The 69,799-nt window shown below is 39.6% G+C and overlaps 7 protein-coding genes and 1 long non-coding RNA gene across 13 annotated transcripts in view; 5 read left to right on the forward strand and 3 right to left on the reverse strand.

Moving 5' to 3' along the window:
• The window catches only part of LOC119903936 (OX-2 membrane glycoprotein-like), a 7,094-nt gene extending 6,311 nt beyond the window's left edge, over positions 1-783 (forward strand). For both annotated transcript variants that reach the window (XM_038720253.1, XM_038720262.1), the window contains exon 7: positions 1-783. This exon is cut by the window's left edge. The gene's annotated coding sequence lies outside the window, so the exon portion shown is untranslated.
• A 35-nt stretch (positions 784-818) lies between these two features.
• LOC119903920 (OX-2 membrane glycoprotein-like) lies at positions 819-6,269 on the forward strand. Of its 3 annotated transcripts, XM_038720223.1 has the most exons (7): positions 819-1,119; positions 1,389-1,727; positions 4,742-5,050; positions 5,144-5,182; positions 5,270-5,369; positions 5,568-5,621; positions 5,885-6,269. In XM_038720223.1, the coding sequence occupies exons 1-7, from the start codon at positions 1,065-1,067 to the stop codon at positions 5,976-5,978; spliced, it is 990 nt and encodes a 329-aa protein (XP_038576151.1). In that variant the 5' UTR covers positions 819-1,064; the 3' UTR covers positions 5,979-6,269. The 3 variants fall into 3 exon arrangements, with proteins under 3 accessions (XP_038576151.1, XP_038576159.1, XP_038576169.1); XM_038720241.1 differs by lacking the exon at positions 5,270-5,369 and having other exon boundaries at positions 829-1,119; XM_038720231.1 differs by lacking the exon at positions 5,270-5,369 and having other exon boundaries at positions 820-1,119; positions 5,568-5,956.
• Positions 6,270-11,667: 5,398 nt separating this feature from the next.
• On the forward strand, positions 11,668-15,643 carry LOC119903948 (OX-2 membrane glycoprotein-like). Its single transcript, XM_038720273.1, has 7 exons — positions 11,668-11,801; positions 13,069-13,407; positions 13,697-14,005; positions 14,092-14,130; positions 14,237-14,339; positions 15,085-15,147; positions 15,239-15,643. Exons 1-7 carry the CDS (start codon positions 11,744-11,746, stop codon positions 15,366-15,368), a joined length of 1,041 nt encoding a protein of 346 aa, XP_038576201.1. The 5' UTR covers positions 11,668-11,743; the 3' UTR covers positions 15,369-15,643.
• Positions 15,644-17,938: 2,295 nt separating this feature from the next.
• LOC119903957 (OX-2 membrane glycoprotein-like) lies at positions 17,939-31,970 on the forward strand. 3 transcript variants are annotated; one of them, XM_038720286.1, is made up of 8 exons: positions 17,939-18,093; positions 19,770-19,852; positions 19,974-20,101; positions 20,591-20,914; positions 21,465-21,794; positions 23,748-24,032; positions 24,655-24,756; positions 30,431-31,970. In XM_038720286.1, the coding sequence occupies exons 3-8, from the start codon at positions 20,032-20,034 to the stop codon at positions 30,433-30,435; spliced, it is 1,116 nt and encodes a 371-aa protein (XP_038576214.1). In that variant the 5' UTR covers positions 17,939-18,093; positions 19,770-19,852; positions 19,974-20,031; the 3' UTR covers positions 30,436-31,970. The 3 variants fall into 3 exon arrangements, with proteins under 3 accessions (XP_038576214.1, XP_038576231.1, XP_038576222.1); XM_038720303.1 differs by having other exon boundaries at positions 21,465-21,734; XM_038720294.1 differs by having other exon boundaries at positions 17,967-18,093; positions 19,773-19,852.
• Positions 31,971-37,690: 5,720 nt separating this feature from the next.
• On the reverse strand, positions 37,691-40,674 carry LOC119903972 (B- and T-lymphocyte attenuator-like). The gene is made up of 5 exons (XM_038720313.1): positions 40,440-40,674; positions 39,109-39,432; positions 38,468-38,512; positions 38,225-38,332; positions 37,691-38,018 (listed from the first exon to the last, which is right to left on the reverse strand). The coding sequence occupies exons 1-5, from the start codon at positions 40,513-40,515 to the stop codon at positions 37,921-37,923; spliced, it is 651 nt and encodes a 216-aa protein (XP_038576241.1). The 5' UTR covers positions 40,516-40,674; the 3' UTR covers positions 37,691-37,920.
• Positions 40,675-42,474: 1,800 nt separating this feature from the next.
• LOC119903980 (B- and T-lymphocyte attenuator-like) lies at positions 42,475-58,553 on the reverse strand. Its single transcript, XM_038720326.1, has 6 exons — positions 58,060-58,553; positions 45,655-45,978; positions 45,389-45,433; positions 45,100-45,225; positions 44,913-44,947; positions 42,475-44,826 (listed from the first exon to the last, which is right to left on the reverse strand). The coding sequence occupies exons 1-6, from the start codon at positions 58,163-58,165 to the stop codon at positions 44,482-44,484; spliced, it is 981 nt and encodes a 326-aa protein (XP_038576254.1). The 5' UTR covers positions 58,166-58,553; the 3' UTR covers positions 42,475-44,481.
• On the reverse strand, positions 48,195-52,642 carry LOC119903991. Its single transcript, XR_005444637.1, has 3 exons — positions 52,098-52,642; positions 49,281-49,346; positions 48,195-48,764 (listed from the first exon to the last, which is right to left on the reverse strand). It is a non-coding gene; the product is annotated as an uncharacterized LOC119903991 (long non-coding RNA).
• Positions 58,554-60,802: 2,249 nt separating the features above from the next.
• On the forward strand, positions 60,803-69,284 carry LOC119904005 (splicing factor U2AF 35 kDa subunit-like). The gene is made up of 8 exons (XM_038720358.1): positions 60,803-60,878; positions 62,195-62,282; positions 63,228-63,294; positions 65,408-65,457; positions 66,284-66,382; positions 66,613-66,746; positions 68,824-68,916; positions 68,999-69,284. Exons 1-8 carry the CDS (start codon positions 60,835-60,837, stop codon positions 69,105-69,107), a joined length of 684 nt encoding a protein of 227 aa, XP_038576286.1. The 5' UTR covers positions 60,803-60,834; the 3' UTR covers positions 69,108-69,284.
• The last annotated feature ends 515 nt before the right edge of the window (positions 69,285-69,799 follow it).

Raw genomic sequence — 69,799 nt, forward strand, 5'->3', positions numbered from 1 at the left:
ATTTGTAAGAGAAGTTAAAGATTACACTGTGGACATTGGACCTCCATTACCTCTTTGTTCAACAAGTGAGAGAACAATTACTACAATTTATTGTTTTCGTTATGTATATTAGTAATATTTTTTATACAATTTTAAATTGTGATCACACTATTATGCTGCACATACCAGTGAGTGCTCTGTTAGCTTTCTTGTGACTTGATATACACAGTATAAGGTTTTTTTTGTGTGTGTGTTTTTGTAATTTGTCATCTAATGATCTAAATTATGCTAAACATGTGAATATAGAACAACTGAACATAAATAATCTTAAACAGTATTAACAGTAGTAACATCATGAAAATGTGTGTGGTATATCAACAGAAAGGTGTTGAGATCTTTGTGATCGTTAAAAGATTAGACTGCGTCTGCAATTAAGGACATTTAAAAAAAAAAAACTCAATCAATAGAACAAAATTGCATTGACATGTTTAAGTTGTAAAATAGGATAATGTTATCTTAGTTATATTTTAAATACTGCAAATATCTGTAAACCCCAATAATCTCTCAAACTACACATGCAGTATAGCTTAGTTTCATCATGTAAACTTAAATGAGACTGAAATGTTTTTGTATGGTGCTGGTTTTGTGTAAATATGTATAATTTCATATGGTTGGGGTCCCACATAAGTGGTTTTGTCCACCTAGTTTCCTACAGCTGGGAGCTGGCAGCTAGTTGTTTTCAGTGTCGGTTGGTTGGTGTCTGTGTGAAAGCCAATAAATGCCACGCTTGTGCTTTGCATTTTACCTCTGTCTCATGTCTCTTTCAACTGTCAGATATAAATATTACATTTTAGTCATAAAGCTGAAAACAGATTTATTTCACCAGAATTGTATGCTATTTATTCATGTGAAAAAGTCTCATTCATTGTACTGAGAGACAGAAAATGTATTTGTAATTCCACGTTTCTCCCTTATCGGTCCATGAGGCAGTTTTCCATTCCGCTCCCCCGCCTGTTAAATAAGCAAATCACCAAATGCCTGCAGGACACCTGCCGTAGAGTTGGTAGAGACACGATGCAATAAAGATGGCTCACCGTGCAGTTATCCATTTCCTTTGTGCGTTAGGAGTCTTTCAGAGAGGTGAGAAACAGTTTCCCAAGTTTATATATAAAGTTTATTTTCTGAAAGCAAAGCTGTGTGATGTGTGTGCATGTTCTTAGTTACGCAACTACAATAAAGTTTTCTGTAAATACTTTTAAATATCCTTTTGTCTTGGTTATTCGTTAAATTCATGTTTATCATATTTCACAAAGAAAAGATGTTTTAACAAATCCAACTTTATCACCATGTTGGACTAACGTATTCTGGTCTTTTACACCCCAACCAAAATGTCATGTCTTCTCCTGCAGGTCTAACAGCTCTGCTAGAAACACAGCAGACTGTGATGGCAGCAGTGGGAGGAGAGGCTCATCTCGGCTGTCTGCTGACGCAAACTAAAGATGTTCTTCAGGTCACATGGCAGAAACTGTTACCTGAGGGGGAGAAGAATCTTGCCACATACAATAAATATTTTGGTCAAAGAGTGAACGCAGCCTTTCAAGGAATCATGGAGTTTGAAGCGGCTGGACTGCAGAACAGCTCCATAGCTATCAGGAAGGTGACGGAGCAGGATGAAGGATGCTACCGCTGTTTGTTTAACACCTACCCTGATGGTGCTCTCACAGGTACAACCTGCCTCAAACTCTATGGTAAGAAGCTTTATTCAATTGAATTTTATTATACAGCACCAATTCAAACAGGGTTAGCTCATTACACTTTTAATGTAGGGCAGGAGGAAAGAGAACCCACAGTAGCGCAATGCAAGTTCCACACAGAGATGTCAATTATTAGTAATAATAGTGGTAACAATACAAATATAAATTTCCAGAGTCACCTGCTCCAGATGCAGAAACACCTGCAGATAGAGAAGGAGAGGGGAGAGAAATGGATGAAGAAGCACAAGACTATCAGAAAGAGGGAAGAAGTCGAGTCAGTAAGATACATTAATGGGATAAGAATGCATACAGAGGGAGAGGAGGAGCTCAGTGCATCATGGGAAGGCTCCCAGCAGTCTAGGCTTATAGCAGTGTAATCCTCTACTGGGTGAGTACACCTCACTGTTGGTTCGGAAGGAGCTAAGATTGAAGTGCACCAACTATAGACACATCACAAGTCAATTCAGTTAACTAACTTTTAATAGCATGAATAGCAATGCAACTGACATCACATTTACAATCATGTGAAAAATCATAACTGGACCCACACCAAAGAATAATTGTCCTTAAGTGGTATCCAAGTCGGTGTCTGAAGACTATAGAGGAATTTTGGTCTAAGTCAACTTCATTTGAGTTCAGTGGCAATGCAGATCCAGGTTCCTAGAAACCAAGTTGGGAGGCTCGTCATCTACTGCTTGAAGATTGTTGAATTTTCTTTACTGGATTTTCACTCAATAAAAGACCTGACTGAGACATGTGAAGGGCAACTAATTAAGATTAAACCAACATTTCTGGTGATTTTGTGGCTTCTGCAGGGAAACCAAAAAGCTTAAAAGCAGACTAAAGACTCAGGAGGCTGTGAAGTATAAAAGATGTTTTTGTGAGCAGGGAATGGAGATGGCACAAGCTGGGTGTAATGGGACGGTGTGGTGGAGAGTGGCAAGCAGTGGCTGGAGCGAATCAAGATGGCAGGTTCTGGGTTGTGGTTTGTTGGTGTTGAAACAGCAACGATGGGTTTCAACAAGCAGGCAGGTGAGCGTGGTCTTGGAGCACAATGGAGCAGGTGTTATTCACTGGAAACATCCAAAAGAAGAACCGCAAACACAAACAAGAGAGGCATGACCGATGGTAGCTGACTGAAGCATGTGGCAATGAGTGATTAAAGAACCAGAGTATATATACTACAGCTGATGATCTGCTGATGAGGAACAGGTGTGAGTCAGCAGGTAGCCAGGAGACAGAAACATAAGCACGTCCACATAGGCACACACAAAACTGAGAGAGAATGGAAAAAGGGAAGGGGAAAACACAAAGAAACTGGACTCATGGACTCACGAGAGCCAGCTCCAACTATAAGCTTTATTAAAGAGGAAAGTCTTAACCCTTCTCTTAAATGTGGAGATGACGTCTGCCTCATGAACTCAAACTGGGACCTGGTTCCACAGCTGAATCTAGGAAGGATTTTAAATTAAATTTGGATATCTGGACTTTACAGGGAGAAATGTGCATTCTACCCAACAATATATTAGGTTAATCTTCAACATCTACAGCAGTAAAATGCAACATGCATATGAATGCAGCAGAATATTAATCCAGTAACATCAGATATAATGAAAGCTGCAAGCAGCGTTGGGTGGGCACGTGTAGCGTGTCGGGTTGTGAGGCGGCCGCTTTGCATATTCTGGAGCTCTGACGGTGCGTCTGTGAATTTTCTACATATTTCAGACGCTGCATGAAGGCGTTATACGTCACTTCCTGTGTCCCCTTTGTGGCGCTACATAGCACTTGGCGCTATGACTAGAATTGAATATTGGCATATAGATGTGTTCGGGGCGGGACAAATATCAAGCATGTGAAGTTTTGTGCAGATGTGAGCATGTACACTGAAGTTACAACAACTTCCTGTGTCATGGCGAAGAGTTGATCTTTGACGCCACGCCACGGACACGCCCATTGACGAAAACTCACAGATAGCACAACCTTTCATCGTCGATGCCTTTAGAAGGCACAGCAGAAATTTGACGTCGGTCCGACTAAATCCCTAGGAGGAGTTCGTTAAAGTATGGAGTGTGTTAATCATCCAAAAGTTGCCGTAAAATTCAAAATGGCTGTTGGGTTTAGGGCATCGCTCCAAGAGGCTTTTTGGTACGTCTGCACATGATACATGTGCCACAGAAATTACATACATGTAGGTCAAACGTGCTGCGGGGGCTGCTTTGTTAAAGGTCACTTCCTGTTGCCAGCAGGTGGGGCTATGACTGTGGGTGAATGTCGGCATGTACATGTGTTCAGGGCGGGACTCTCATCCTACGTGTACAGTTTGGTGTAGATGTGAGCATGTACCCTGAATTTATAATAACTTCCTGTTTCATGGCGAATCATCGACGCCACGGACACGCCCATTGCCTTTAGAAGGCACAGCAGAAATTTTAAATCGATCGGACTGCCTGGGAGGAATTCGTATGGAGTGTGTAAATAATCCAAAAATGACCGTAAAATTCAAAATGGCTGACTTCCTGTTGAGTTTAGGCTATGGGTTCTTGAGGCTTTTTTGTGCGTCTTGATATGATACATGTCCCTAGAAAATTTCGTGGATGTAGGTTGAACGTGGACGAGGGGCAAATATTTTCCAATTTTGTAGGTGGCACTAGCGAGCCATTTTGCCACAGCCATGCGCGAAACACGAAATATGAAATTTTTCACCACTTCTGACATGTGTGCAAAGTTTGGTGACTTTTCGAGCATGTTTAGGCCCCCAAAATGAGCTTACTTTGCAGGAAAATAAAAATCCTTACAGTTTCGCACGGTTCATGCTAATAAATAATAGGTGTGGTCCTCCATTTGTCCAAATTTCACGTCTCTTCTTACTTCTAACAAACCAGACAAGTACTACTACTTCTTGACCTTCTCTTCGTACATATTCAACATAGTGATGAAGCATTCTCTGAGTTTGTCCCATACTGGACCAGCTGACGTCTTTGTAACGACTTCATGTGTTTTCTCTGCAGAGCTGCATGAACCCGTCCTACATGTTGGAGAATCAAACTCTGCTAAAGAGGCACTTGTGTCCTGCTCGGCCACAGGTCGACCTGCTCCCACAGTAACATTAAGTGTCCTGCCACACAATGGCCACTTTGCTAACCACAGCTCTGTGGGAGTCACCAACACCAACGGTACAGTCACTGTCACCACTACAGCTGTGCTGTCTCATCTCCATGACAACAGCACACAGGTTGGATGTGCAGTGCGAGTGCTCTCTGCTCCTCAGATAGAGGTGTTGGTGATGATTCCTGAGGTCAAACAGTCGTCTGCTGCTGGTGAAAAACACTTTCAAAGCTACACACTTAAAGATTGATACTTAATACCTTTATACTTTATCGCTCATGCCTTTTAGTTTTTTTATCTTCCAGGTTCTGATGAGAAACCTCGATCTGGTAACATTGGTTTCAGTAAGTTAATCTTTAGTCTCATGTCATAACCCTTGGATCTGTAGTTTTTTGAGTGGTTCATGTCACTCATCTTCCCTTTTCTCACAGATTTGACTTGGATCATTGTGGTGTTGGTGGTAGTGTCCTGTGTAGTCATCGTAGTGGGAATAAAAATCACCGCCCTGCTTAAACAAAAACATCAGAACCGGTAATTTTTAACTTGGTGGTAGTGTTCTGTGTTTGTGTTGCTGTTTAAACCAAAACATCTTTCAATTCAACATGCGTCTTGTTGTAATATCAGTGTCCCACAGTTAATGAGATGATGATTGATTAAGATGTTTTCAGACAAAACCTCTACATGAATAATTTATAAATGTTTAGAATTGACCTTTCTTAAATCCTTCAGTCTGTCACAACGGGCCCTTGAGATGCCTCAAACTACAATCGGACACACTCATAAGTAAGACAGTTTGTTCATATTTCAATTACATATGTATTGCTTCTATTGCAACATGATTTCATCTGTCTTCACTCTGTTTAAGCTTTCACTTTCCTACCTACCAACATGCACTTGTACCTCCCTAACGAATTTATTGTTATTTATTCATGAAGTGAGCTGTGAAGCTCTTTGGGCCATTGTGTATTCAATGTCAGGATGTTTATCAACATAACTGTTGTTCAGAGTGATTTAGAGACTGACTAATGTTTTCTTTTTATCTGAAGAACTAAAGAAGAGCAAGATAATGAGCAGATACAACTGACACCTGAGAAAAATCTAACCGATGTTTTGGTGATAGAAAGATATTGGAGGCAGTAATGTCCTAGACTGGTAGATAGAACCACTTTGTGGGCTTTGTGGGAGAACATAGAAATGTGGCTTAAATTTGCGTGTATCAATCCTAAACACAGTAGCACACAGAAGAAGAGCACAAGTAATCCTCAGTACTCCATGAAGTGATCAGTAAAGTTGACATGTGAAGCAATTGGGTAATTTTTTATTCTAAAATGAGCACAACTACTGTAGGCTATATACACTAACCTAAAGGATTATTAGGAACACCATACTAATACTGTGTTTGACCCCCTTTCACCTTCAGAACTGCCTTAATTTTACGTGGCATTGATTCAACAAGGTGCTGAAAGCATCCTTTAGAAACTTTGGCCCATATTGATAGGATAGCATCTTGCAGTTGATGGAGATTTGTGGGATGCACATCCAGGGCATGAAGCTCCCGTTCCACCACATCCCAAAGATGCTCTATTGGGTTGAGATCTGGTGACTGTGGGGGCCATTTTAGTACAGTGAACTCACTGTCATGTTCAAGAAACCAATTTGAAATGATTTGAGCTTTGTGACATGGTGCATTATCCTGCTGGAAGTAGCCATCAGAGGATGGGTACATGGTTGCCGTAAAGGGATGGACATGGTCAGAAACAAAGCTCAGGTAGGCCGTGGCATTTAAACGATGCCCGATTGGTACTGAGGGGCCTAAAGTGTGCCAAGAAAACATCCCCCACATCATTACACCACTACCACCAGCCTGCACAGTGGTAACAAGGCATGATGGATCCATGTTCTCATTCTGTTTACGCCAAATTCTGACTCTACCATCTCAATGTCTCAACAGAAATCAACACTCATCAGACCAGGCAACCTTTTTCCAGTCTTCAACTGTCCAATTTTGGTGAGCTCTTGCAAATTGTAGCCTCTTTTTCCTATTTGTAGTGGAGATGAGTGGTACCCGGTGGGGTCTTCTGCTGTTGTAGCCCATCCGCCTCAAGGTTGTGCGTGTTGTGGCTTCACAAATGCTTTGCTGCATACCTCGGTTGTAACAGGTGGTTATTTCAGTCAAAGTTGCTCTTCTCAACTTGAATCAGTCGGCCCATTCTCCTCTGACCTCTAGTATCAACAAGGCATTTTCGCCCACAGGACTGCCGCATACTGGATGTTTTTCCCTTTTCACACCATTCTTTGTAAACCCTAGAAATGGTTGTGCGTGAAAATCCCAGTAACTGAGCAGATTGTGAAATACTCAGACCGGCCCGTCTGGCACCAACAACCATGCCACGCTCAAAATAGCTTAAATCACCTTTCTTTCCCATTCTGACATTCAGTTTGGAGTTCAGGAGATTGTCTTGACCAGGACCACACCCCTAAATGCATTGAAGCAACTGCCATGTGATTGGTTAATTAGATAATTGCATTAATGAGAAATTGAACAGGTGTTCCTAATAATCCTTTAGGTGAGTGTATATAAAAGGCATATAATACATTTCATTATAGACATAATAGCCTATATATTTTCTTGCATATTAATTTGTGTTGGTAATTTTGCCTTTAATCTTCAATGTTTGTTACTAATGTTATTTATTGCTCATTGGACATCTCACCTGACAGATTTACTGTATTTGTGGTGTAGTGTCTATGTGAGTTAGTAGTATTGTTTTTATCCCTGGATAACTAACCTGTGTGTTATGTTCCTGAACGTTCATCACAATTTAATGCTCTGCTTTTTCTTATTAAAACAATCATCCGCACGCTCGTGTGAAAGTGGTGAATCTCAAAGTTGAATGTCTACTGTTTTCTCATACAACCTGAGCTCCACCATGGGGACAGAAAAGGTATAACACACAAGCGTTTAAAACTCTGCTTACACCGACAATGAGCGCCAAATATCTATCACCATCAGGGACGTGCACAGGGGGGTTGCTCTGGCTGCCCGGGCAACTGCCCGTTTGCCTTTCCTGACTCAAGTTGCCCTTCCGACTCGCCCTTCCGAGAAAAAAAAATAAAATAAAAAAATAATCGCGATCGCAAAGCCTCATTCACTTCCATTCGGGCACCGAAAGTGAAAGTCAGTAGGGGAAGGGCAAACTCTGTTTAAGTGGCTGCACTGCTGCAGCGCTGCCTGCACGTCAGTCGATTCTGTTCCCTACCGGAATTCCTGTTTCCTTCCTTTATGCAATCATACTACAACAAATCATGCGTAGTTTTGCCCAGTTACCATACGTGATACGTACCAACAGAAGTGAATACGAGCTAGAAGCGCAACTGAATGTACGGGAAGCCAAAAGGTTAAAAAAGGATTGTATTTTTTTCCGAAATCTAAGCGTTTTTTTATTTAATATTTTATTAGAAGCGAGTTTTCCCCATCTGTCAATTCAATCTAGATTATTTATTTTCAAATAAATAAAAAAAAGGAAAAAAAATAAAAATAATAATGATTAAAAAAACAATAAACAATAATATAAGGAACTCTTTTTCTCATATGTATTTTGGTGACATTTATATTGTTAATACATTTTGGATACTGTGTTTAGTGCCTTTTTTCAGGTCAGAGCAACTGCCCTTCAAAATTCCTGTGCACGTCCCTGATCACCATGTAATGGTATAAATGAATTCTTTGCTGCCATGCTTACATCTAAATTGTCTCTTGAATTAAAACATGTAACCATCAAGTTTACACTGAAAACATGTAGTTAGGCTTTGTTACGCCTTTTATTAAGTATATAACAATTAAGAAACCATTAACCCTCTAGTATTTAGTCTTGTTTTGCTTGTCTTTATCCAAATGTTTAGAACTAAGTATTTTTCAAATGTTAATATTGTGGAGAGAGAGATTAAATGAAAATACGTGCAACATATATATTTTCTTTATCCCACTAAAAAGTTAACACTTTTTAGGTAACTCCCCCAGAGAAACCCAAATTGACGTCACCACGTCCTAAAGAAGGAAAGTAGATAAAAGGCCTTGTTGTCTTTTGTCTCACTCTCTTCTTAAAAAAAAAACCTCTCTTGAAACTAAACACTCATGTATCCTCCCGTAACTACGCTTTTGTGAATTTCCTTTACTTTTGAAATTCCAATCTTTTCTTTTCGTTTCATACCTTAAAACTTCCTTCAGACGAGCTGAGAAAGCTACTGTCCTTGAATCCCCAATTTTCTTAGTGGGAGATTTGTTTGATTTTTGTTTGGAGCCGCCTGGGATGAAACTTTCCCAAGACTTGTTTAAACAACATTAAATAGCCTAAATTCCTGGGGCCTCGTGAACCTACGGCAAATGTACGTCTTATTTGATTTTGTTGCTTTAACATCATCCATTCGTTCTAAGCAACTTTGGACCCAGGAGCCCATTCACTTCTCGCCTCGAGTTGAACAAAGTCACGTTTCCAACGATAGAATCTGGAGTGTTCCGCTGAGCTATAGCGACACCAAACGAGCTCACAGTGCAAAGCCAGGGCTGGCCGCCCGTTGCTGCAAGTGTTTTCCCGCAAAGGACTCCGGAACGAACCCACCGGTTTGAACTCAACTCGAGACGCCACTGGGGTGTCTGGCCAGGACAACATCCACAAGCCAACCAGCAGTGAGCCTTTGCTACGAGGAATTGCGACAAAAGTAAGGCAAAACAAACTACACTCTGTGACTCGTTGGTGTTCTCTAGTTGGGCTCTCATCTATAGTCAAGAAACCCCTAGGTTATTCATACTAAATTTGCGACGTAATTTCCGACCATTCGTTCCCTCATTCTCTTAGAATCCTCTCCCTCTACAATATAAACTGAAACTCCATCAAGCCTATAGTGTACTGATCTTGGCTTATTACATATTCTGTTCATTACCTTCTGGTTTGTTTCATGTTGACTGTTACTCCTGTAATATTTCACAGTTACTCCCACTGTTGTACTTTAGTTAGTCAATAAATTTCACCTTGATCACAGTGATTTGTGTGTGTATATTGTTAAGAATCCCGGGTCCCTGTACAGAGGAATTACCCTCAGATTTGAGATTGACTGATTGACTAAAGTTTGCCATTTCAGAATAACTGAACCATTAATAACTAATGAATTACCAGAAATTTGTGTAATTATCAAGCTATACTCAAGGACCTAAAGCCTCGGACAGACAAGCAAATCTTTAGGTGGTGCCCTGGTTTCGAGGTATGAATTAATATTCCCTAAAATATATATATAACTTTATTAAAAATGATAGGTAGCGTTAGACCTGCTACACCTTCATACTGTTACCCAGGGACTAGAAGAACGACGACACGGAGAAAACAAGCATCAATGATGCTCATGAGTAAGACACTTTCGTACTGTTATTATTATGATTGAAATGTTCTGCCCTCTTATGCGTTCAATATATTTTCCTACCTACCATCTGTATTGAACTGTTCAGAGTAATTTAGTATAAAAGGATGTATGTTTTAATGTAATAATGTTACCTCAAGAGTCCAGACACCTTTAGATGAGCAGAACAGTCAGATCAGACAACAGACTTCTCATGAGAAAAATTAAACAGACAGACCAAAGCCGTCACCTTCAAGAAGAGTACGCAGTAGGCGACAGAGGCAAGGAAAAACTTCCTTTTAAGAGGCAGAAACTTCTAGCAGAACCATGGCTCAGGGTATGCAGCCATCTGCCTCGACCGGTCATTAATCAATGATGAACACGTACTTTACACGCATTTGATGAATCAGTTGCTCCACATGACCGCTGGATGTTTCTAGTTGTAGAGTTCATACTATGAAAAATATGAAAGACTATTCAGAGTACATCTGCGATGGACTGGCGACCTGTCCAGGGTGTACCCCGCCTTTCGTCCAATGTCAGCTGGGATTGGCTCCAGCCCCACCCGCGACCCTGTACGCAGGATAAGCGGTTGACAAAGGATGGATGGATGGATTCAGTACATTGTACAGAGACAGCAGTCAGGTTCATGTCGATCCCAGAAGTTAGGACTCACAGGGTTAAACAAATCCCTGTATTTACGGGGGAAACATATTTAAAAAGAAGAACCAACTGAACATGTCACTGTGAAGGATATTTCTTGGGGGCTTAACTCAGGTAACAAGTGTGGTATAGCTAATTTACAGGTCAGACTCTGGGTCATTAGCTGATCCCAAAAGTGTGTGTTCACAGACAAACCAACTCTAGTTCTCGGCCTTGGAGTTCAAAATTTAAACATCAGACAGGCTAGCTGTTCAGGTGAAGGCCAGTTGAAGATGACCTCAGAGTGAAAACCTACAGACAGTATGAGGAAAGACAGAAACATAAAAGGGACCAAAAGATGCTGTCCTTTAGATTTTGTTGAGTTTGTTGTCCTGTTTGTTTATGCTTGTTTTGTGTATGTACACTGAGAGAAATGTAAAACCTCAGTCAGATTCCTCGTATGTGTGCACATACCTGCAGATTAAAGGTGATTCTGATTCGGCATTGCAGGTGTATGCTGGCACTGTATCTCATCTGCAGAGTCTCTTTAAAAAGTCTCATTACACCTGATCCTGACTCACTTTATTTCCATAACAGTCACCGCCAAGAATATAAAACAGAGAAAAGTTAAAGGAGGAACTAAAGATTTGGAACTTTGAGGAAAGAAAACATATAAGCCTTGTTTTATTTTTAAAAGGGAGGGTTTTTTTCCTCAGTCCTAATGGATAGGGAGCTTTGTGCACACTCCAGCACAGTAGGTGGCACCAGCTATTTAACAACAAGAATGTACCTGGAAGGTACCTTTGGACACCTGCGCACAGTCACAGATTTCACTTTGAAAGATTTGGCGGCATATCCAGTCTGCAGCAAAGATGTCTCACCAGGCAGTTATCCTACATTTCCTTTGTGTGTTTGGAGTTTTTCAGAGAGGTGAGAAAGAAGACAGCGTCCCAAGTTTTATATCGTCTTTGTTATATGTCTATTTCCATTCCTTTTCTATAACTGAAAGTAGGCTACAGTTGTGTGACTCCTGTGTGTTGTAGTTGCGCAATGACGTTACGAGTTGGCGGTTAAAATACTTTCACATTGTTTAATGGTCAAATTAATATATTTTGCAAAGAAACAAATGCTTTAACAAATCAGGCTTTTTCATTGAGTTGGACTTGCGTATTCTAGCCTTTTATCACCAACAACAGGCGCGCGGGATTTTACATGCCCTGGATATATGCAAGTGCGCACTGATGTTAGAATAAACAGCTGAGCGATTTAGTAAGCTACATGTTTTATAGTTAAATCTGAAACGTACACCAACTTCAAAATGGTAGGCTATTACAGCAGAACGTTACGATCAATATCAGCAGCACAGACACAGTTTGAACTTCAAATCAAATCTAGAGGAAGTGTAAAAATACAACATAGGCTTCGTTTACATGAAAATTAATAACCAGGACACCAGCAGGTACGTTTTCATGTAACTGAATGATTGTTTCTAAACTATAGGCCTGTAGAATTAGCCTACCATAGAAACCGATCCCGCACAAACCGCAGAACCCGAGAGTAAACCAAATAGGCTTCACATCAGCTGTTTCTCCAGAGATGAGCCTTACAGGTTCGTTGATAGACCTACCCCGTGGCGTAGAGGTTAAACTTAACACACACACAGTAGCCTATGTTGGTTAAAACCAACACAGAGAGGTCTGTAGTGTGCTGGTATCTCCACCAGGTGGCAGCCTGACATAAGCTGTGAATGTGTAGCGAAATCTGTCAGACCAGTGCCCCCTCAAGGGAAACAGGGGCTGTGTCCCAGCGCAAGGACTTCATTTGCTAACATAAGTAAATAAAAAGACAACAAAATGTTATCTTGGTTTCTGATTCTGTCAGTAATAAGACAAGATCAATTAGCCAGATGGATATAGGCTATGCTGCATTGATTATTTGATCATGTCAACAAGAGTTGGGCTAGCTGTCTATTGCGTATTGCCACACCGCAGAATTTGACCAGAACAAATGTCTTATGATAGTGCTAGTCACACAATTATTTTACCTTTTTGGATTTATTTTTTCAGTGCAAGGCATTACACTAAATAAATCGTTTTGCATTATTAGGCTATATAAAACAGAATTAATAGCTACTTGTTCTAGAGCACTCATATACGTTCAGTTGAAGCCCCATCTCTGAAACTGTCCTCTCCTGCAGGTCTAACAGCTCTGATAGAAACACAGCAGACTGTGATGGCAGCAGTGGGAGACAGAGCCTGCTTAAACTGTCAGCTGATGCAATCCAAAGATGTTCTTCAGGTCACATGGCAGAAACTGTTACCTGAGGGGGAGAAGAATCTTGCCACCTACAACAAATATTTTGGTCAAAGAGTGAATGCTGCCTTTCAAGGAAACATGGAGTTTGAAACTGCTGGACTGCAGAACAGCTCCATAGCTATCAGGAGGGTGACGGAGCAGGATGAAGGATGCTACCGCTGTTTGTTTAACACCTACCCTGATGGTGCTCTCACAGGTACAACCTGCCTCCATCTCTATGGTAAGAACCTTTTGTGTAATATTAGAGACATGTCTGTTAATTCTTGTTCCCGCTGCTGATTTTAACCTGTTTGGTTAAACTCCAACTTTACCCAAAACATGTTTACTTGGCATAATAAGTATTTAACAAAATGCAATATTTGCTTACTGTGTCAAATGTAATTGTCATCATAGTAAGTCAAATTTTGCTTAACGTCTGGTATGAAAAGTGACACATGCTGCCCTGTTATATACTTCCCACAAGAAGCATTTACTTCATGTGATATTTTAAAATGTTTCTTTCTCTGCAGAGCTGCATGAACCCGTCCTACATGTTGGAGAATCAAACTCTGCTAAAGAGGCACTTGTGTCCTGCTCGGCCACAGGTCGACCTGCTCCCACAGTAACACTAAGTGTCCTGTCACACAACGGCCACTTTGCTAACCACAGCTCTGTGGGAGTCACCAACACCAACGGTACAGTCACTGTCACCACTACAGTTGTGCTGTCTCGTCTCCATGACAACAGCACACAGGTTGGATGTGCAGTGCGAGTGCTCTCTGCTCCTCAGATAGAGGTGTTGGTGATGATTCCTGAGGTCAAACAGTCGTCTGCTGCTGGTGAGAAACACTTCCAAAGTCACACACTTACAGATTGATCAATTTTATAGCTTTATAGCTCATGTCTTTTGGTTTTGGTTTTCAAGGTTTTGATAAGCAGACTGAATCTGACAACAGGGATTTCAGTAAGTTAACCTTTAGGTGGGCTCTAGTCAGTATTACCATTAGAACTGTAGTTGCTTTGTGAACATTGAGTGTTTCTTGTCACTAATTGGCCTCTTTTTCTCACAGATTTCACTTTGGTCGCTGTGTTGTCCGTGATAGTGTCTTGTGTTACTGTAGTAATCGTAGTGGGTATAAAAATCAACCTGCTTAAACAAAAACATCAGAACAGGTAATTTTTAACTTTCAACTCAGCATCTGTCTGGTTGTAATATCAGTGTCTCAGTTAATGTGGTGATGATAGATGGAGATCTTTTCAGATAAAACCCATAAATAAATAACTGATAAATTTTTGTTCAGAATTACTCTTTATTTTATATCTTTCAGCATAGGTGTCATTTACACTGGAGACATGTCCCCACCACTTTTTGAAATGGCTGAATTTGTCCCCACTACTTTGAAAGCATTCGCTAAAAGTTTTCTGAAACTTATCTTGCAACAAAAAATGTTAAATACCAAAAAAAAAATCTGAGAAAGGTTTACTTGCACAATAGGAAAACATGAACTGCAACTGCCTTGTCCAAAAAAGTAACTTAGGCTGAAAAAAAACAAGCTGCTGATTACAGCATTATTTATATTTGATAATATTTTAATACTCTAAATTGTCACCAGCCACGTGAATTTTGTTTCCCTTCATATGAATAAAGACATTTCCACCATAAATTAGTGCAGAAAATGTCTCTAGAATGCAGGAAATTAAGACTTTAATGCTCAAAATCTTCTGGGGAGGACTCAAAGCCTATTTCTTCAATGAATTTCTTCTAATTAGCATTGGAATATCTTCTTGTCTTGTTCTTATGAAGCCAATATTGTGCATGATCACATCTCGTGGACTAAGTGTTTCGTCACCCCCCCTAATATGAGCCCTTAAATGTCACCACCACTTTTCAACACAAAGTGACGCCCTTGTCTTTCAGCCCGTCACACAGAGACTCCGAGGAGATCAAGACACCTGCAAAAACCATCAAACCCACTCATGAGTAAGATCATTTATTCATTTTTCACTTGTACATATTTATTTGTTGCTGCTTCTGACTAATGAAATGACTGATGTCTTGTTTCTGTCTGAAGGAACAAAACTCCTTTAATGCAGCCAGAGAACGAGCACCTGAGGCAGCGGACGTCTACTGCGAAAAAACAACAAAACGACAACCCAAAAGCATGGTCTTCAACAGTGAGGTGTCAGCAAAAGCTATTTTGACTAAAGGCAACTACTTACACAGAATAACCCACAATGCTGCAGTGCCACAATGACTGACACTGAAAGTCCTGCATAAGAACCATCTTTTAATACAACACTAGGAACAGATCTGTCACAGTTCATTTTTTGTACTTACCTTATCCTTTATAACCATCTTTTTATACACTGCTCAAAAAATAAAGGGAAAACTAAAATAACCCATCCTAGATCTGAATGAATGAAATAATCTCATTAAATACTCCTTTCTTTACATAGTTGAATGTGCTGACAACAAAATCACAAAAATGATCAATAGAAATCAAATTTATCAACCCATGGAGGTCTGGATTTGGAGTCACACTCAAAATCAAAGTGGAAAACCACACTACAGGCTGATCCAACTTTGATGTAATGTCCTTAAAACAAGTGAAAATGAGGCTCAGTAGTGTGTGTGGCCTCCACGTGCCTGTATGACCTCCCTACAATGCCTGGGCATGCTCCTGATGAGGTGGCAGATGGTCTCCTGAGGGATCTCCTCCCAGACCTGGACTAAAGCATCCGCCAACTCCTGGACAGTCTGTGGTGCAACGTGGCGTTGGTGGATGGAGCGAGACATGATGTCCCAGATGTGCTCAGTTTGATTGAGGTCTGGGGAACGGGCGGGCCAGTCCATAGCATCAATGGCTTCCTCTTGCAGGAACCGCTGACACTCCAGCCACATGAGGTCTAGCATTGTCTTGCATTAGGAGGAACCCAGGGCCAACCGCTCCAGCATATGGTCTCACAAGGGGTCTGAGGATCTCATCTCAGTACCTAATGGCAGTCAGGCTACCTCTGGCGAGCACATGGAGGGATGTGCGGCCCCCCAAAGAAATACCACCCCTCACCATTACTGACCCACCGCTAAACCGTTCATGCTGGAGGATGTTGCAGGCAGCAGAACGTTCTCCACGGCTTCTCCAGACTCTGTCACGTCTGTCACATGTGCTCAGTGTGAACCTGCTTTCATCGTTCTGCACAACCCCTACCTGTGGATGTCGGGCCCTCATACCACCCTCATGGAGTCTGTTTCTGACCGTTTGAACAGACACATGCACATTTGTGGCCTGCTGGAGGTCATTTTGCAGGGCTCTGGCAGTGCTCCTCCTGCTCCTCCTTGCACAAAGGCGGAGGTAGCGGTCCTGCTGCTGGTTTGTTGCCGTTCTATGGCCTCCTCCACGTCTCCTGATGTACTGGCCTGTCTCCTGGTAGCGCCTCCATGCTCTGGACACTACGCTGACAGACACAGCAAACCTTCTTGCCACCGCTCGCATTGATGTGTCATCCTGGATGAGCTGCACTACCTGAGCCACTTTTGTGGGTTGTAGACTCCGTCTCATGCTACCACTAGAGTGAAAGCACCATGATCTGAGAAGTGGTCTGTAGTCACCACCTGTAGAAACAATCCTTTATTGGGGGTGTCTTGCTAATTGCCTATAATTTCCACCTGTTGTCTATTCCATTTGCACAACAGCATGTGAAATTGATTGTCAATCAGTGTTGCTTCCTAAGTGGACAGTTTGATTTCACAGGTGTCTGACTTGGAGTTACATTGTGTTGTTTAAGTGTTCCCTTTATGTTTTTGAGCAGTGGATGTTGTTTTTTTTTTAATGTTGTAATGTTCTACCTTTGACTCAAGGAAGAACTTGTCTTTGCTGATTTCACGTTTCTGTTTCTTGTGAATTTACACTTAAGCAACTACATCTCACTGCTGCATTTTGATGAAGCATTTGCACCATTTGTTTTTTACATTATGTAAGTATATAAATGTACTGCTGCTTTTTGTATTTTTATATAAACTGAAATATATTGAAGATTAAATTACAGGGGGACACTGAATATAAATGAGTCCTGTTTTAAAAGAAAGTTCAGCAACATGAGAAATAAAATTTTGGGGGAAATTTTGTCTTTACTGTTTTGCTTAAACAAAATATTTCTGAACATTTATAATATCGAGATGCCACATGCTTGCAGTACGACTCTACTTTGTTGTGCAATCATGTAAATGTCAACCTGCATGAGAGACAGATTTGGTGGATGTATTTGTATTAAAGCTAAAGCTGGAACTACACATTATTGCTTTCTTGAAAATATATAATGTTAAAGTATAAATGTTTATAATGTTCTTTGATTTTTGTGGGTGTATTAAATAAAATGTTGCACATAATTTATCACTTTCATATTTACTGCTGCTTCTTTTTTTAAGCTAAATTATGGCAACATTTAACAAAAGTTTTGTGCAGAGGAGTCACTGAAAATTAAGTATTTTAAATCTGAATGTATTTTAATAAATGTTTGGAGCACAAAATGCAGTTTTTCAGTAAAAAATGTAGGAAAATGTTACTGTTCTTAGACTTTTTAGAGCCAGATGAGCTGTAATAAGAAAACTGGTGATTTATTGATTAATAGTGAAGCACGGTGTAAACTTCATGTAATGGGATGTATTCCCAGCAGTGCAGTCAGGGTCTACTGCAGGTGCAAAACATGGCCGCTGGAGGTCGCGCTTTCCTCGGATTTACTGAAGAGTCGAGGCTGTTTGAGACCTCACTGATTGAAAAGCTGCAGCAGGAAGTCAACACAGCTCAGTCGTAGTTTGCTGAATGCACTATGGATCATTGTGCTCCACTTTCACATCACCTGTAGCTCAGGGAGTGTCTGCGGTGCTGGGAGCTGACTTTATCTTCTGTGAACTTTCATTTGTCCGCGGGTAAGTTTGATTTCTTAAGAAACATTATCCACGATTTTACTTTGGAATAACTTTTCGTAGTTTTATACTTACTTAATCCAGGAATGTCAACACACCTAAATAAATCTGTCGAATTTTTTATGGTGAAACTACTATTATTTTATTCTGTTTGTTTTTTTTAACCTGAACATTTAACACTAGTTTTGTTCACTTATAATGAACTCATAAACACCTATCACTGACCTAAGCTAGAAAATATGTTTAAATCCACTTTAGTAACTTGTAATTTAATGAAGATCACTAATTTCACCTTGTTGCACCCTTTCTATAAATATCCCTGAAACGCAGTTGATATTTTTCTTAGTGTTTTTTGCTGTAAGAAAGCATTTACTGCACTTTTTCACTAGTCTATATATTTTGGGGTGAAATTGTTACTTGTGTTACTCATCTATATAGCATTATATTATTATTTTTTATTATTATTTTCACTTGGTAAACCTGCCGAGAGAAAAAGCTGCCACCCCCCTCCTGCTTTTAAAATATCATACATGTGGGAAAGATGATCAGTTTTTATGCGTCTTTTTTCCTCAACAATCTGTTTAAGAAATCTCACACATCTGTTTTCTGGGACTGAACCAGCTGTGGCGAAAATGTTAAGTGAACATCTGAATGCAGAGCCGGTTTTTAGGATTTCAGCTGCCAGCCTGGTTTCAGTCCCTCTCCTGGAGAACGCGAAACATTCAGCTCTCCTGAACAAGTTCTGTCAATAGACATGTGACACTATCCCTGAAACATCTGAAGCTCAATCAACCTTCCTTGAATAAACAAGCCAATATTTGGAAGAAGACGTTGGGCTCTATCTGCTTTCACATGAGTTTCTGAGTGAATGTGATTAGTTGTGGCCCACTGTCAGACATCAGTGCTGTTCTTGTAGTGGAAAAGTGATTTAAGTGTTGCCCAACAGGAGCAGGCTGCATGTTTGAAGCCAGATGCTTTGGCACTGTAAAAGAGCAAATAACAGCCATAAAGCTCTGAAGCCTGGGCCTGGTGTGTCTTGTGGTTTAGGCGGTTTTCCCTTTCCCAGCAAGTCCACTTCACTTCACTTGTAGGGTCTGGTCTGTGGCCGATCCCTGCTGTTTCCACCTTTCTGTCCAGGATGTGCAGGAGTGACACACACACAAATACACACACACACACACACACACCCTTTTCTTACGTACATACTTACTCAAGTTGTGATTACCTTAATGACTAACATCTTCTCATCACGCCTTGCATCATCATCTGCCCACTGTATTTAGTTTGAGGCCGGATTTCAGGTATTGATTTTGAAACCTGGTGGTCGGTGTGGTCGGTGTTGTCTAGACATCAAAGTGGCAGCTTGTTTTGCTGCCTGGTGATTATAGGCTTACCGGTGCAGGTTGCATGCTGTGGATTAAAATGTAAAACCTCCGTTAGACCCCAGGTGATGGTTCTTGAACCAACATCTGTTGTTGTTGTTGATGCTTAGGCGTCATGTTACCATGGCAAAGGCTTTTAAAGTGAACTAGTCGCGGTGTCTTGGCTGCAGAGGAGCTTGAGTGTTCACGTTTGTGTATTTTTCCTTCACTACTAAGCAAAGAGTGCGCTCTCTGATGTTGCTGAGACAATGCTGTCATTGCTAATGTCATCCTCTGGCTTCATGTTTCCCATGACAGCAGACAGTGTGCCAGTAAGATGCAGCTACAACTGTGTTGACTGTCTGCAGCTCAACAAGTCACAACACTGGACAGCTGACAGGGTATATCAGCACCACAATTCACACTTGTTTCTCCTCTTTCTAATGTTACGTAGCCACATGCTAGTCTGAGGTTGAGTTTGAGGTTGTCTTGTAAGCTCTCTGACTGTGTTTGTGTTTGCAGCTGAGGCCTGGATGTGATACTGGGTCAGTGTGAGTAGGTAACCCTGCCTGAGGGTGCGATGTGTGGACCTGCCCTGCCCCTGTGTCTGCTGCTCTGGGTAGCAGGGACAGCTGTTTCCAGGACGCGAGGTATGTTGTTAAACTGACTATAACTCATTTTAGGAGGAATTTTTGTTAGAAGGCGCAATGGATAAGACGCATGCCTTTGGTGCGAGAGACCCGGGTTCAATCCCCCACTGTGATCCATCTGCCAATGTGTCCCTGAGCAAGAGACTTAATGCTGAAGTTGCTGAAGTTATTAGCAACTCCACAAAAGAGACGGTTTCATTTAGTGTTTGAGGCTCAAAGGAGTCAAATTACTGAACATTTCTTATAAAAGAGAGTGTAGAGATTAGAGAAAAGTCAAAAATACAATGTTGTATATCAGTTCTTTTCTTTCCTTCCTCCTTAATCATCTCAAGACCCCTCAGATTTATCTTGTGACCATTTGGAGGGGCCTGACATCCTAAGTTGGGAACCCCTGGATTAAACCTCCGAACTGTATATAAATTTGCTAAAATGTGTTTCTACTTAAAATCTCACATGAAATCTTAAATGTGACATGGTCTCTGAACTCAGGTGAGGTCGTAGCTCCTGCCAGTCTGAGTGCAGAGGCGGGTAGCTCCCTCCAGCTGGCCTGCAACGTCACCACGGCGATGGGTGACACTGTCCGGCAAGTTCGGTGGTACAACAAGCACAAGAAGATCCTCCTGGCGTACGAGCAGAGCGCCCCCATCCGCATCAGCCATCAGGAGCCCAACGTGCAGCTCACCACCTCCCACAATGACGGCAGCTCCATCACCATCACAAGGGTGAGGCCTGATGACGAGGGCTGTTACAGCTGCATCTTTGACGTTTACCCCACGGGCCTGCAAGAGGGCAAGACATGCATCAGCGTCACTGGTCAGTCTCGCTCTCTTAAAAGCTACTTCCGCCACCAGAGAGCTTGCAGATGTCTTATTTTAGATAATTAAAGGTTAATAATATCTTCCAACATGCTAAATCAGTTTTTGTGTTTGTTTTGGGATTTTTGTTCCTAGCTTCTGTTGTCTTAAAGAACAAGCTTTCTTCAGTTAGCATTTTCCAGTGCTGCAACTCACACCTAACATTTGAACTTTTGTTATTTTATCCCACATGACCCGATGTGACTGTGTTTATTTGTAGAAGTGGTGTGGTCTCCGTCCTGTCTGAGTGTTTTTCTCACATATGAGACAGGAAGAAGTAGACTGAACTGGCAGAACAGCGGGGGAGCAAGCCCACCCACCCAGTTAGCCTTGCCACTTCCTGTTGTTACTATTAAACGTCTGCATTTTTATTACTCCAGACTCCTGTAACCCCGACTTCTGCCCACAAACATGAGCCCTGTAAAGTTTTCATTGTACATATTGATGCCAGCAAAATAAATCTATATCTGATATTAAATAAAATAACAGCAGCATTTCATTTGTCTTAGGTAAAGTGCACCAGGAGGGCAACAAGACGGCCGTGAGCGGGAAGTCAGCCACCCTGTCCTGCTGGTACAGCCTCCCTGAGAGGGTGCGCCAGGTGCTGTGGAGGAAGACGGCCGAACAGGGCGACACCACCACCGTGGCCTCCTACGCCAAGCACAGCCACCGGAACATAGCCGACCAGTTTGCGGGTCGGGTCAGCTTGAGCCTCTCCCTGGGGGACACCGACCTGACCATCCAGCAGGTCAGGACGGAGGATGAGGCCTGCTACACCTGTGAGTTCCACACATACCCGGACGGCACCAAAAGCACCACCGCCTGCCTCTTTGTTTATGGTGAGGACCTTATCTGGGTAATACTGGGTGTTAGTGTCTCGCAACAACCCTGTCTGGTAAATGGCCATGTCTTTTAAACTCCACGCCCACCCACAGCTTAACGCCCAGGTACTTGGGTTTTGTCACTTGGGTAATTTTCTGTGACGTGTCATAAATTAAATATCATGTTTGATGAAGTTATTTGGGGGAAAAGAACTATTTATGACTAATGCTAGGTATTTCCAGACATTGTTCTAAACAGGTCAGATAAAGAAATTTCCGTTCGTTCCACCACTCCTTGTCGCCATTTGCTGGGAAAAAATTATGGTGTTAAATTCTGTGTTACAGTCTCTGAGCTCTGGCTTCCCACTTGTGTTCACCAGACTGGTGACGCCAGCCGTATGAATAGGGCTAACCATTCATGGTCTAGCATCTAAAATGCAACAACAGACACATTACCAATGTGTCAGACAAAGATCAGGAAGAGGAAGTGCTGTGTATAAATAAACAACAGGCCCTGAGGTGAAAGTTAATCTACTCATTAAAGTAGGTTCCGACCTGCTTTGGTGACGGCACTCCGTGTCCCTCGCCAACACTTAACCTCGTCCTCTGTTATTTCCCTCAATGTGCCAGAGAGGTGTAAACAACAGTGTTAAGCGTGTTGCCTCTCTTAGACTTTTAGAAGTCGTGAGCAAATGTTCCAGGAGTGCGAGTGGCCGCTAATCTTCCTCCGTGCGTGTTTTGGAGTGATAATGTTGACAGAGGGAGGGGTGTCACTGAGGGGAAAGGGGTGATTTAATTTGGGAGAAAGCCCAGGAGATGAGTGGCTCACTGTTTCCCCAGACACAAGGCCCTCAGAGAGTGTGTGTGTGTGTGTGTGTGTGTGTGTGTGTGTGTGTGTGTGTCCTTCTCCCTGCTCTGCTAAACAAGCTTTGTCTAAACTGAAGGGACCAGAGATCCAGACACAGCTACAAACACAACCACAGAGTTAGTAAAAGCTGTTTTTTCTCTGCTTTCTGCCGGCGTGTCTGAGGACAGCTTGTGTCATTGTGTCCTCAGGGCAGAGAGATTGACAGGCGATGTGTTCTGTCTCCATTATCACGGCAGAGAAACAAATCTCTGCTTTCTGCATTGGCAGGCTCAGACAAAATGCAAAATGGCAGCAACTACCACAAAGAAAAAACTAAATGACACGAAATATGTTGCTCTGAACTTAGAGCAACATTTACTCTTTTCGCTCAGTGTAAGATACTTAATATCAATATAAATTTTATTTATATAGCACACTTAAAAACACACAGGGTTGACCAAAGTGCTTCACAGGTTAAAATACAACAACAAGACACTACTTACACAGTAAAAGTACAGCAATAAAACATTATAATATACAGTATATGATATATAGTGATATTAAAATTGCCAGGAATAATAACAGACTTAACTCAAAGGAAATTCCAAAGAAAAGACATGTTTTTAACAGTGATTTAAAACGTTTGAGAGTTGGGGCGGTTCTGATTTGGACTGGCAGGCTTCTGGGTACATTCAGGAGGAGGAGATTGGTGGATTTCAGCACTCTAGCTGCAGTATGAACGTGAAGAAGCTCCGTTAAGTACAATGGAGCCAATCCATTAAGGCATTTAAAAGTTAAAAGTAAGATTTTAAGATCAATCCTGTAATGAACAGGAAGCCAGTGGGGGGAGCGCAACACAGGTGTGATTTGGTCCCTCTTCTTTGCTATCAGGAGGCGGGCAGCAAAATTTTGGACTAACTGCAGGTGCTGAATAGATAACTTGTCTAAGCCCACATACAGGAGTTGCAATAGTCAAGGCGGGAAGTTATAAATGCATTAATCACCCTCTCCAAATCTTTAGTAGGGAGATAGGCCTTTTTCAGTGAACCCTTTGTTTTTACATTCAGGGGCAAATAAATTATTATAATATAAAATAATAATAAACGCAATCTCTCTTTCACCAGTTTTACCCAAACCAGAGGTGAGCCATGTGACCTCATCCTCAGGGGTCACTGAGGCAAACTGTACCGCTCAGGCCCGACCTGCAGCGGAGATCACATGGAACGTCAGCGGGGACAACCGGACGCTCGGACTGCCCGTTTCTTCTGCCTACGACCAGGGCGACGGCACGACGATAGTGACGAGCACGCTGTTCTTCCAGTCGGGGCTGCTCAGTGACCTGTCCATCAAGTGCGTCGTGCACCACCAGGGCCTGGAGAAACCCCTCACAGTGCCCCTCAAGTCAAACGGTGAGGCGCAATCCTCATATGAAAGATCTTCTAAAGATCAGCATCAAGAGGTTTTTGCTGACATGTCTTTAGATAATTACTTTATTGATAAAGATAAAGCATGAGTCACTTGCAGCACACCTTCTCCAGAAAAGTTCCACATAAAAATCTATAATTTGGACTACCCAAGGATACCCAAGATCACTAACATTTTTAGTGATAAAATCAATATAAGTAACAGTATGTGCAATCAAGGCATTAAATTATAGCTAATTTAAAAAAAGATGCATGCAAGAAACGGGCCAGAAGCAAAACTACCTACCACTACTACACAAAACATTGTCAAAATATGTAAAAACCAGTTCTGCTTCCCATCCTTGGGTGCTGAGGTGCAGTAGAAAGAAGGCTTTTGTTTTCCACATGTGTGTATTCTCAGCTATTTCAGTCACGGGTAACTGCGGCTGCTTTGATGGCGTCCTGAATCCTGTAATGTTGCAGCATACGAGAAGGATTTTTTTTTTTTCTTAAGAAAGCCGTTACTCATCACCTAACATGTTTAGTCCAGATGTCATACATTTTACACATTTTAATTTTAAAACGTAAACAGTGTTGTGGAGTAAGGGCGTGTGTTTGTGTGCCGTAGTGGGTCCAGCCATGGTCGTCCTGCTCTCGGTGTGCGGCGTGGCAGCGGTCCTGCTCCTGTGTCTGTGTGTGTGCCTCTGCAAGTGCTTCATCTGTACCGACGGTGAGTCCCAACCCATGCAGCTTCACTTCCAACAAAAAAGCCTCATGTTTACTCTATCGAGCCACATTCACTTATCTTAAATGACTTAAACAGTTTCCATCCAGATGTTGTGTCATTTAATTACAGTTTGATTTAATCCACCTAAAACAGGAAACAGGACTGGTTGAATACTAGAGTTTGCAGCGGATGTATGCAACAATGTCATGTCTGCTCTCTAGTGGTTTTCCAAGGAATTCTGGGAATTACAGGGGATGGTTGCAAAATAGTAAACTTGAGCAATGTCGTCAAAAATACTGTACCTCCAGTAATGTGAGGATATAGATGTGGATTTCCTCTTGCCAGTTTCCCTCGCCCAGTAGCTCAGGAAAGGGTGAAGAAATTGAATAAGAGGCACTTTGAGCAATTCCTAATGTTGATCCTAACTGTGCCCGACTTCAGCAGAAGACTGAGGTTTTTCTGGCCGGCTCTCAGGAGTGACTCTGTAACTGCATGAATGAGAAGCAGAGCTATAGAAAGGAGCAAGAACATCTGAGAAAACAAATTTGAAGATGTCTCGGTTCAGGGCATTTCTTTATTAAAGGATCTATATAATGGGAGAAAAAGTCACACCACTAATGCAGTGCATTGTTTATCTTGTGGCCTATTGTGCTGGCCAAGTTTTGAGTGCCTCTTGTCATTGTAGTAATTATGATCAAGTGTTCACATTTCTTCTGGTTACATAAACAGAAAGCATCCTGGGATTGTAAGAGCCCTGACAAGCCGACCTCAGAGAACCTGAGGGAGGACACGTTTTCTGTGTCAAAGTTGTACTTAAAGCTGCTGTAGTCAGTATTTTTCTGTTGACAATGGATCACAGTTCCCCTCAGCTCTACGGAGCATTTCAGCAACTTTCAGCTCACAGTTCAGGTTTTCCGGCCCGTAACTTTATTGTTTTGGTTCACCCTCACCGCTTTTTCAAGGCGCACCAGAGGCAACTGTTTACAGTGGAAAAAATATATAAAAAACTGTACACTATCACAACATAACAAAGTTAGAAGCTAGCTGGTGAACATAGTGGAGCATTTAGCAGCTAAAGAGCCAGATATTTCCCTGAGGAGTTGGTGGAGACCAAAAACAGAGGGAGTGAATATTGGACTTGGACACAAACACGACTACAAATGAATGCTGATGTGCTGTTGTGTATGTTTAAATAAGCAACTGTTCGCTATCTCAACCTAAAAGATGATAATACTACATGTCAGCAATGTGATTACATCTTGTTTCTTCTGCCACCAAGTGGCCAAAATATCAGTTATCCAGGTTTAAAGAAGCTTAAGAGTGCCTGCCAACCACAAACACTGACAGCTACAATATACATATGTATGTTGTGCAAGTGCTGGAGAGATAAAAAAAAAAAAAAAGTAGTCTGTATTCATAATCACAGAAACATTCCTAAAAGTTGTACCACACTGTGAATGTGTTCAGACTTTTACCAATAATACAAACTGAGAATGTCTCTGATGCAGCTGGTCCTGTAAAGCATAAAGAAAATAAAAGACTGAATATAAGAAGAAACTACACTTAATGGTTGAAATCAATCATTTACTACACTGGATAGCTAATCAGACAGTTTTCTCTCATCAACTGCTTCAGATGCAGATTCAAACACTCAGTTGCAGCTCAGTTGTGTCAGGCCCTAAGGCAGCCAATATAATAAATAATATATTTACTTTGTCAGTTACAAAGAACTCATATAAATATATAATCTCCCCAAAATTGAGGTATTCTCATATGGTGCCAATTATTCCAGAAGGGCTGTTCAAAGAACAAATGTTAGATTTGGGAAATTAATCTGTTTCATCTGTCTTTGCTGTGGAAAGAAAATCTCAGAGGAAGTGACTATGGTGTAGGTGCATGTTGGTAAAGTAAGCATCATCTCACATTTCTCTGAAAACACACCCTAAAGGTCAAAAAGGGCACACAGCTACTTTCCACATAGAGATGCCAGGGGTGGATGCTTACTCATGTCATCAGCTCCCCCTTGACTCCTGTTAACACCTTCCTCACAGTCCTCTCTGGGTGTCATGGAAACAGTGCAGTGCCAGCGTAATGTGGCGCTGCCCCTTTATCATAAATTTTCTGCCCTCCGAGGAGAGGCAGGGAAAACCAAATGTATCGCAGCAGTGACAGAAGCCTTGGCAGACACCGGCGCTTCTGCTGGCCAAGCAAAAGTCGCTGCCGTAAAGGAAGAATAACAAAAGCAGGAGCTGATGTGTCGAGGTCAGGACGGTCCCACGGCTACTCTCGATTTGGCAAAGTACAATGTAGCTGTGTCACACGAGCCAACCGAAGCCATAATAGAAATCCCATCAAATAGATTTCACAAACTCTTCTACAACAATTCATTTTCTAAACAGGCCTCAATCACAAGCTCAAGCAGAGATTTGTGAGTTTCCCTTTCCTTCTCCTCATTGTTTTCTTGTGCAATAAGAAAGCAGAGGTCACATACTCATGTCTTGAGGATGGAAACCCATTGACACATCGCCTTCATTCCTACTTTCCTCGCCATCTCATCATGTCAAGTTCCAAAACAAGCATTCGCCCACAAGGGTCAGACAAAACAAAAGCCTCAATCATGTTGTTGATTTAAGAATGTTTGTGTGGTTCTCACATCCCTAACTCAAGAGACGGTCTTGACACTTTTAAATACTGTATTTGCATGTGATTGATAGTGTTGTGTTGCCTCCAGAACTTGCTCAAGTATCTGGGGCCTAACATTCAGCGTGGGATATCTGGAATAGGCTGCAGCTGGGTCACTGCAAAAATAGATTTTTCTCAGGGAAAAAAAGAGCTCCTGTTTGCTTGAGACTTTCCACATTGCTTGAAAGTCCTTCCTCCAACTCTGTGGACCCTGAGCAGAATAACAAGTGGTTGTCCCGATTGTGTTGAGTTAGCAGCCAGAAGAAAAGACCCTCTTTCTCTGTCTAATCCCTTGGACTGTGGAGTAAGACAGACATTAGAGGCCTGGAGGGGGACAAGGAGGGACAGAGCCCAAAGTTGAAAGCCTGCCCAGTTGATAACAACGCCCTCTCTCAAACTGAACTGTACAGACACACACACATGCTGTATTTCCCAGTCTTGGCTTGGCTGAGATGTGCCAGGGACACAAGCTTTTACTGTGATGTGATTCAGATTGCAGTTTAAGGGAAGAGAGCTGTGATGCGAAGTGTCTCAAGTCCTTATTTGGAGCTGACCAGATTCATTTTGTCTTTATCTTTTTTTTAACTTTATCTTTCAAGGCTTTTTTGATTGCATCTCACACACGACAACAGCTTGCAGAGGGCCATTTTGTGAATATTATCACATTCGAGTTCAACTTCACACCTCTGATCTCCCAGGACATGTATGATCCAATGTGTATTAACATTAATATTAGCAACACATTTAAAACTAATGCAATGGCTGGGGATACACAATGTGGTTTCTAGCCATGCAGATCATTGGAAAATTACACTTAGAAAAGTTAACAGGAACATTTATTTCCAGAAAAAGTCCTGGTCAGTATGAACATTGATAAGAAATAGTCCCTATGAAAACTCTTTCAAAGCCCCTGAAAACGTTCATATAAGTATATTTTCTATAACGTTAAATATTTAAGACATAATCAGCACCTTTCAGAGTTAAAACCAAAACTATCTGCATGACTTGGATGCCACTAGACGTGAGAGGGAACATGTGCTTGCTTATAATTTGGGTCAGTTGACCCTTTAAGTTGTTGCAGAAGAGATACAGGCCAGCGCGTTGGTTGCACAACAGAAGTTCACAGTAAAACTTTATGTTGACAAATGCTTAGAGATGATGAGCTGCAGAGAAACCCACTGTGGATGGCTTGAAAAGTTGTGATGTCTGCGGCTGAAGTTGCACCGCAGGCCGGCCACAGAGGCTTTTGTGGTTCCTTTTGAATCAGTGGGCGTAATTCAGCCTTGGCCTGCTTCAATCACGGCTGGGAAGCAGGGCCAAGGCCTGAGGTTCTTCCAGTAAAATGCTACTGGTCTATTTGTGTCTGTGTTTCCATGATTTTTTTTGGTGTGGCCCAAGTGGAGATGTACAGACTATAAGGTACAGTGGCACAGCTCAAAGGACAGGAAGTTCGCCACAGATATGAACCTTTTATCGGTGAAAGCAAATGTTTTCAGTGGCACCTCTCAATCTGTGGCATCACAGGAAGTGTGGAGGAGTGACCATATCCAGTCCAGCACACAAACCGGCCGGACCTTGAATCATGAGGGCAAAACTGATTACTCCTTAGAGATCCGAGAAAGGAAAACAGAACATGAATTGGACTTAGAATACAGAGAAGCATACCAAGTTGTTAACATGAAGAAAATGACCAGAGCTAGTCACTGCACTGCAAAAAAATAACCATCTTTAACCTTAAAATTATTCTAATATTGAGCCTTTTATCAGTAAAATGTGTTGTCCTCTGCAGTGTGGTTAACTCATCACTCTTGCTCTAATTGGCTTTTAGGCTACATGTGTCGATTCAGCTTCAACACTATAGACTTTTTCTGAGTGAGCCACCTCCTAAATAACTCACATTGCTGCCACATGTAGCCGACATTAAGGTGTGGCAGGCACTTAATTATGACTGTGGAATTCCTGCAGTGTTTCATTATTTTCTGCATGTGGTCTTTTGGATCCCAGTCGGTGTTTTGGTGTATGCGTGCACGCGTGCGCAGACATGTATGAGCTTGCTGTGTTTATTCTTGCATTCTTGTGTGGGATTTTACATCAAGTAAATACTACCTCTGCCCATGACGTTGAGATATTTTTGCCTTGAGCTCTCACTCTTCACTTGGTGCTGCTGTAGAAACAGTATGGAATTGTTTGCCTTGTGTTCTGTATACACCAATTTTCAATTTGTTCACTACTTTGGTTTATGACCAAAGACCTGACTCTCAAGCCAAAGCTGTATTTTTTGTTTAGTGATATACAGCAACTGTTAGTACCCTCTAAACTTATATTTTCTGGCCCAACAATTTTTTCTTATGATAAAGATTCCAGTCTTTTGGATGTTTATGGAAAACTTTTAGCTATTAAGATAGGGTTATACGTAGTTGTCATAGTAATATTAGGAAACGGATATATATATATATATTATATAAAAAATTCACACTTTATACAAAGAAAATATAATTCAGTTTAGATGGTGTCATATTGCTCAACAAACAGGATACAGCAGAAAGTAAATGGGATGAAAAGCTGAGGAGCGGAGTGTATAGCGAAAAACTTCTTTTTGAACAAGTTAGGGCATGAAACTTGGGCTGAAAGTGTCTGCTGTTGTGTAAATTGTCCCAAAAATAAATAAACACAGTGCATAGATCAGTGTAAGAATCAATAAAAAAAATCAACTGTATACCTGTGCATGATGTATTGTTCATGTTCTCATCACTAAATGGGTAAAAACACTGAAATTAGAGCCAGCTTTCCAAAAACCTTATGTCAAACTCATACTGCTCAACTTTTTACTGGTGGAATATGTCAGGGAAAAAGGTGTTGCAGCCCGACAGGACATGCAGAGTGCTGAGAAAGGATTGCGTGATTATTGCAAAATGGGAAATCAAACATTGTGGAAAGTTTCTCAGGACAAGGCTGACCAACTAACTGTGTGTCTCTCTTCTCTCTTTCTGTCCAGACTGATTTGGAGCCCGGCGTCATGGCTGCTTTGATGAAGGTCCAGGGGAGCTCTGAGCCTGACCTAGCTGCTCAGCACCGTGCCCTCCAGCTCAGCGTGCAGAGGAAGGGAACAGAGCTTTCACAGAGCTGAGACAACACTGCCGGTTCTGCTTCTATGAGCTTGGAAGATACCGCTAGTGCAGACACAAATTTCTCGTTGTTTATTACAAAGTAAACAGAACTAAAAACACAGTATTTAACGCTAGATATTACACTTACAGTAGAACAGTTGCTTTGATAATTGATCAAATCGTTGTGATATGAATAGAGGTTTTATATCTTATTCCACGAAGAAGGTCCAGTTATTGGGCTAAAGTGATAATCTAAAAAGGGTGTGTGTGTGTGTGTGTGTGTGTGTGTGTGTGAGATAAGTTATATTTTCAATTTAAATTTAGGTTGAGTAGATTTTGTTTTTGACTTTGTTGGGTGGCTTATTAAGAAAATTAATTACTTGGATCTAAATTTATATACATAAATAATTTATCAGAGAGGGAGTTTATTAGTTCCCATTCAAAAATAACCCATTTTTTCTTTAAAGCTCCTTAAAACATGGTTTCAAATCTTTTTTTTTTTTCTAAAAAAAGTAGGAACAAAACTTTCCTAGTTGTCGTCAGGTCATTGTGTGAGATTTGATTGACAGTGATATGGAAACATAATCAAACAAACCCCACAACTGTCATCAGATTTTAATTCTGATTTCTGATTGTTCCCTGAGCTTAGCCTACATGACGTCACCTACCTTGCAAGTTACAGTAAATCAAAAAGAAGCAGGGGGACAGAGGTTAAACTTATAGTGAACCAGCCCTGTTGTGAGTCAGACTCAACGGATTTTTTGAGTAGAAGAATGAAAGGTTTGTTATTTATAGCTGCTGTGTTGTGTGGGACAGAGAAGGGTGGTCAACCTGTAACCTTCATGTACCCGGTGGTTTACACCGCCCAAACGATTCCTGTGTGGAGGAACCTCGCGGACGTGAATCACTGTTTGTGGCAGACAGAAACTGTGCGAGGGTATTGGAGTGTGTCCACGTGTGTGTGTGTGTGTGTGTTTTGAAACTGAAAGGAAGCATGTGTGAGGAGCATCAGTGTTAAGAATTTAACCATTTATTTGGGAAAATATTAATATAGGCCCACGTGGGCTGTGTACAGTATAGTTAATTTTGTAGAAAATCTCATTCATCAGGGAAAAAAACCCATATATTCTGTTAACAATTAAACATCGCTGTTGGATGGTCATCTACTTTTACGGTGAAGTCTTATCTGTATATAAAAACAGTTAAGGGTCAAATGTTAATAAATGCCTACACTGAAGTTAAAAAACGTAGCTGTTGTCTACCTGCTGTTTTAATTTTTCTTTCAGTTTAATAATCATTCAGTCTTCAATGTCAAAAGTGTTTCTGAACAGAATTCACCTTTGTAGCATCTGTAAGAGATATGATTTACTGTACTGGTGCTGAGGTTAAAAGTAGATCAGAAATAAAACTATCTGCTGTTTCACTGTTTATTTTTATGTACTGTATATTGGAGATATTTGAGTAAGAATGTCAAATAATACCTCAAAGTAACTGAACTCTCCACACTAGCTTGGTTTCTCTTGACATTGTTGGGCGGTGATGTATGAAGGCTGTGGGTGGGACAGTAACCTCACCAGAAACTCACACAATAGGAAACTCATTTCCTCCACAGCCCACTCCAGTGACTTTACTATTTCAACTCTCAGACCCTGCAACTGGCATCACGACTTGAATTTTTTTAAATAATCTATGACTAAACAATGCAAATATTTAAAGCTTAAATTAGCTTCAGATTAGCCCACATCCCATTCAAACTGTTTCAGGTGTTATTATTGAGTCAGTCAATTGTGAGTCATGGATGAACTGAGTTTCACACCAAAATAATAATTATTGACATAACATTAAAGCACGCCATGAGTTCAACCAAGGTTTCTGTTCCATCCATCCATCCATCCATCATCAACCGCTTATCCTGCGTACAGGGTCGCGGGGAGGTTTCTGTTCCTTAAAATTATTTTAGAAATGTGTTAGACTCATGTAAAGATTCCCAACCAGAGTATTTATTATTTATTGGTATTACTCTGGACACTAATTGAGATGGCTTTTAAAAAGTTTGTAGTTAGCAAGTGAGCAGAAATCTTAACAGTTAACAGTAATGTAACAGAAAAATGTTTGAAACAGTTAGCTAAAAGTAATGTAAGTATAAAACAAATATGAAATGTTTGAAATTGTTTGCAGTAGTAATAGCAGTAGCTAAAAGTCACAGAAACCCTGACACTTAAAGTGGTGGTAGGATATTACAAATGCAAACTAGTCAAACAAAAATGTTGACATTTTAATTGTGTGAAAAAATATTCTAACAATCCAATCAGCATTAAAGTCTAAAATCAATTAAAAAGGACATATTTGCAACATGACGGGTGATATAGATGAAATGCTACGTTAGTGACAGCGTTAAGTGAAATTCTGTTAATGTACTGTAAGTGTAGCCCAGAGGCTTAAGAACTTATTAGGTTTTACTTTGAAATGAATTACATTTGCTTTTTTGTAAAAATGTAAACAAAGTGTGTTAGATTGAGAGTGGGAACCCTCTTTGTCTCAGAAAGTGATCAGTTTTCTTGAATTTTTCTCAAACTGAATTTATCCTGTTTTGGAAAAGCGTGTCTGAGTGGGGCATTGTAGCGTTTTCTCCAAACATATTTCATGTAAAATAAAGTGATTGATTTTCCTTACAGTTTCCACAAAGTTCACAAAGACCGGAAAGGGTAAGTATTATTTTGTCATTAAATCACATAATTTGACTATTAATTAAAAACAGAGGCTATCTGGAGGAAACTTTTGGTCCCTCTATGGCTTTAATGGTTTATGCGGTCACACTGGTAAGAAATAATGAATTCAGTAATCACCTTAAGGATTTTGTTAATGTGTCTGCAACCTGTGTCACGAAGTTCAGAACCCTGAGTTTTGCTTTTGCACCACTAGATGGCGACCATGTTTAATTTGTTTTAAAGTGACCCATCCAGCCTTTACTCAAGTTTTTGCACAATTTAACACTTCCACTGGACAAAAATAACATGTTAAAGAAAATGGCACCGCTGTGAAAGATGTGGACCCCTAATAACAGCTGAAAACAGCCCCATACATGTTTTTGTACTTCCTTGTTTATAACTCTAAAGAGGGAATGAGTCTCTCTACCTGCATGTGTCACATGGTCGATGGTGGGCGATGCAGTATGTTGGGTGGGGAGGCATCTATGTTTGTGTATTTGTATGTGTGTGTGAGTTTCATGTTTTTATATCCCGGTGGGGACTTTAACCTGAATGCATGCTAATTTATGGGGACTCCTGTCACCATGGGTCAAAACTTGAGGTCCCTGCGGGTAGAGATTGCTTTTTGAAGGTTAAGACTTGGTTTTAGGATTCAGGTTACAGTTGGGTTAAGGGGATGGTAAAGGGTAATGGTGGATTAGGTATGTAGTTGTGATGGTTAATGTCAGGGTGAGGGGATAGGAAATGCATTATGTCTAAAAGATGTCCCCATTGGGATAGAGGAACGTGTGTGTGTGTGTGTGTGTGTGTGTGTGTGTGTGTGTGTGTGTGTGTGGAGAGTGCCTATGCCAGATTGTGCAGGCAATGCAGCAATGTACGTCAGCTTTTAGCACTTTCAAAACCACAGAGGTAGCACATCCCACGGGCCACGCTGCTCCACGTGCTTCATGCAGCTTTGCACTGCAGGTCCAACTCACTACTATCACTGCTTCAGTCACTCTCATTCTATAAATTGTGTTTTTGGCGATTTAACCAGCCATCTATTGCACTCTCTGGCTTGTTTACAGATACTATCAGCTTCTGTTGCTTAATCTACAGTGTCTACAGTCTACAAAACATTATCAGGCAATCATTGTGGCTGCAGCTTTGTTGCCACAAAATCACAAGTTCACTCATTAAAATCAGGATGCTGAACAGCTGTGTTAATTACAAATATAAATGTCATGTCATTGCATGCTAGATTTCAAGATTTTTACCTATGGAAGATAAAGTATTTGGTCCATTTCATTCTGCATTAACCTAAAAAAAAATTTTTATTTATGAATCCAGTAATCCTTTCTATGGCCAGCATTGTATACTAATGTTTTTTCTTTGTCTATAAAAATTAATATGGTTCCTGCTGTAAAAATGAAATGCTTCATGACCTTTTCAAAATTCACAAAAGGAGGCCCATGGAGATTTTTGGTTCAGTTTTTGTTGAGCTGGTTTCAGTCTGAACTGAAAGGTGTCATTTCCTGGATTCAGGGTGGGAAAGAGTTTATCTTGCAATGAGCTAAAATACAACCCTAAAAAGGTTTTCTCCATCTGTCCGCTCTAAACAAGTACTTTAACAAGCTGTAAATATGACTCATATTGACATATGGCAGGCGTCTTTTTGGGATTTACACTAACTTATTAGTACCTTAGACAGAGTTCAATATAGAGTTTATGGTTAATGTGCTGCTGTTGTGAACATCAGTAAATAATGTGATCAGTTTTGCACACATTTTTGCTAATTATGTCAGATAAGCTAGCATTCTCTCTTTTTTAAGCCAAACACGTTAATGGCTTTGCTAAATTAGCTTAGCTTTTTATTCATTTGTAGCCTGGTTGTTATTTATCTACTGAGAGACCCATCAAATTCCTCCGTAAACTGTAGGCCTATAGTTTTTTTGCCTGGCTGTGTAGGTCACCCTCAGGCTGATTTATAATTAAATAGGTGGTATTATGCTCATTTCCAGGTTCAAAATCTTATTTAGGGGTTTGTACCAGAACAGTTACATGGTTTAATTTTCAAAAAACACCATATATTTCTCATACTGCACATTGCTGCAGCTCCTCTTTTCACCCTGTGTGTTGTACGCTCTGCTCTTGAGCTACAGAGTGATGCATCTTACTTGTACAAAATCTTTGTTGTGAGTTGCACATGCGCAGTTCCCAGGTAAGGACTACTAGCCAATCAGAAGCAGAGAAGGGCGGGTCGTAAGAAACAAGGTAGTGTGATCCAAATCAAAGCCGTTTCAGACTGCGACCGTAACCTAGCAGATGGTATAAGTTTCTCTCAAGTCCACAACCACACAACATTGTTCCACATCTTACCATAAACCACTACAAAAATCACCATATTTCAACTCAATTTTACATAAAAATTGGCCAAACAATTTGAACGTTTGCTCAGTAGCTTTCACATCGGGTGCAACATTAGCATTATAGCTATAACTTTAGCTGTGTTAGCCAACGTTTACAACAACTCCACGCTTGAAGAGTCTGTGAAGTTACATTGCCGTGTTTATTTTAAATATAATTCACAACCAATAAAGCATACTTACAGGTTGTGATTGTGAATTTCCAGGCCCAAACAGAGTCGGAGTTGAATCGTCTCTTAGGACTAAAGGTTGAACTGTTGCCGGTGTTCTGACGATCTATGCTGCCTTGCCGAAAAATGCTACCATAGCGCAAATCGATAGACTTGACTCGGCGCTGCTCCTTTTTCCATTGCAGATAGTACCCAGAGATAGTACGTAGCTTATCGTCATAGAGACGCCACACACAACTGCCGCGACGTAATGTTCAATGCGACACACACACCAGCGATCCACACAGCTTTCTCTTTTTAAGTTAAAACGTTTCAACATTACTCAGAATGTAAAGACAGATAAGCGGTATGAAAACCTTCCAGCTGTGTTTTCCTCTGCAGTTGTTGCTGCAGCGGTCTGTGTGACGGCGGTCTGTGAGCGGGGTTGGCACAGGCTTCCCCCGCAGCCACTTGCGGAGCTCCTCAACTCTGAAAATATTATTATTGATATATAACATTTTTGTTCCACCATCACTTCTGATTTCTCACCTCTAAACTTCTCAGAAGTGGATTTAGTGACAAAACTGTAAAATAGAAAACTTTCTGTTGCTGGCCTCTGTCTGGTGCACGCAATGATAATGCAGTGAATAGTGACGATTCTCTCTGACCAATCAGCAGTCTGTCGTGTTTTCACGTTACATTTTAGTATCCCTCAGCTCACTTGGAACCTCGAGGGAGGTGAGGTGATATGAAAAAAAGTACCTGGAACTGGAACCAGACTAGCTTGGTTTGAGGGCGTGCCTGACGCCGCTATCAGCCTGGCAAGCTTTATTTTCATTGTGACGTCACAAGTAAAGGAAGTGAAGGGCTGGACTACAAACAAGCTGTTTTCAAGCAGTTCAGAGCAGAGCTTTCTGTGGGAGATGGGATCTCCCTTTGGGCTGGACTTTGGGCTTTTTCACTTGGCAAACCTGTTACATGCACAAAAAAATATATATAACTCAATAAAGGAGAGTGATACCCTAACTTTTCAACTAGCGCCATCATCAGGTCAAACATTTTACTTGTCCAAAACAAAATACCTTCATAACTAATTCCATTTCTCATCATGCTTAGCTGTAGTATGTGCTTAGTTCTAATTAGCAAATGTTAGACTAACCATATCATCAGCTAACTATCACTATTTAACATGTTACTTGCTTTGCTAAATTAGCCTGCAAGTTATATTAGAAAGCTGTCCAACTTTTTATCTACATGTTGCATGGTTCATTTGTCTATTAATGCAGGTTAAAATGTGAAGTGAATCTTAAAGATGAGGATTTATGTCCAAAGGTAACATTTGAAAATACAATTCAACAGTTGGGTGAAATCTGAGATTGAGTCTGATGATGAGTAGAGGGGGAAAGTTTATTATTTATATTCGTTACTGTAACACAACATTCAGGCTTTGTCTTATGTTTATGTGACATGTGGTTTAATTCTGCTTCCTGTTCTTCAGTCGACAGTCTGTCTGCTCCCAAATGCACAACAGATACTGTACCCAAGAAGAAAAGCTGCCTTCAATCAACATCAAAAGAGCAAAGAACAAAGGTGCAAAAACACTCACAGACACACACCAATATAGATGAACAGACAATCACATAAAAATAAGGTATCTGCACCGGATGTGTGCACAAAGATTGTTACCTGTACAGGAAGTAAAACTATTAACCTGTGTATGTGTTACATTCTGCACTCACACACTCATCATAGCGGTTTCTCACATTAGAGATTTCACTTCTGTATTGTTACAGATCAATTTACAGGAATTCAAAAGGACAAAATGGATTCAACAGTGAGATCCATTGTTATTTACAACAGTAAACACACCATTATGAAGAAATGTATCATATTTTGTCAATGTAATTTTTTATTTTAAAGCCATTTACACCCAATCAATAGTTCCTAAAGCACATTACATAAAAATTACATTTTAACAAAGCACTGATCAGTAAAAATGTGAATAAATCACATACAAGTTACAGGTTACAAAATCTTTATAATGACACTATGAACTGTTTTAAAATGAATCATAGATTTAACTCTAAAAGAGTTCATGGCACAACCATAGGGACTATTATTCGTTTTCATAGATATGAATGGTAGACAAGGCTTGATGGGAGGGCTGGCAGCTTGGATCTGGTGTGTGCCTGGATTCACCTGCACAACGGACACCTTAGATTGACATCAGGAGGGATCAGTTACTGTTCTTAGAATCCTTACAGTGAATATTTACTGTATTACACATTTATTCTTATTGTTTGTGGCATTTCTAATTTATTTTTTACTGTTTTGTTTGTCAGATGAAACCTTCAGCAGGAGCTATGCAGAGTGGCTGTGCTACTGAACAATTACAGTATGTGCAAATGATAAAGTCTCACCTTTACATCCAGATTTTGATGTAACATATATAATTATCACTATGATTACAAACGCCATGATTCCAACAAGACGGTATAGCCAGACAATTTCCTGAATTGTTGAGATTTCTGCAAGATAAAAGAAGATATTTGACTCAGCATTATTGGTATGTACGTAAATTTAATTAGTGTAAAAAAATTTGTTAGCCATTCAATGCATGTGAAACAGCCACAACACTTTGAGAGTGAATGGAGTTTTCTTACCCAGTTCTGAAGTCGTCCATGTAACTGTGGTTAGCTCGACATCACCTGAAAATATTCAGATTGTTCATTTGCCACAAAAAAAGACGACGTATCTGATTATTTGGGAAATAATGAAGACTTTTCAATGAATCATTCAATAGTAGTACAAATTGTTTCTGTGTCTATTTAGATCAGTATTGTCCTGCTGTGTAGAAAGAGTCACTCACAATGGACAGATTTTATGCTGTATACTATATATTATTATATTATTCATATGCATGTATTTAAGCCTGTAAAAGTAATATAGGATACAGCTTTGAATGAACAAACCACATTTTAGTATTAGATTTAAATTAAGTCATGGTAAGCATGTGGAATAGCAGTGTCGCTTTAAAAACACTATGTACACATTTTTATTATTTGTGTCATTCTTGGAGCAGTGGTAGGCTGATCATCTCATACTGTATAAAACAATTAAGAAGAAGAGGTGAACATTTTATGTCAGAAATGTATTAAACTTCAGAATGAAACCAGAATGTAGCACAGCATTTGTTCATGTATTATTCAGTAGCAGTTAGACATGTAAGTTGTCCAATGTGAACACGGATGTCATGGGTCAGTTCAGTATACATGTATTAACGTGCTGAAAAATAAACACTCACCACTGACAGAGACGTTGATAATATGACCCCCCATGAGCCCACTTTGGCAGTAATACACACCAGAGTCATTGCTGTGTATATTTTGGAAGACCAAATACGATACTCCTTCTAAATGTTTTAAAGCTTTCCACTCCGTTTTAATGTGACTGCCGCTGCTGACATTGACAGGGAAGGATGTCTTCTCATGTTTAAACCAGGAGACTGTTGGTGGTGAACTGTTGCAGAAACCAACTGTGCAGTTAATCCTAAGGATGTTCCCAAGGAAAGCTTTGTAAACAATGTTGCGACGTACTTTAATTTGAACTTCACAATTTGAATCTTCACCTGCAAAAGGAAAATAACAAAACAAACAGATTAGTAAGAAGGACTCGGCTACTCAGCCTCACTTGATAGCAAAATCAAAATCTTATACCCGCAGATGATGACAAAACATTACAGCGGTGTAAATGATCCATCCAGTTTGAATGATACAGAAAATAATTAGATCACAGAAAAAGGTTTATAGGTTTTTCATGCTGCAGCTATGGCCATCAAACTGAAAACTCAGGTCAGGAAGTCATTTGTGGTAACTTCGAGGTTAAAGCATTCTTCTGCCTTCAGTTTGTGTTACCTAAAACAAATTCTTCCAAATGAAATTGTGTAGGTATATGTGTAATGATAGATTTTTGGTTGGAGCCATGGTTGGAAATCAAGGTCTGCCAATCTTAATGAGGGAGGTGAGCTGCCCAACAGGCAAAAATTTAAGGCTACACTAATATATCTGATTGTGATTTCACATGAGCTTATAGCGCAAGGCTCAGTCATTACACTGCTGTTGTACGATACAATATGAAGCCTAGCTTTTACCAGCCCAAAGTAATCAACTTTTTAAGATGCGAAAACAATGCAGTTGGACCAATAAAAAGCAAGTGTTATGTAATTTCTACTGCCTTTAATGGCTGTAAAAGGGATAGGGCTTTTTTCTTTCACCGAGTAAGGATGTACATTTATATCATGGTTGCTCATGTCTTTTACTTTTTATTTGATAGGAATTAAATTAACTACATTTACATTCAATCTAGTTAATTTCTTTGTTGAATTTTAACGCTAGTCTCTGGGTGTATCCAGGAGAATATCTGGACGCCTGCTCTGGATTTATGTGTGAGGTATAGCGAGTGTATTTGAAAACCCTTTTCAGTCTTTATAACCTTCAACATCCCAAAACATAATTTATCTGATTCATATTCGTTCATTCATTATTTACTTTACTTCGCAACAGAGAAACTAAGGCCGTAACAAAGACCTGCTCAGACTAAGAGCGCGCAATGTAGATAGAATAAAAAATAACTTACTATCAGCTTCCAAAGTGAGGACGAGGGTCGCTAAAATGTACACATGATGCATGGTCAGGCTGTAGTTAGGTCTCATGGTGGAAACACTTCAAGAACCAGCTATTCAGCTCTGTAAAGGAACTATTACTGTTGCTCTGCTCTAGCTATGACAGTAAATGACATGTGGTTGACTTTACTTCCTGTTTTTGATTAGTGTACAGTGGGTATGGAAAGTATTCAGACCCCTTTAAATTTTTCACTCTTTGTTTCATTGCAGCCATTTTCCAAAAATCAAAAAAGTTCATTTTATTTCTCAGTAATGTACACTCAGCACCCCATCTTGACTGAAAAAAACTGAAATGTAGAAATTTTTGCAAATTTATTAAAAAAGAAAAACTGAAATATCACATGGTCATAAGTATTCAGACCCTTTGCTCAGTATTTAGTAGAAGCACCCTTTTGATCTAATACAGCCATGAGTCGTTTTGGAAAAGATGCAACAAGTTTTTCACATCTGGATTTGGGTATCCTCTGCCATTCCTCCTTGCAGATCCTCTCCAGTTCTGTCAGGTTGGATGGTAAACGTTGGTGGACAGCCATTTTCAGGTCTCTCCAGAGATGCTCAATTGGGTTTAAGTCAGGGCTCTGGCTGGTCCATTCAAGAACAGCCACGGAGTTGTTGTGAAGCCACTCCTTCGTTATTTTAGCGGTGTGCTTAGGGTCATTGTCTTGTTGGAAGGTAAACCTTCGGCCCAGTCTGAGGTCCAGAGCACTCTGGAAAAGGTTTTCGTCCAGGATATCCCTGTACTTGGCCGCATTCATCTTTCCCTCGATTGCAACCAGTCGTCCTGTCCCTGCAGCTGAAAAACACCCCCACAGCATGATGCTGCCACCACCATGCTTCACTGTTGAGACTGTATTGGACAGGTGATGAGCAGTGCCTGGTTTTCTCCACACATACCGCTTAGAATTAAGGCCAAAAAGTTCTATCTTGGTCTCATCAGACCAGAGGATCTTATTTATCACCATCTTCGAGTCCTTCAGGTGTTTTTTAGCAAACTCCATGCGGGCTTTCATGTGTCTTGCACTGAGGAGAGGCTTCCGTCGGGCCACTCTGCCATAAAGCCCCGACTGGTGGATTGCTGCAGTGATGGTTGACTTACTACAACTTTCTCCCATCTCCCGACTGCATCTCTGGAGCTCAGCCACAGTGACCTGGGTTCTTCTTTACCTCTCTCACCAAGGCTCTTCTCCCCCGATAGCTCAGTTTGGCCGGACGGCCAGCTCTAGGAAGGGTTCTGGTCGTCCCAAACGTCTTCCATTTGAGGATTATGGAGGCCACTGTGCTCTTAGGAACCTTAAGTGCAGCAGAAATTTTTTTGTAACCTTGGCCAGATCTGTGCCTTGCCACAATTCTGTCTCTGAGCTCTTCAGGCAGTTCCTTTGACCTCATGATTCTCATTTTCTCTGACATGCACTGTGAGCTGTAAGGTCTTATATAGACAGGTGTGTGGCTTTCCTAATCAAGTCCAATCAGTATAATCAAACACAGCTGGACTCAAATGAAGGTGTAGAACCATCTCAAGGATGATCAGAAGAAATAGACAGCACCTGAGTTAAATATGAGTGTCACGGCAAAGGGTCTGAATACTTATGACCATGTGATATTTCAGTTTTTCTTTTTTAATAAATTTGCAAAAATTTCTACATTTCAGTTTTTTTCAGTCAAGATGGGGTGCTGAGTGTACATTACTGAGAAATAAAATGAACTTTTTTGATTTTTGGAAAATGGCTGCAATGAAACAAAGAGTGAAAAATTTAAAGGGGTCTGAATACTTTCCGTACACACTGTATGTGCGTACCCCCATTACAGTGGGCTTTGAGGGCAAATACACTCAACCAGCTTATCAAAGCCTTGAGGAAGCACATTTCAGATATGCACGCACACACATACACACAAATATTTTTTCATATCTGAAGCTTTGGGCTTTTTTTAGTAAACATTCTTGCTTCATTGGTATTAGATAGTCTTAAAGGAAAAACAGCACAAGGCGAGTCAGCAGTGATAGCATCATGTAATCATAATTCAAATCGTCAGTTATAGATACACATTATATCATCTGATTGCACAAAATAATGAGATTATTACTTTCTCCATTTCCCAGTTTAAGAAACACAATCAATAATTCTAAAAGGTTGTGAAACACTAAATTACAAGAGTTCATTAGTCATTCATATAGTCAGAAAATGAGTCAGTAGTTGAGATTGTATATCTGGTTTGAGTTCATGAAACCATTAGTTATCAGATGCGATGTAAATTAATAGATTTAATTCAAGTCATGGAACTGCAACAGCATGAAACAAATCATTTCAACCAAGGTCACAAACAAACCCATATTAGTTGGAGACAGCAGACAAAAATTATAAAATTACATTTAGTTTGGTCAGAGTTAGTGCTGAGTCTCCAGTGCTGCAGATTTACACAGTCTGGGGATTTAGCAGCCAATGATCAACCTTTTCTCACTTGTGAGGTTAAAATAACTGGTGCAATTCTATATTTTTCTTATTGTCAACTAATCCAATCAAATACCAAAATCCAACACAACATTAGTCCATCTCTCAATATTCTGACTTCTCATCCTGTCTGTGGCACTCAGCCACAATCACATTACTTCTTACTGAAGACGTGAAAACGGGGCACAGATCTTCATTTTATTCATTTATTGTATAGTTTCAAAGTAATTTCCTAAAACAGCTGTGCACTGTGGGTTTTAGCAGATTTTCGACAAACAAGACGAAACAGGTGAATTTTTGGGGACTATTTTTATCTGTGTATTAATACACATTTGGTGCTCTAGTGAATATTTACAGTTGCAGGATGGTGTTTGTGGAACTGACTCTAAATAACTACATTGTGTGTACATGGTAGTGAAGAAACATGTCAGCCAGTGTGACTCATTTATGTGTTTTGAAATGTTTTTTGGGCAGCAATGAAGCGCTGTACCACAGAGGAATGAGATATATCAGGCTTTGGATACACAGATAATTCATGTTAGTAGGATCAATTTAATGTCGGTTTTGTTTTTTAATGAGATTTGGTGACATTAAGAAAAATCCGGAATATCACCAGCCTTTTGCCCCTGGCAATTTAATTTTGAAACAAGATTTGAATAATGCACCCGCAATTTGGTAGATCACAATGATTTGAGGAAATCCACCATAGGGGATCATGTCAGTATAATTTCCAGGTAAGAAAGAGATACATTTTATTGTTCTGTGATGTAAACAAGGCAAACTTCTAGCAAATCAGTAGTAACTTTACTTTTTCCAAAACTGTTAGTATAAAAGTAACTGAAGGTGGAGGAAAGAGGAAGGTGGCTAAAGTTGAGCGCAGAAGGCAGCGTATGAGGCAACAACTCTGAAATGTAATCTCCATTAGGTAATAATCAAACGGCAGCAGATAGTATTGATGCTGTGGTAAACCTCAATTTCATCAAGCGCTGGTAAAGACAGAAAGCACCTTTTCTATTTGGATTCAGTCTTGAGAGGTCATATTAAATATGTGTTTATTTGTCCAGTTTTTTGCTTACTTGCTACACAGAGCTGCTGATTTCAAGGTGCTTATGCCATCTGGGGTGCTGAACAATCACAAACTAGCACTATGCCTTAGTGCTAGTTTGGTTTACTCCATTTCAATTTAGCACGTATGGAGTGCACCCATGTTGGTACATGATGACCTCACAAATTCCCAGCACAGCTCCGCCAAACTTGAGCGAAGGTCTAATCAGCCAAAGTGAAAACACCTGTGCAGGTGTGTAGGGCCTTTAAAGTATTGACCAGACGGTGGAAATGAAAATATTAGTGCTTAGATTATAGGACAAATATTTAGAGCATCAGGTAGACTGGGTGGGGAAGTCTGTGCTGTAGCATCCTCTTGTTGTGATGAGAGCAGTTTTTACAAAAATGGAAATGAAAACTCTGTCCAAGACGAGCTTCGTGGATCTGAATCCCTTGCCCTCCAGAGCTCCTCTGGGATGTACCAATTTGAAATATCAGTGCTCTTCTAGTGTCTGGTTGGTTTTGGGCCTTGAACACGGATCGCCGCATACTCCGAAAACTCCTCCTGTGGCCTCCGTGGCCGAGCAGCAACCCCCACAGGGAGCTGATGGTTGAGAGCTGCATACACAACAGAATTCTCCTCTTCCTCCACCGTATTCCTCTTTCTGTCTCTGTCCCCTTTTATCTTGCTGTAAAGGCGCTCACTGTCTCTTGGTAATGGCTCATTGAGTTGCAAGGGCTGTTCTCTTCGGGTAGATCTCCGAGATGGCGGGGCAGAGGGGCTTCCTCTCGGTGAGGGCTGGAGGCTGGCGTGGGGGAGTGGTTGCTCGACCATGGGGATTGCCATGTACTGCAAACATCCAAAAAAGTATTAAAATAGTTGAAGGAATAAAAATGGGATAAGGTGGCTGTAAGTTTGAATTTGTTTTGTGTTACCTGATTTTCAGTTTGCATCTCTTTCTTTGATTTCCCTGCATGGTGATATTTTGGTGAAATTAGTTACTGTTTTCAGAGTCATGATCACATCCTGGATGGCACATTTATTTAAATAGGCCTACTTGTTGGCATTTTATCTTGGAAAAGGAAAATTCCCCTTTACTGAACAACAAATGGAACAAATCACCTTTACATCCTCGCATTGATGCAACAGATATAATTATCACGATGATGACGAATGCCACAATCCCAGTAGCAGTGTACACGTACATCCAGAGATTTTCTGTTGGGTCAGAATCAGCAGTTGGTACGTCTGTGAGAAAAAGAGATAAAAGAGAGAAATTTGACTCCATATGAATGTTTTTATGTATTTAAAACTATAGCCTACAGTGTCGTATTGAGATCGAAATTAAGTAATGAAAAGCATGTGGAATAGCACGTGTTGCTGTGAAACACTATATATACAAATTTCTTACTTGTGTCATTCTTCTTTGTAACATTGGTATGCTCATCATCTCGTACTGTATAAAACAATAAAGAATCTTAAATCTTAATGATAGAAGAGGTGAAAATTTTATGTCAGAAATGTTTTATATTTCCAAATTAAACCAGAATGCAGCACTGAATTTGTTTATTATTCAGTAGCAGTTAGAAATGTTGCACAATGTGAACACAGGTTTCTTGGGTCTGTTCAGTTCAGTAGGCTATACATGTATTAAAGTACTGAAAAATACACACTCACCATGGACAGAGACGTTGATAATATGACCCACCATGAGCCCACTTTGGCAGTAATACACACCAGAGTCATTGCTGTGTATATTTTGGAAGACCAAATACGATACTCCTTCTAAATGTTTTAAAGCTTTCCACTCCGTTTTAATGTGACTGCTGCTGCTGACATTGACAGGGACGGATGTCTTCTCATGTTTAAACCAGGAGACTGTTGGTGGTGAACTGTTGCAGAAACCAACTGTGCAGTTAATCCTAAGGATGTTCCCAAGGAAAGCTTCATAAACCGTGTTGCGACGTACTTTAATTTGAACTTCACAATTTGAATCTTCATCTGCAAAAGGAAAATGACAACAAACACAAATTAGTTTAATTCATCATGACTTGATTGTGTACTGTATTACTGTAATGTAGCAATTGAATCTGATTGCAGCCAATGATACAAGAATATAACACAAGATCTTGAAAACAGGCAACATTTTTAATCACGGATTCTGCAGGGTCATCACGTTAAAGTGTTTTAAAGCCCTTTTTAATATAACATAGAATGTAATTTAATACCTGTTAGGGTAATACCAGCCAAAATAAGTAAATTATATCAAGTCTTTGTAGGACTGCACAGCAGTTTATAACGATAATTCCTTATTATTTAAACTGATGCAACCCAGATAAGCAGCAAAACAATAATGAATAGGAGTAGTAAATAAAGGCCAGCAATGCGTGTGCATGATGCGCGTAACAGTCTTGCACGTGAATACATTTTTGATTAATAAAAAAATTTATTAATAAAAAAATAAATAAAAATAAAAAAAATAATTGGGGGTCATAGTAAGGTTGAACAACAAAGAGATGGGGGTGTGAAAATGGGTGTTTGTATTTAGAGACGTCTGGCCTTATCCTCTATTAGCGGTGGTGGGGGGTCGATCACCAAAAGGTGAAGACAGGTGTGAAAAGCGGGGTTGGTGTATATGGGATGTCCGGTGTTATCCTCTAAAAGCGGATGTTTGGGAATGGCTTTAGCAGTCAGTTGTGTGTATATATAGCGGGCTAGTTTTTGACTTACATCTGACCGAGAGCGTGGAACAGGGTGACTGAATGATTTTTGAGTGAATCCGTATCGGACAGAGCTATCTTTGTGCAGAACAACAGCGCCATCTTTGCAGCATCACAATCATGGACGTCACAGGTAATCAATTAGGAGTAATGACTCCAAAACGACATATAATTATAGATCCAGTTGCAATGAGTATGGCTCCTAGAAAGAAGACTCCCCCAACGACATTGGCTGATTTTCTGGACCGAAAGGCTTAGACGCCTCAGTTTAAATGGGCAGTGGAAGATTTTAGAATGTCGGGATTCTTGTTTGAGCACGGATCAGTTCATCTTTATGAAATTTTTCTTCCTGAAAGCACACCGCACGTTAGTTTTTCAGCCAAAGAATGGAATTACTTCAGAAACAAAGTCTGTAAAGATATGAGTGCTTCAAAAGGACCAGGGCAACGAAAAGGCTACCCCATCACGTCTAAAGAGTGGGAGACGTGGTTCAGCACCGGCTTTGTGGTCCAGTGGGGAGAATGGGATAGAACCCTTGAAGTCTTCTCGCACATTGATAAATTATTCAGATGGTATAAACCTTATGTTAGCTATGTAGGGATCAAAAGAAAACTTTTTGGTCCTGAGGAAGATGAACAACAAACAATACCACAGACAACCTCAAAGACCTCCACGACGTGGCTGACAGTGACATTGTTCTAATTAATATGTCTTGTACTGGTACGAGGACATGTGCAGAGGGTGAGGATCTATCAAGCAGCCCTGAATATTTACCATAATTCCAAGATGATGTCGTCGATAACTCATGGGTGGATGACTATGGCAAAGAACTGGGGAAAAGAAATTTAACATTTCTCATTCCTGAAGAAAAATCAGAAGAGGACAAGAGCAGGGACAAGCCGTTTAAGGGTGCCTGTTTGGACACTCTGGACTGTTGTGACAAGGACTCAAGGACACACACTAAAACTATTGCTAGCAGTAGTCTACCCCAAGTGAAAAAGAAATATACTTAAGTAGCACTTTTTTTGGATGCACTTATTATATTTTAATTGTACTATACTAAGTGTATATTAAATGTATTATTTTGGAACAACTTAAAGTATATTAAGTGTCATTTTAAAAATACTTAAAGTCAACTTTAAGATAATTGCAATATATTTTAATATACTTTGTTGTGTTAAAATGGACCTATTTAAAGTACCTTTGCTGTAATTTAAATATACTTTTTTAAATTTAACTTAAAATACCCTTTTGTGCTATACTTGAAGAACTGTTTAAATATATTTTAAATGTGTTCCCTGAACATTTTTATTAGCATTTCAGCATATTAATAATTTATTACTAGTATACTCCAAGAACCATTATTAATATCTTGGGAAGCTGCTTTATTAAACCATTCAGTATGAGAATAATGCATTATTAATGCATTAAAAATATCTTGCCCTTTTAGCATAATAATAAAAATCAGTTAAAAAAAGTATTTTACAACACACACACATACAGACAACTAAAAAACTTTAATTTTGTGTACATTACAAAAATAAATTCCTGTACATTAAAAGGTATAGCAGCATGTATCATATATTGACCAAAATACCTTCAAATATAAATAAAATCAGTAAAATGATGACATATGATCAGTATTACTGAAAAGTACACTATACACATCACATCATTAATGTTACCCATGGGGGTCCCTCACACAGTTCGGACTCTGGGTACGGCTCAGATGACCTCATGGCAAGCCATCCCACTTCTGACACCATATGCGGCGAAAGGCGAGAGCAGTCATCCTACCCAGATTCAAACACAGGTCTACCGGGTACCAAACATGCAACTTTGACAGCAACAGCAGCTCGTTGGTATGGCAGTCCAAGCTCTTACTCAACTGTTGTGAAGGTACTCCGTCACAAGCATATAGTATAAATGGTGAAACCAAACTGAAACTGAAAAATGTCACAATCCTTATCCTTCAAGTGGAGGGTCGGTTATCTTTGAGTAGGACTTGTTGCATTTTCTGTGACTGCAGACTCTATGGGATTTGGAAACTGCTTTATCACACAGCATCTGTGGAAGGGAAAAGGAAATATTTTGCCTATATCAAAGCAATATTACCTCTAATTAATTAATAACCAGTCAGATTTTTTATTTTGTTTAAAGTTGACACCATATGACACCATGTCTAGCTGTTCTGATAATGCTAACCGTTTAGGTTCAGGTGAAATGGTTTTCCACAAGGGACCCCTCCAAGTAAATGCTCAGTTCTTCCATTACAACATGATCAAAAACATTACATAAACACTACTGTACATTCAGCCAAGGAGCTGTATATGATAAAATGTTATTAAACAGGTACAACAAATAACACAAACATACAGACTTGTTTAACAACTGTTCTGTCTACATGTCATTTCACATTAACACAGCAGTTAATTTGTGAAGTACAAAAGTAGCAAATTACTTAATGTAGAACAATATTTTAAATAAAATAATTTTTTCACAAGAATGTTTGTTTATTTAGTCTGACCCTGTTGACATATATTGAGAGCAAGAACAGTGATCGTGTGCAGGAGCCAGACATACCTATGAGCACATTGAGCTTGTGAGGGTCCAGCTGGTCCTTTGAGGTTTTCGAGGCCTCTGAGCCATCTGAGTGAGGCAACGATCCCAGGAAATGCAGTTGCAAATGAGATATAATAAATATTCAGTTAGGCCAGTACTTCCACCCTGTTTTAGTTCTTCATTTGCGTATCATTATAAACACTGTAATTCTATTCTTATAGCAAATCTTTATTATTATTCTTTATTTCATTTTCTTGAGCTAAGGCAGGAAATTCCAACTCTGAGTTTAGCATTAAGTTGGTTAAAGTTGGCAAAGGGTAAGTTCAACTTTTAATAGTTGAATACAGGATCTATGACCATACAAATGGACATAAAGTTGAGCAGTATTTTACATAACATCACAAGCTATTACAGTGGGTACGGAAAGTATTCAGACCCCTTTAAATTTTTCACTCTTTGTTTCATTGCAGCCATTTTCCAAAAATCAAAAAAGTTCATTTTATTTCTCAGTAATGTACACTCAGCACCCCATCTTGACAGAAAAAAACAGAAATGTAGAAATTTTTGCAAATTTATTAAAAAAGAAAAACTGAAATATCACATGGTCATAAGTATTCAGACCCTTTGCCGTGACACTCATATTTAACTCAGGTGCTGTCTATTTCTTCTGATCATCCTTGAGATGGTTCTACACCTTCATTTGAGTCCAGCTGTGTTTGATTATACTGATTGGACTTGATTAGGAAAGCCACACACCTGTCTATATAAGACCTTACAGCTCACAGTGCATGTCAGAGCAAATGAGAATCATGAGGTCAAAGGAACTGCCTGAAGAGCTCAGAGACAGAATTGTGGCAAGGCACAGATCTGGCCAAGGTTACAAAAAAATTTCTGCTGCACTTAAGGTTCCTAAGAGCACAGTGGCCTCCATAATCCTCAAATGGAAGACGTTTGGGACGACCAGAACCCTTCCTAGAGCTGGCCGTCCGGCCAAACTGAGCTATCGGGGGAGAAGAGCCTTGGTGAGAGAGGTAAAGAAGAACCCAAAGGTCACTGTGGCTGAGCTCCAGAGATGCAGTCGGGAGATGGGAGAAAGTTGTAGTAAGTCAACCATCACTGCAGCAATCCACCAGTCGGGGCTTTATGGCAGAGTGGCCCGACGGAAGCCTCTCCTCAGTGCAAGACACATGAAAGCCCGCATGGAGTTTGCTAAAAAACACCTGAAGGACTCCAAGATGGTGATAAATAAGATCCTCTGGTCTGATGAGACCAAGATAGAACTTTTTGGCCTTAATTCTAAGCGGTATGTGTGGAGAACACCAGGCACTGCTCATCACCTGTCCAATACAGTCTCAACAGTGAAGCATGGTGGTGGCAGCATCATGCTGTGGGGGTGTTTTTCAGCTGCAGGGACAGGACGACTGGTTGCAATCGAGGGAAAGATTAATGCGGCCAAGTACAGGGATATCCTGGACGAAAACCTTTTCCAGAGTGCTCTGGACCTCAGACTGGGCCAAAGGTTTACCTTCCAACAAGACAATGACCCTAAGCGCACCGCTAAAATAACGAAGGAGTGGCTTCACAACAACTCCGTGGCTGTTCTTGAATGGCCCAGCCAGAGCCCTGACTTAAACCCAATTGAGCATCTCTGGAGAGACCTGAAAATGGCTGTCCACCAACGTTTACCATCCAACCTGACAGAACTGAAGAGGATCTGCAAGGAGGAATGGCAGAGGATACCCAAATCCAGATGTGAAAAACTTGTTGCATCTTTCCCAAAGCGACTCATGGCTGTATTAGATCAAAAGGGTGCTTCTACTAAATACTGAGCAAAGGGTCTGAATACTTATGACCATGTGATATTTCAGTTTTTCTTTTTTAATAAATTTGCAAAAATTTCTACATTTCTGTTTTTTTTCTGTCAAGATGGGGTGCTGAGTGTACATTACTGAGAAATAAAATGAACTTTTTTGATTTTTGGAAAATGGCTGCAATGAAACAAAGATTGAAAAATTTAAAGGGGTCTGAATACTTTCCGTACCCACTGTATATCGTGTGGTTAGGCATTGCAGAACATAAAAACGTTATTTCAAGCACATCTTAAAACAATTCTCACATACGCGTGTACACTTTAACATTGCTGTTATAACTGACTTATTGGTCACTGTAATAATTCCCCCTCCATGGTTGCAGTGAAGAGAAATCTCTAAAAAACAGTGTACCTTTAGAAGATATGCATATTCATAGTAGATTCAGCTAAACTTTAGAATGAATTTATACAAAAATGACAACTGTGGTGATGTCTTCAGACTATATGGGCAGGAATAATAATTACAGTGACCAATAACGTCCTGTAAACATGGACATGTGAGTATTAAGGTAGACTATAAAAATGTGAACATTTAGCACACAGACAGCAACATAGTAGTTGCATTTATTACTCTGATAATGACCTTACTGGTCATTTTAACAGTGCAAAAGCAGGCCTGCCTTGTTAAAATCTCATGCATCAAATTCCAGCAACAGGTTACTGAGACTGTATATTACAGAAATTTTAGTAACATTAAAAACTGCCTTACAGCAAAAAGCAATATATTTCTGTAACGTTAACTGCATTACTCCCAACAGTGTTTATAAGGCAGACGAAAGTTGCTGTCTCCATTATGAAGCTATTAAAATGCTAACTAACGTTAGCTAACAAATATATTAATCCATGTGCCAGCATTAGCTAATGCACACCAGAGTTATCCACCAAGTAAAATATTTCCAAACCCAGAGGGAGCTCAGCTTTAGTTAACTTACACAATTGTGTTGTCTTGCTAACAAAAATAAACTTACCAAGATTTTTGCTGGCAGTACCTGCGTCTGTCCTCTCCTGCTTGTAACTTGCCAATCACGCCTCTTTAGCTCTTTTCACATTTAACTTCTGCAGGGAGCTGACCGGATATTCTTCTCTTCTCTGTTCTTTTCTTATTATGTCTGCGGTGTCCACCTTCCAAGTCCGAGTCGGTAAAGTAAAACAAAGGAAACCTGAGAAATAAAATGATTTCTGGCCAAAAATAGCTTCCCTCTCACAGTTAACACGTTAACTTTCGTGAAGCTGACTTTCACGCTGTGTGATTGGGTCGTATATTTAAAGCCTTGATTCTGATTGGTCCAATTGAATGCATGCGCTAGTAGGCTGGGCGGGAGGGCACACTTCTCCCCGGTGTACCCGTGTTTACTGTTTACACACAGAAACAAGTATAACTACATTAAAGTATGCTTATTTCTATATGTGGTTGTTTGTTAAGTTAACAACATGTGCTGCTTCCTCCTGGGCCAGGTCACCCTTATGAAAGGGGTCTCTGATCTCAACTAGCTATTTACCTGATTAAAAAAAAATAAAAGTAAGAAAAGAAATGAAAAAAATATATATATATCCTTTTGAAAAATATATTTTAATGTTAAAAAAATATGTTTTAAAAATCATACTTCTGGAAATCAGGCTGAAACATGTGGCAATTACATAAATAATTACAATATTTTGCAGTAGCCTACACAATGAAGCATGTTTTGCATAAATATTATAATATTATAATTTTTAACCCACTAAAAGTGTAATTGTTTAACAATGTACTTCCACAAAGTACACCTAAATAGTATACACTAAGAGTTAAATAAATTTATTTTTAATAAATAGACTAAAATGTTAATTTAAAGTTTAATTAAGTATATATTTATTACAAATTTATTCAAAGTATACTTTTGAGAAGTATGTTAAAGCAAAGGAGAATATATCTTTAATGTACTTGTAGTAAGCATGTTAGAAGTATGAATGTACTATAAGCATACTATGTGAATTTCAAGTATATTTTCAGTGCCTTTAAGAGCACTTCTTTTTGACCTGGGACAGGTAACCGTAGCTTATTATTTATACGATTTACTGCAACAAAAAGCTAGAAAAATGTGTGTGTATTGTGCATATACAGATGAATGGTGCAGATAACAACCTCACACATGCATTGAAACGCTGCAATTCTTTTATATCAAAGGACATAAGAGGGAAATTACGCAGAAGCTTTTTAACAAAAATGTCGCCGATGCTCAAAAGTATGTCCTACGTGGTCTTGGGTTAGCACCAGAGTGTGAATGCAGTATTCGAGACGTTGCAGCAGTTGCTCTACAGATTTGGCTGAGGAATCCTTTTCTCATTGCTTCGCTTAAACGGGTAGTTAGAGTGGAGGACAGTGTGAGCACAGTAGTTAAGGAATCTCTGGACATCTGGAAGGAGGAAAAACACTAAAAACAATGGGGAATGTGTCTACTAAAGTCTACTAAACAATGTTGAAAAGAGATACATCGTGTATAAGATGAGAGCACTGTTGTGTGAAGCTGTTAACAATGCGATATGTGACACAAATAGGACACCTTGTTGTTCTAGATTTGACAAACAGACAGAATGTGTTAGACGAATGACCTCTGGATGGCGTACCATGGTGCAAATGACAGTGGATAAATATGCAGATGTGAAATTTACTCTACTCGATATAGCAAATGTTTTTCCTGTGAACGATAATGAGTTTCATACGGGTCATGTGTTTTGTTTTTGTACTTTTAGCATTGATTTGTGTGTTTTAATGCTAAACAGAAAACAACATGTTGATGTTGCTGATGTGAACTGTATCTTTGGTTTGTAAAAACATAGGTGCTTGTACTGATTTTCTGAAAAGTGTATAATTGTAATCATTGCTGACGGATATGTTGCGTATGTCGTTGGAAATAAAATACTTGAACACAGACATTGAAGCGTCAGTCTTTGTAACAAAGATCATGGAGGAGGTGATGAGGAATATATACTATGCGACAGAAAATGCAGGGGGTTACGAAGACAAGCAAAAACTTAAAAAGGCCATATTTGACACTATAGGGGTTCGGTACGCAGATTCAGACGTAGAAAACTGGCTTATGATGCAAGATGCCTATACTCTACACAAGATGGCTCCAGTGCATTTTAAGAGAAACAAGGATTTAGTGAATTCAATAGATTGGCAATTCCAGCTAGATCTAGTTGACATGTCCGCTAATTCTACTGAAAATGATGGGGTACACTATTTATTAACGTGTATAGATTTGTTTTCCAAACACGCATAGGTGCGTTGTTTAAAAAATAAGAGTAAATGCATCACAGCGTCCTTTAAAGATATCTTAACTGAAGGTAGAATACCGCATAAAATTCAAACAGACGAGGGAAAAGAGTTCTTAAACAAAGATTTCGTTAATGAAAATTAATAATGTCGTACACTTTACCACATCAAATGAGACTAAGGCATCTGTAGTAGAGCGCTTTAACAGGACTCTGAAATCTAAAATGTGGCGTTATTTAACAGCCAATAATTCTAAACAATACGTAGATATATTGTAGGATTTAGTCACCTCCTACAATCATAGTTATCATTGTAGTATTAAAATGAAACCAACTGATGTAACAAAAGACAATGAAGATATCGTATTTAACAACTTGTATAAAACAAAAGATAAAAGAGTAGTTTGTTTTAAACATAAAATGCCACAGAAGAACGAAAAATAACCACGCAGGCATTTGTAAACATTTTGTTACTGAAAAGTTTTAAAACAAGAACGAATAAAGTCAATACCCACTCACGCATTTGAAACAGCTTGTTACTGAGAAAGTTTAATTGTCATTATTATTTGCTACAAGACAGTTTAGCCACTGTTAAGAAAAAGCATACATAAAATCCACACTGAATCTCAACACATCCTCCTGCTTCTACAGCACATTCTCACAACTATATGTTACTGCATGTAAGAGACAGATGCTCACACACCCGCAACGCGGTCATTCAACACAAGAGGAAGCAAGATTCTCATGGCTTCCAGTGGAATTTGAGGACCTTATAACCTATCAGCTTTAAAGGCCGTCCCTCAGAAATCCTGTGATGCATAGCGGTGACAGGAGTTTTGTTAAAATTTATTAAAAAGCCTCCTATTTGCTTGAAATACAAAAGGTACTTTGTAATTTATGTTCTTAAATGTTTCTGGTTAGAATATAATGTTTTTTGTCGGTAATTGTCATTCCTATGACAGTTTACTACCGAACCATGAGTGAAGAAACTGTTTTATTTGATAGCCTTGTGACCATCCATATTATGGACAAACAACTGCATACAATGCTTATGGTTGATTGTTCAGTTGGTCTGTTAAAGAGTTATTTTCACAATGCTAGTGAACATGTACTGTGGTTAAACTCTCCAAAACGGAGACAAATCTATTGGGTTTGAGGTGTTTTCGAAGGAGGTGATGTCAAAAGAAAAACCCCAGAAAACAGTGCAGGTCTCACACACGGAAGGCTACCTGGTTTGCTTTAATCGACAAATTATCTCCGTCACAAGAGAAAGCAAGATTCTCTGCATTATATGCTTTAAAATCTAGATATTTGTCCCATCATATCAGTAAGGCATAAGGATTATAATACACTATACTTTAATTAATATAGTTGTATATAGATAGCTGTAATATCATGAATTTCAGCGCGCAAAGCTGGCCTTTATTTACTACTAATGGGTTAACCAATTAAAATGATTAATTAATTTACAGTAAGTTAATTAATCATTTTAATTTGCTTGTTGACACTTTCCCATTATGAGACGATGAGCGTCCTTGCTACTGTAGATAGCAGTTGTAATGGGAATTCCAAACATATTGCATGTAACCCTGGACTCAGGGAGACTAATGTGTGATGTGGCACTGCTGTATGATCCCTTGTGCTAGATCTATGATTGCTACAGCAATTAAATCATCAATGGGTCAGTATACACAACTACTAACTGATCTAACTGATTCAATGGAGTGGATCCCACCTTTCAGAAGGGAAGAAAGTGAAGTTTAATCTGTTTAATCTGAATTATTTCAGAGTTTTTTAATTATTTTCTGGGTTTTTGAATCAGTACATTTTATTGCTTATATCCTTTTATTTCTTATATTCTCATTTTGTTCCTTATATTTCTTATACTGTCATTTTTGTTATATTTTTACATAATCACCTTCTCTGCAAGTACTGCTAAGGTTACATGAAATGTTTGTATTCTTATGTTTGGTTAGCATAAAATGCTAAGAGGAAGTAAATGTAATGGGAATTCCAAACATATTGCATGTAACCCTGGAGACTAATGTGTGATGTGGCACTGAATCTGTGTAAAAGTAACAGTCCAAATATCTTGTCTCTCACATACATATAAATGCTGTATGTGTGTTGCTGTGAGTCCTTCTGCAGAAGACTTGAATAAAATTCACAGAAAGACAAGTGTTTGCCTGAGCTATTTATTTGAAAACCTTGGATTGCCAGCAGTGCTGACTGTTTACAATAGGGCTGATGCTGCTGACTGAACTTTCACAAAAAAGGTCAAAACATCCCTGTTTTAGATTATAGGAACCTGCAATCAGATCCAAAAACATTTTTATAGCTTATCTTTCTTTTTGTAAGTTGAATTTAAGACTTCTTATACCTTCTAGGCCTTTTTGAGGAACCTGAATTTAAAGCCTATTAAGATTTAGCAAGATCTCTAGATACCCTGAAGAGACTGGGAGTTGTTACATTGGTCAAAGGACACCAAATACACAGTTGAAATACACATGAGCAGCCTAATACTTTCTTAGTAAGACTGTAAAAGCGACATACAAGCTCAAAAGGCAAGTAAGCAGGACTTAATACAGTGAAACAGTGAAGACAATTACTTCATGACATTTCATTTTGTAAAAAGTGGAAAAACTTTTTACATGAGAGCCCGCAGTTGAAGGAACTGAAAGTGAACCCAACCTGAAGTAGTGTCTCAAGGTGGAATTTCACCTTTTACAGACTTTAATAACTCTTTATATAATTACTTTGCATAAATCACAGAAATCTGCTATATTTGTCTATTTAACACAATGCAAGTGTTTATTTACACAGCAGACCTTCCACTGTTCATGAATATTGAGCTAGAGTTCATTCCTGACCTTAGAAACAGCAATTGACAAAACAAGCTCACTACAAAGCCAATTTAGTAGCTATTTTGGAGGTTTCGAGCAAATCACATGGTCTTAAAATGTAAACTGAAAATTTAAAACATCTATGTTTCAATGACGAAATAATACCTGCTCTGTACTCAGACCACAGAAAAACATTTAAAGAAACAGGAAAACACAGAATAAATATATGAATGACACTGCAGTCAGTGGCAGAAAATAAAGTCACTCACAGCCATTTTTAAAATAAGTAATGACATTAGTAATTTTTTAATGAGGAAGGATGTAGCCTCTTTTATGTTTGTAAGACATCTCTAATTGTTTCCATCAAGCTCCCACATGCACAAAAAAGTCCCTCCTGAAATGAACAGAAAGTAAAACTTTTTATCTGAAACAGACGCTAAGTCTGTCAGTTTAACAGACATTCACAGTCAAATTTACATACTTCTAAAGACAAGTACGTGAGCGATAACACATTCACATTCAACATACTTGTTTGGTTTGGGAGGTGATGCCAACTCCATCCTTTTTAAAAACTATATGAGCTGCCTGTATACTTTGCAGTAGTATCTTAAGTCTAAATCCCACGTGGACACAGCATTTTAAAGTTCATGACTATACAGAAAAAAGCCTTACCAGAGATTCGGTTAGTGGTTACACTGTTCTCCTCATGAATTAAATAAGCTGACATTTCAGTCAAAAAGCCTGATTTTACACATTACACACCTAGAGAGGAAGGAAAGGTAACACTACACAAACACTGAGGTAGCAACATATGCAAAAAATAATAACTTACTGTCAGCGTTTAAGGTGAGAAGCAGCGCTGCCAAGATGGACACATGCAGGACGGTCCAGCAGTGTTTAGGCCTCATAATGGGAACAGTAAGGAAACCTCCCGTCATCTTCCAGTCACAGCCAATCCAAGCGGCAAATGTTCCTCCAGGCACAACATTACTTGTTTTTTTAAAAACAGAGAAGTGCTAAAGCTGAGGTTGGAGAAATATTGCTTTACATGCTGCTTCCTCTTTCTACTCTCTGCTCACTACCTTCTCTGCCTCCATCCCCTTTAAAGTAGGGGCGGTGAGTAAAGTGGAGGGGGGTGAAGGTCGGTGGGTGGTCTCGCTTCTGCAAATATTGCAGATCTAACACAGGAAAACATCTCAGATTAGGGGGTTCCCACAGTTTCAGGTAATGACCCTGCTACGATACAGCAGCTATTGCAGAAGATCTCCTTTTTTACTAAAAGCTCCCTCTCACAGTTCATGTCTTGTTTCAGTCTGTGCACCTTGACATCGGCTTCATCATGTCTTGCCAGCGTCTGTGGTTCAACCTCTTCAAGCTGACTTCCTCTCCCCTCTCCTTTCCTTTCATCTTCACCATCTGCGCCTCCTGCAAACTCATGCGGACTTGTGCACAGCGGTGTGGTTTCAGAGGATATACACTGCACTACAGAGGAGCGTTGGCCTCCAGAACTTTAATACCCACTCTGTTGATGTGTGCGTGTGGTTGCTATCAGGCAACACCATCAACCTGTGGACTGCTCGTGTCAATGAGCCCACGCCACCAAAATTACACGTTAATTTTAGTTGTCACGTTTAGCCTGTAAAAACAGTTGTGTAATGATTTCTGCTGCTCTAGAGGGTGCTTTGTAAAGTTTGAAAAAATAACCCTGATGGTGTCAGAGTTGAATTGGTGTGATTGATCTGTAATATAGGAAATCCAGTGTTTTGGGGGTTTGACCTATAATTAAGACAAGTTGGGATATTTCTGGCTCTGCTGCTTCCATAAGTATTTTTAATCTATCGATTGTAAAACCCTTAAAACTCTCGAGGAATAAGCACAGTGAATGGAAGGTAAAGGAAATCTTGGAAAATACTGAAATAAAAAGGCTGCATTCAAAACAGTACCAAAATAAAAGTTGACTACATCAGCATTAGTAAACTTCAGGCTCACTTCAGTGCCCAACATAAAACTAATCATTCTTATACTTTTAATTGTACAATGTGTACAAATTGAGTCTTCTTTCCACCTTTTAAGTCATTCTCCCATTAAATAGAGGGCAGCATATCAAATATCACATCATAACTGCTGCTAACTGCCGTTAGCGAGTTAGTTCAGTTAGCCTTGCAGTTAACTTAATATCAAGGTGAATAACAGCGGCTCTGACCAGGACAATGACAATGACGCAGCAGGTTCAGGAAGGAATAGAAGAGGGTTAGATGAGCGAGAGGGAGGTCAGACATCAGAGAAGCTGCAACAGCGTGTAGAGCCAGAATATTTTCACATCTAACTTGGTGAATTCAGGGTTTATCTTGACCAAACCAGAGTTTGTGAGTGTTGGAACAGTGGAAAACTAACCAAGAGGGTTGAGTTTTATTTTCTTTCTGTCTGGTTAATATGAAGTGTGTTTTATGATGAGTTTGTTCAGTGAAAGAGAGAAACTTGAATTCAGAAGGTGTACAGTTGTATTTTTCTTTTTGATAAGAAAAATAGATGTAAGAATATTTCCTTTTTTGACATTTTGTTTATTTATTGTATTTGATTTGTATGTTTTATATTTACTATACACGTCAGAGAACTGTAGTGGACAAAATTGTAAAATCATTCTCTATGAAATGCAGTAAATTAAAACGGGAAATACTTAAATCTTGTGTACAATCATGAAAGGGAAGAAATTAAACAAGTGAAATTGCTGATTAATTGTGGCAACATCCTCAGGCTATTTGAGCAAGGAAACAGGTAGGCTTATGTGCAATAAAAGCATGGGTAAAGTCTCCTAATCAGGAAATATACTTAATTAGAAGTCCTACATCAAAATTTTACCTACATAAAGTACATTAGTTAAATTTAGACCCACCTTCAAGAAGTTGTCACATTATGTGGCCTGACCCCAACAATGCGTTAATGAGCTTAATCTATGTTTTTTATTTAAAACATGTAGCTGTCAGACATTTTTAGGGGAATGCTAGTAGAATATAAAGAAGTATTCAGATCACTTTACTTGAGTAAAAGGTACTATACCAATTACCAGTAAATGAAGCATTCAAAATTTTACTTAAGCTAAAGTAGGCTACAAATTATTATCAGCAATATACAGCATTCTCAAAACTAAAAGTAGCTATTCACACTTACAGACTGTTATAGCCTATATATTAATCTTTTGGACTATTAGTACTGATGCACTTAACTAATTTATATCCTGACTAGTTTTATTTATAACAACGCACCACATTTGATAAGTAGAAGAAAAAGGAAATACTCAAGTAAAATAATTTAGGCCTACTCACCTGTTGTTGTGTAGGCCTACATGTCAGGGGGAAATAATAAAATGTAAAATTACAAGTAATTGATTAATTGTAGCGATATTGTGTGGACATTTCAGCAATTAGTCCAGCGGTGGGGTTATTTGAGGGAAGTAGAAAATCACTGTTGAGAAAAAATACTTTTTTCTTGAACAACAGCGCGTTTGTGTGGCGTTCGGGGTCAGTGCAAGTTGTCGGGTGGTAACAACTGCGCAATCGCCATTCTTTTACGTAATGACGTACTTGACTACGTCTCCGACGAGCCGAAAATGGCGGAGTACCTGGCATCCATTTTCGGCACAGAAAAAGACAAGTAAGTTTTATTTAATGTTTCTTTTATTCAGCGCTTACAAGATAGGTTTGATACGAAGTGTTTTTGCTGTGGTTCTTCATTTCCAGCGGGATTCGTTTTGTTGCCGCAGCTCTTTTGAATATCCTAGTCAAGCTTAATTTAGCAACAGGAAGCTAACAGGAAGCTAACGCATTGAATGAAACTCAGGAAGGAATCTTAGCTCATCTGCAGCTACTGTGTGTTGTTGCTTTGCGCCAAAATGTGTAATTTTACAAAATTTTCAAAGGTGTTTTGGTACATTGGAAGTATATTTTGTAGGTTATTAAATAGCCTGGCGGCTTGTAGCTCGATTAGCTGTTTAATGTTGTTAGCAGAGTAACTGTTCTGCTTAGGCGGTTTGTTTTGTTCCGTGTCACCGGTGGAGTGCAGCAAAAGGCACCCTACACATTTGCGGTTAATAAAATGTTTGCGATTTACAGAACTAAATATCGCTATAGTTCATTGTACATTTGTTGCAACAGTGTGACGATTATTTGAGTAAGACTACTGGGCATACAAGTAACAACAACAGATAACGTTAGTAAAACAAAACCGGTAAAGTTAAGATGGCCAAGCAGAGGCATCTACCGTCATGTCATTCATTCAAATAAGTGGAGGTACAATATGTTTTATCACTTATCTGATGTTTAAAATTTAAACCCAATAAATGATTTGTGGTAACTTAACTTGTGTTTGTTATTGTATCGTGATATATCAATGATGTAATACTTATTGGACTAACTTAATAGGTGTGTAATAGGTATCTCTAGGATAACTCTGGTTTTTATTTTGTAAACAAATCCTATGAAAACCAAGCCTTCACAGTTATTTGCTACAAGTGTTGCCTGTGTATTCAAAGCCTGATATAGCTTATTCCTCTCTGCCATAGAGCTCCATCAGTGTCAAAAAAAAAAACCACATCAGTGAGCCACGCCATTGCCCTGGACGACATGTTCTACAGTATGATGAACATTGGCCTGGTGCCCTAAATGCTCAGTAGTGCACAAATAATATTGCTAAATGTAGTTCCCCCAAAACACACTACTTTCTCTTGTTGTAGCAAACTTTTCTCAACACTACAGTGCATAGTTCTTTTTAAGAAATGACTTGACTATATATTTTTAACCTGAACTTGGAAATGGTAACTGCAGATAGGTTAGAGAAATATAGAAAAACACAGTCTTTTCATGGAATTTGTTGACAATCACAAAAGTAGAATATTGCTAACAAATCCTTTGCCGAATTAACTGAAAAAACAATATACTATGTGTATGATGAAACTATTTCTTATTTTTCAGGGTCAACTGTTCCTTCTATTTTAAAATCGGAGCTTGCAGACATGGAGACCGCTGCTCGAGATTGCACAACAAACCAACCTTCAGCCAGGTGAGGATCCAACCAAAGTGTTTCTCCCGAAATGTATAAAAAGTGCTGTAATTTCTACATTGGTGTAACCAAAATGTATAAAAATTCCATTTGATAAGTACAGTACAGGGGCAGAAGAAGAATGATTGGGTGACCTGCTGAACTTCATGCCAAAACATTCTGTCCTCTGACTTATCAAGGCGCACACTCTCTTCAAAGGTCATAGCCAATTCAACCAGTGAATACTGTATGAACTGTATTCTGCAAATTATGAAGCAGATTTGTAATAGATGAAAATGTGCAAGGTACATTTTAATGAAGTATATTGGCTGTGTAATCTCTCATACATGGATTCATTTGGCTTTAGTGCTGATGTGCACTGGGGATGAGATATTTCTTCAGAAGTTTGTTTTGTAAATAATAGGTCATGGGTGCGTACTGTGAGTTCTGCAGAAAGTGTTCCAAACCCATATGATTATTTTATTTTTTGGTTAATGTGTTAGAATGTTCAGTAAGTACTTATGAAAGAAAAACATACTCTGTCAGTCATTTAGTATTATGTCAGTTCTTTTTCCCAGCAGTTGTATTTTAGAGCTTATGTTTTGCAATTATGAACTTCTCTAATATCGCAGTTTGTTATTTTTTAATGAGATTATACTGGGTGGATGAAGGTGGTTTACAGAGATTATGCTGAATGATCTTTTGTGTACAAGTTGGAAAATGTCTGGCGCTCAAATGGAGACTTGTTGCACCCCAGGCTGGTTTACAGGCCAATATAACTTCACTTTGGCTTTAGGAGGATGTCGATGTATGGTTGAGTGGAACCCAAAAATTGAGTATACCAGACATGTGGTAATCATAGCTTTTTTTTAACGTTTTAAAGCATCTTGTGCCTGCATGACTATCAAAAAGATGTAAACAAGCTAAGTAGAATCCTGTCTGACCACATACTTCTTTGTTCTGCAGACCATCTTGATTCAAAACATCTACCGTAATCCCCAGAACAGTGCACAGACGGCCGACGCTTCTCGCTGTAAGTAAAACATTTGTCAGCAACCATCTGTTACCAAAAAGTGATGCTCACCTATAACTACAGATTTGAGGTACTGCTTCAGCCCTATCACCTAAGTCCCGAACCAAAAAGCACAAACGCCTGCTTCTGATACTTTAATTTCTCATCCCTGTGTAGCTGAGCTGTCACTTGACTCACTCATTGCAACTGATAAGTATCTGAACAGTGACAAACACAAACAAGGCAAACGGGACTTACAGATTGTGCTAATTGTGGTAAGAAAACTTAGAACTGAGTGCAGTTAATGGGTTGAGCACTGTCTAGTAGAGCTGAAGCAGTACCTCTCATAAAGGTAAGTGTGTAATGGGCTGGACGGCCGTAGAATTGACTTGTCTGTTTTCTTTTGGGCCCCACATTTAAATCATGCATTCAGTAAATTTGAAAGCATTGCAATCACTCTGCCATTAATAAAAGGGACAATCTTTGAAAAGTAGTGTTACTTCAGCATCAACTACTTATGTTTTGCGTTCATATCATGAATGTTGTATGCAGATGCTGTTGAATGCAAGTGCCACAATTCAGGGCAATCTGAAATCTTTAAAGTTTTTGTGTACCGTGTAAGCTCATTCACCTCCGTTCAGCCCCAAATAACATAACTAACAACTCTAGAAACTCATTTATCAGCCAATAAATGTGATCCATCCTTTTGAATGACCTGCGTTATGCAAGGTTGCGTCAGAACAGTAACGTCGGTAGAAAATGTTAAATGAAATTCACGGTTTCATATAATGCATGAATTTAAGAAACACAGTGCGAGACCAGACAAAAGAGAGCGCCGTTCTTAAACTTTTCAGCTTGTTAAAACATCACCTCTGGATCATCGTGTATTTGAATTTTCTTGTTTTTCGCCTCTAAAGTAAAACTTTCAAATCAATTCTTTTGACCTACTTTCTGTATTCAAGCTAAACTAAACCCACATGTTTATGCCATAGTCTCTAACATAAAATGGTAATTTAAAAAAACAACCTAAATGTCGGGGAAAGGGCAAATATCTCAAAACATAAAACCCTGAGTGGTGTGGGCAATGAGTGTCACCTCCATCACATAATTAGCCTGAACTCACAAGAAGTAATAAGTAAAGAGAGCAATTTACTGACAGAAAAATTTCTAATCACATTTTTTTCTTCCCCAGCTCTTTATTTTGGTTGATTTATGTCACAGAAGTTTACGTTTTGTATTTCAGACCATTTCCCTCTTGAACATTTACCTTCATAACCTTCAAAACTCTGCCCAGTCTGCTGATGGTTTACACTGTAAGTTCTCCCTTCATTTGCAGGACCCTCCAGCACTGACTGCACTTATTTTACTGTATCACACCTCCCCACATAAATTTGGCTTAGTGTAGGAACATGTCCTGTAACGCATCACATCATTTCCTGGATATAGCAATACAGGCCACATGCTGTTTTGCATGTTTTCCTGGCCTAACTACCAGAGTCAGTGTTGTGCAGTAGTGTGCACAGCTTTGGTATCAGATCCGTCTTTTTGCTGATGTGAAACAGATGTGATAGACATACAAGTTATAATTAACTTACTTGTTTCTGTGTTCTTTGCTCTACACTTACCAGTTTTACAAGTACACTTTTTTGCCTCTGATTCATTGAAGCAGGTTTCTACTAGTGCTGGCTCAGCCTTAGATAATTCTCCCTCAAGTAATAGCCAGGGGTCGTCATGAAGTAGTAAAACACGTTCTGTGGTATCACGTCATGGCTTCCTGCACATAAATGTACATGTAGTTACACAAACTGTTTTGTAAAGAATGTTAAATATTGGCAAATCATTTAAAAGTAAATCCCCACCTGCAGGAGAAGGCTAAGAGGGGTCAGCGTGAGCGCTAGTTTTTACCTTGTTTCTGTGAAATAGGGCTTGTGAAAAGAGATGACTAATAACATACAGACTCTTTTACCTTTTTTGATCTATGTTTACAGGGTGTAACTATTATAGCAAGGTGTATCATGTTATGTTGCTACAGTTAGATTTGTTTGTTAAAAGCTAACAGTGTTACACAGTCCATCTTTTACCCCCGGTGTCCATCTAGCTTTGCCTTGACTGTCCCCTTGTTGACATTTTGTAGGTGCCGTCAGCGATGTGGAAATGCAGGAGCACTACGACGAGTTCTTTGAGGTGAGTGACCTTTTGTGCTGCTGCCTTGTCCTGATTCTACACACGTCACACCTGTTATCTGCCTTTTGACATTGCTCAAATGTGTCCAGTTTGCGCTGAAGCAAGAATAAATTAGGAGGCAATATTTACACAGCAGAAATAAGCTGTACTGGTACTACTTTTACTCATGGGATATAGTACGACAAATTGAAATGTTTTTATTATAATTGTTGTGTTATTTGAAAAATAAAAAGTTGTCTTAATTGTGACCTTATTAATAGGTCATGACAGTGTGGCTGAGCTCATTCTAGACAATTTGTGTGTAAAAATCTAAAGCTCTACATGTTTAAAGATGAGCTAAGATGGTTGCAGGTTGTTAACATTTCTTGGCTGCTTTTGAGATGAAATGTGTTGAAACAAGTGGCAGAATTTCAACACTCAGCTCATGTCTAAACATATCCCCCTAAAGCAGCATATGATCAAAGTCTCACTTCAGCGTTTTAACAATGGGGTTGGCTAAACTCCACACAACAATATGACTCATGTTCTGTTCAACAGGTTCACAAAAATCTAAAATATGAGTCATATTGTTGTGTGGAGTTTAGCCAACCCCATTGTTAAAACGCTGAATTTAGATTTTTGTGAACCTGTTGAACAGAAGTATTGTTTCCTTCTGTACCCAACGTATATCTAAACATTACCTCTACAAGGTTTCCCCCCAGGAAACTGGTTAGCCAAGGTGCTAGACTTGGCTAACAGGTAATAATTTTAACATACAGTAAAACGTAAGAGATCAGAACTGGTTGGACAGGCTAATTGTTTGTCTCCTGTCTTATTTCCGACACAGGAGGTGTTCACAGAGATGGAGGAGAAGTATGGGGAGGTGGAGGAAATGAACGTGTGCGATAACTTGGGCGACCACCTTGTTGGCAATGTCTATGTAAAGGTTGGTGATCTAAATGTATTTATGAGAGAGGTGGAGCGAGTGCAATGAGATTATATAAATAGATTTCAAACAGACTGAATTCAAACAGAACACATTTAGTGAGATCTGAAGTGATCACTTTTCCTGTTGCTTCTTAGATTTTTCAGTATAGATGCATTGTCTGTTGCTGCTAGTTATTACTTATCCTAAGCTATCCTTAGTTATCCTAAGTTTGTGTCCTCTGTGTGTAGTTTCGGCGTGAGGAGGATGCAGAGAAAGCGGTCATGGACCTGAACAATCGTTGGTTCAACGGCCAACCCATCCACGCAGAACTCTCCCCCGTAACTGACTTCAGGGAAGCTTGCTGCCGCCAGTATGAAATGGGGTAAGTAACACTTGGTAAACTGTAGGAGCACTTTACAGTACCTAATGAAGTAAAAAATAAATAAATAAAAAATTTGTTTAAATATAATACATTTTAAAACAACGTATTGCTTGAAAAGGTTTTTTTATCGTGTTTTTTTTTTTTTTTTGACAAAAGACCTTGTCCCACCTAGAAAAACCCAGCACATGACCAATTTAAAACTTGGTCTGATCTGCAGATATTAAAGAGGTGGTATTATGCTCATTTTCAGGTTCAAAATCTTATTTAGGGGTTGTACCAGAACAGGTTTACATAGTTTAATTTTCAAAAAACACCGTATTTTTCTCATACTGCACATTGCTGCAGCTCCTCTTTTCACCCTATGTGTTGTATGCTCCGCTCTTGAGCTACAGAGTGATGCATCTTACTTAACAAAATCTTTGTTGGGAGTTGCACATGCGCAGTTCCCAGGTAAGGACTACTAGCCAATCAGAAGCAGAGAAGGGCGGGTCGTAAGAAACAAGGTAGTGTGATCCAAATCAAAGCCGCTTCAGACTGCGACCGTAACCTAGCAGATGGTTTAAGTTTCTCACAAGTCCACAACCACACAACATCATTGTTCCACATCTTACCGTAAACCACTACAAAAATCACCATATTTCAACTCAGTTTTACATAAAAATTGGCCAAACAATTTGAACGTTTGCTCAGTAGCTTTCACATCGGGTGCAACATTAGCATTATAGCTATAACTTTAGCTGTGTTAGCCAACGTTTACAACAACTCCACGCTTGAAGAGTCTGTGTAGTTACATTGCCGTGTTTATTTTAAATATAATTCACAACCAATAAAGCATACTTACAGGTTGTGAATTTCCAGGCCCAAACATAGTCGGAGTTGCATCGTCTTTTAGGACTAAATGTTAAACTGTTGCCGTTGTTCTGACGATCTAACATTATGCTGCCTTGCCGAAAAATGCTACCATAGCCCAAATCGGCTCTACTTGGCCCTGCTCCGTTTTCCATTGCAGATAGTACCCAGAGATACTATGTGGTCGTCATAGTGACGCCACACACAACTGCCGTGACGTAATGTTCAATGCAACACACACACCAGCGATCCACACAGCTTTCTCTTTTTTAAGTTAAAACGTTTCATCTTTCCTCAGAATGTAAAGACAGATAAGCGGTATGAAAACCTTCCAGCTGTGTTTTCCTCTGCTGTTGTTGCTGCAGCGGTCTGTGTGACGGCGGGAGCAATGATGATGCAGTGAATAGTGACAATTCTCTCTGACCAATCAGCAGTCAGTCGTGTTTTCACGTTACATTTTAGTATCCCTCAGCTGGCTTGGAACCTCGAAGGAGATGGGAACTCCCTTTGGGCTGGACTTTGGGCTTTTTCACTTTGCAAACCTGTTACATGCACAAAAAAGATATATAACTCAATAAAGGAGAGGGGAAAAGCCAAAAAGCATAATACCGCCTCTTTAAACAAGAAAATGGTAACCTCATCTCGCAGCTGCTCAAAAAGTTACTTTACTTGTATCTTCATTAAGAAACATTTGTTGTTTATCATTATTGGGATATGAACAGCCCTATCTGTACATGTAGTACACACTGCATGTATCTGAAGAAACTTCCTCTATTTGTAAAATGGGGTAAATCGGGGGCCAGAAGGAATGTTTACCCTGGGGACCCCTAGCAGATAAATCAGACCATGCCAGCAGCGAGATGAAGCTGTCCTCTGCATTTAGCTTGCTAGCTTGTCATTCCAAAATGCAGTGAAAATATACCAGCTGCATGGACACCGTGTGAACTGTCACAGTTTGTATTAAATGCAGAGATAAACTTTGTCCTTGCACAGTGGGAGGAAACTTGTGATTCTGTCCTGTCCCTCAGTGTGTTTCCATTGGGGCAGGGGTTGTTTGCTCTGCCTGTGATAGAACTAGATCAGTGTGGGGGGAAATAAAGATCAGATGTTCTCCTTGGTGGGCTGGCATGCTCCTCGGCATGTGTTACTAACAGCCAACTTTTCCTCGTGGCACTGATCCACCAAGTGCAAGCTCAGCAAGGTCCCTTCATGTGGTGTTTCCCTACAGAGAGTGCACCCGGGGTGGCTTCTGCAACTTCATGCACCTTAAACCCATATCGCGGGAACTAAGAAGGGAGTTGTACGGCCGCCGCAGGAAAAGGTACAGCCATCTTGAGAGTGAAACTTTTATATTTGAGAATCCGTTAGAATTAGCAAACTAATCTTTTCTTCTCTCCCCACAGGCACCGCTCTCGCTCGCGATCCCGGGAACGACGCTCCCGCTCCAGGGACAAACGGCGGGACCGAGAGAGGCGAAGGTCGAGGGACCGAGAGCGCTCTGGAAGATTCTGAAGGAAGACGAGACTGATCCAATGTCCCACCAAATCCCTCCCTTTTACCCCAGCAGTGATGACAAAGTTATTTTCTTTTTTGGTGAATTGTTGAAAGCGTTTTTCTTTTTTTCCCCATTTTTTAAGACGAGCTTGTGTCGCTTTCTCAATAAAACAGATTTGTAATTCTGCACTGGCACCCCTTGCTTATATGAACATCAACCCATTTCTTATGTTGAGAGCTTTTATACATGGAAGGAACTTGCATTCTTATGCAGCTGTGGAAACAACAAACGTGGCTAATTGGTGAGGCCAAAATTGCAGATATTAAAAGTTTGTGTCAAAATACTGAGGGATTTCTGAGTGCTTTCAAAATGTGTGAAGTAGACACATATATAATGTCTGCCAAACTTTAGATCTAGCTTGATGAATATGTAATTGTCCGATCCTGTTCTTGTAAAGATTTTATTATTGAAATTTATACTGACTCACCAGCTACTTTGTCATTTAGTGCTAAAAATAGGCGCCAATCCTTTTTCAACCGGACTTAGAGCTCCTCTCAGACTTGGATAATCTTTAACTTTTAGTCGTATATCTCTAAGTGATAACAACTGGTTATGACAGATCTTGGATTTATTTTAGATTCACATTAACCACATTCATAAACAGAAATAACAGTTTTAAAAGTAGACCAAGAATTCTATTTTTAATCTA

This window comes from Micropterus salmoides, unplaced genomic scaffold (assembly GCF_014851395.1).
Source record: "Micropterus salmoides isolate LMB-PRFRI ecotype aquatic unplaced genomic scaffold, ASM1485139v1 Ms_hic_scaffold_1, whole genome shotgun sequence".
NCBI lineage: Eukaryota > Metazoa > Chordata > Actinopteri > Centrarchiformes > Centrarchidae > Micropterus > Micropterus salmoides.

Excerpts from the sequence above, each read along its gene's own strand:
- LOC119903957 (XM_038720286.1), top strand. The coding sequence starts at position 20,032 with ATGTGTGGACCTGCCCTGCCCCTGTGTCTGCTGCTCTGGGTAGCAGGG. Across the intron at positions 20,915-21,464 it reads GACATGCATCAGCGTCACTG|GTAAAGTGCACCAGGAGGGC; the intron begins GTCAGTCTCGCT and ends CATTTGTCTTAG. Across the intron at positions 24,033-24,654 it reads AGTGCCCCTCAAGTCAAACG|TGGGTCCAGCCATGGTCGTC; the intron begins GTGAGGCGCAAT and ends TGTGTGCCGTAG.
- LOC119903948 (XM_038720273.1), top strand. The coding sequence starts at position 11,744 with ATGTCTCACCAGGCAGTTATCCTACATTTCCTTTGTGTGTTTGGAGTT. Across the intron at positions 14,006-14,091 it reads CAAACAGTCGTCTGCTGCTG|GTTTTGATAAGCAGACTGAA; the intron begins GTGAGAAACACT and ends TTGGTTTTCAAG. Across the intron at positions 14,131-14,236 it reads ATCTGACAACAGGGATTTCA|ATTTCACTTTGGTCGCTGTG; the intron begins GTAAGTTAACCT and ends TTTTTCTCACAG.
- LOC119904005 (XM_038720358.1), top strand. The coding sequence starts at position 60,835 with ATGGCGGAGTACCTGGCATCCATTTTCGGCACAGAAAAAGACAA. Across the intron at positions 66,383-66,612 it reads TTGGCAATGTCTATGTAAAG|TTTCGGCGTGAGGAGGATGC; the intron begins GTTGGTGATCTA and ends CTCTGTGTGTAG. Across the intron at positions 66,747-68,823 it reads TGCCGCCAGTATGAAATGGG|AGAGTGCACCCGGGGTGGCT; the intron begins GTAAGTAACACT and ends GTTTCCCTACAG.
- LOC119903980 (XM_038720326.1), bottom strand. The coding sequence starts at position 58,165 with ATGACGGGAGGTTTCCTTACTGTTCCCATTATGAGGCCTAAACACTGC. Across the intron at positions 45,979-58,059 it reads TCTCACCTTAAACGCTGACA|ATGAAGATTCAAATTGTGAA; the intron begins GTAAGTTATTAT and ends TTCCTTTTGCAG. Across the intron at positions 45,226-45,388 it reads TACAAAGAAGAATGACACAA|ACGTACCAACTGCTGATTCT; the intron begins GTAAGAAATTTG and ends TTTTTCTCACAG.
- LOC119903972 (XM_038720313.1), bottom strand. The coding sequence starts at position 40,515 with ATGAGACCTAACTACAGCCTGACCATGCATCATGTGTACATTTTAGCG. Across the intron at positions 38,333-38,467 it reads ATGGACGACTTCAGAACTGG|AAATCTCAACAATTCAGGAA; the intron begins GTAAGAAAACTC and ends TTTATCTTGCAG. Across the intron at positions 38,019-38,224 it reads ATCAAAATCTGGATGTAAAG|GTGTCCGTTGTGCAGGTGAA; the intron begins GTGAGACTTTAT and ends TGTCAATCTAAG.
- LOC119903920 (XM_038720223.1), top strand. The coding sequence starts at position 1,065 with ATGGCTCACCGTGCAGTTATCCATTTCCTTTGTGCGTTAGGAGTCTTT. Across the intron at positions 5,370-5,567 it reads AAACAAAAACATCAGAACCG|TCTGTCACAACGGGCCCTTG; the intron begins GTAATTTTTAAC and ends TAAATCCTTCAG. Across the intron at positions 5,622-5,884 it reads ACAATCGGACACACTCATAA|AACTAAAGAAGAGCAAGATA; the intron begins GTAAGACAGTTT and ends TTTTATCTGAAG.